Genomic DNA, 71,790 nt, shown 5'->3' on the forward strand with positions numbered 1-71,790 from the left:
CGGTACTCAGTTTGGGACAACAGACACCCGAAGAGACCATGGAAGAGTAGTCCCTCCTCTTAAAGGGTCTCAATCCGAACTCTCAATCCAAATCGAGCCCAACTCAAAACCTACAGAAAACATGCAGCAATCCAAGGACCTGCTGCAGGGCAGATCCGTGAAGGTTTTCATGGCTCAAGAGGGCCTTGCACATTATTCAGCTGGTGGTTTTAATGATGTAGCTGACCAGGTTATATAAATGTGTGTATGTATATATATATATACCAAATTTATTATTCAAAATTTTTTCTCCAATAGAGACATTTAGAGAAACAAGTTCATTATCATAACCACTGAGGCTTTGACAAAAGTCTGTATACGAATTTCTCATCTTTCTATAATCATGTTTAGACATGAATGTAAATAATGTTCACAACTCCAATATTTGCCCAAAATCCGTTAAAGATTTAAGTCTAAAATATGGCCTCTTTTTCAAAGAAAAGCAGAGACAATGAAAAAAGCGTGATGGCTGATTTCCGTTTAGCGGCTCCAGTTTCAGAGTCACGTGGTTTGACTGTCACGACTGACTGAGACACCGGAACAGAAGTCAGCCACTGTTTTCTTAATTTTATGATCAGTACCTGTACTGCTGGACCTCAATGATCATTTTGTTCTAATAAATACTGACAAATAGGGCTTAAAAAAATATTACTTTGAATCTTCTTGTCAGTATTGCAGCAGATCAAGAAAACTCTGAATTCTTAAACATCTGTAAGTTTAACACAAGAACTGACTTAAATAATGTTGTTTGGTTAGTTTTACTTTCATGCCAGGAGTTAAACTGTACAGAGTGGTTTAATGAAATATTTTATAGCGGCAGCAGAGAACCTGTCAGTGCCATCTTCCTCTGGGCATGTCCACATCAGGCACCAGGTCTTCATTCAGATAAATCTACTTGGTTTGTATCTCTGCTGACACCTGCATTTGTATTTAATCGGGATAAGTAAACCTTTTTTTTTTTTTCGTTCAAAAAAATGACCAGTTCTGCATATTAGATACCTCATTTTGGAGTGAAACTCTTCGACCTGTGATGTGGCAGAAAACAGGAAATATACAGAATAATATCAAGTTAGCACCAACAGTGCAGCAAAAGGCATTCGACTTGTGGAGGCTTGGCCTGGTTCCACTCATGGCTGGAAGTAGAGGACTTCGCGGTGTTGTTTAGCTCTGTGATAAACTCGTCCGGATCTGACGAGTTCTGATGAGGTGTGAAAGCTCTGGGACGTCCCCTATTTCTTCAAACACTGGTACATCAATGCTCGTGGATTCAGCACGTAGCGCTCGGAGTTGAGCAACTTGGTGAGATTCTGTGGCACGTGGGGCCGGGGAGCCATGTAGGACATGCCGGGGCTCACCGCCATAACCTCGGCAATCTTCTTCTTCATCTCACTTATCTCCCTGTCCTGCTTCATCACCTTATCTGTCAGAGGGAGGTGTAGATGTAAGGAGATGGATACTGAATGAGCTGCAACGCATAGGATTTCTGTTATTTCTGCACTCGAATGTAAGCCGAGCAAGATTTTCTCTGTCCGTGCAAAATCCCCTTAATCTTAACCTTAAGCTCAAATCGCAGTAATGAGCTAGATGGATTATTCAAAGAAGACTTTATCTGAGCAGAAGTAGCCTAAACCGATCGCTAAGATTTGTGGTATCAAGGGTGTTATCTACATTTGGCTGAAATTCCCCACAAGGAGGAGAAGTGGTCGTGTGAGGTCTGACAACTGAAATGTTAAAACACCGTCTATTAAACCACAAAATCATTGGGTGTAATTTAATGGATTTTTGGTCGAATGCCTGAAATCAGATCTGCAGTTTAGCACAGCTCTGACATTTCTCCAGTTCTGAGGCTGGCAGTAGGATTACAGTAGCCTGTCACCCCTAGAGGCTGGGGTTATGTCTCTACCGGCTCTCAAACTGGGAAGATTTCACATGTTAAGTGAATGTGTTAACCACTACACCACAGAGCCACTTTGATAGTCTCTCACTAACCATTAAAAGCACTTGCCAAAGACAGTACAAAGGAAAAAATTAAGCTAGTGCAAAACTTTCTTTCCTTCTAATGGCCAGGAGGGGAATGCACGGTGAACAGCCCTCAGCAGCCTCGCTCTGTCACCTCAGTACACACTTTCTGATGTATACGCAGTCTCAACTGATAGTTTCAGGTCGTACTGTTGAAACAAGAAGTTCACTTTGTAAATAAAGGTCCATGTTAGAGTCAGACAGCGGCATCATCCATGGTATGCTCAGATGCTTGAACATCCGGTACCCTCAGTTTTTCAGGCAGATCAACCTTGAGGTTAAGGTGACAGAGATTTGAACACCTACTGTATCTTGGACGTCTATGCTGACAACAATACCCCATCAGCCTTTTACGACTGATGGGTAAAAAGCTGAAATGGCAAAACTGCTTCAAATCGGGACTTCATTAACCAACCAGTAACATCATGGTGGCTGCATCCATCTTTTATACTTTCTATGCTACTGACAAGTGGCTTAAAGGAAGATTACAGAAGTTCTTGGGGATAATAGGCCTCATCGTATTATCCTAATCATACGCAGTGGCACTGATGAAGTCATGTGAGCATGGTCTAGTAGTTTGTATATTACTTAACATTAGCTTTTTACTACTGCCAATTGAATTCAAGCTTCCAAAAGACAACATATAAACAAAAGTACTGGAGCAACTACACACTACACCTACAGGAACTGCTCAGCAATGGAAACACATGCCATGAAGCTCCCACTATCACTAAGCTCTTTAGAACAACTCATTCTTTCTTTTACAATTGCTTGTAAAGACAATGTCACTGAATAAAAACTGAACTCAAAGATTAAGAGGTGTGGCCCAATACTATTGTCTATGTAATTTATCATAACTGGCATCAATTTGTGAAGAATTTGTTTCCAAATATGTTTTTGTGTATTTTATATATTTGTGATAATCCAAAAGTAATCTTTTAACAGTAATTTCTAATCTAATGGCAGTTTGCAGATCAAACTGAAGAAGGCGAAAAAACACAATGATGTAAATCAGTGATGTCAAACTGATTTTACAGTCCGTTTAAAGCATATCATATTTGATACATGAGTTTTTGAGACTTTTACATCATCAGTATGATTTTTTTTCTTAATTAATATATAACGTTTTTCCCCAGAAGGTTGACTAAACACTTCATTTTCAAAAAAATTGAATTTTCTGGCATTTATGTCATGCTTCAGGATTTAACGGGTTAAGTGTAAATAATTTTAACTAGACACTGAATCCCTCAGAGATCTTAATGTAAGAAAAATGGTAGATCTTCTACATGATAAAGAAATTGCTGAAAGTCATCTGACGACTCTTTGAGCATATACTGTAAGAAATAAATGTATAAAATTACAGAAGAAATTCTGGTAACTCACTGTCCAGCCTGTCCTGTAATTATAAAACAGGTTTTGTTAAGTCACAGAAAATATATTTTCTTTTGGTTTTACATTAATGTGGACCCCTTTCTGTCATTTAATAGTTTATCTATCACTTAAGTACTTTGGTGTCGTATGAATGCCAGTGGGGGAGGTCTTTATCCATATGAAAAACCTGTAAAACCTCTGAAAATACAATAAAAGTCCCAAATTTATGCCATAATATCCTTCACATTTTCCAAAGCTGTCAGGTGGGTTTGACATCCCTGATCTAAATTAATATCAGAAATAAGTATATCAACCTTGGGCGATTTCTAGCTGTCTGCGGGCGTCTCCCAGCGCAGAGAAGAGGTCCAGTTTGATGCGAGTCTCAGCGCTCAGGTTGTACTCCAGATGTTGAGCCTTTTCCTGCATGGCTGACAAAGTGGACAGCAGCATATCTGTCTCTTTTTCCACACAGCGGTACTTTCCCAAAGCCTGAGTCCAAAGAACACATTAGCGGTAAGAATAAGTGCAAAACATCAAAATGCCAGTAGTAATTCCTGCAGCGACCACCTGTGGGAGTTGGTGCTTTGGTTTCCTGAGTATCTTTTTCTTTTCTTTTTTATTTCAGACAGGCACAGTTTACGCTCAGAAAACCAATGCACCACACACATAATTACTTCCAAACAGTGATGACCTCCAGCCAGCCATTCAAAAAACATAAAATCTGCAGCACATTATCATTAAGATCTTTTGAAAGATGACTCTTTCTGGGTTAACAATTTGCCTTTTGTGAAAGTTGATAAAAAAAAGTGTAATGTTTTTATGAAAGACCTGGCTTCTAGTACAGCATGCTCCATGGAAAGTATGCCACTAAAATGACATCAAATACCACACAGAACCACAATTTACACACCTAATGTCACACAAAAACACCCATACAGTAATGCTGCATACTGATGTGATGACAGTGCATTATGGTGACCACAGGCCAAAATAAAACGGATTACAAAAAAAATGCTCAAGGTCCCCAATGAAAACCATTCTGTTTTCTTAGAGAACAAAAGGAGTTAAACACACAAAAATCAGAAACAGCAAATCAAACGGCAAAAGAAGGACTTCATGACCAAACTGAGGACAACCGAGCACTGGATCACTTGAGACTCACAGACACTTAAATGCACAAGTTCATTCCCAAATAGAGTAAAAAGATACCTCAACATCACTCTCTAGATCTACCACACGACTCTCTTTCACTTGATACTCCAGTTGTAGTTGTTTGTACTCTGTCTCTAGCTCTTTAACCCTTTTCCTTAACATTTGGGTTTCACAGTGTTCCTGCCTGGTGTAGGAAACGGAGAAAATGAGAGCGTTTGAGCAGTGACAGAGGCTTTGGCGGGAACTGAAGACCAGTTTCCACAGAAAGAAACAGAACATTTGATTTGCATTATAAACACTGATGTTTTCTTTTTCAATTATTTTGAACACACACAAGAGAGATTTCTTTAAAAGAAGTAACTGCTTATGGTAGATTAAAGAATCATCTGTTTTCTTGCAGAGAATTAGAGGAAAAGATCAATGTCACTCTTGGTTAGCTTAGAGCTAAGACAGGAACGCGGGAAAAGCAGCTAGCTCAGCTTTGTTCAAAGATAGCATACGCTCTTTGGCCACTCAAGTACGCCTGTTGAACAGCTCATTAGCGCAAATATCTCATCAGCCAATCACATGGAAGCAACTCAGTTCATTCAAGCTTGCAGATACATTCAAAGAGATCAGAATGAAGAATAAAAGCGATCAAAGTCACTTTGTTTGTAGCACGGCGAATGGTGCCAGTATTTCAGAAAGTGATGATCTACTGGAATTTTCCCACACAACCATCTCTAGGGTTTACAGAGAATGGTCAAGAAGAGAAAATATCCAGTCAGTGGCACTTCTCTGGGAGAAAATGCCTTATTTTGTTTTTTAAAACGTGTCAACCCTGTATTGGACTATTTCTTGGCTAACCTTTAGCGAAAGAATGCCAAATTAAACAGTAAAGTGTCGGTTAGAATGGTTTCGGTCCCACAGGCTTCAAGGCTGGTAAATGTATTCCCAACCAGTTGGTGAGTGGTTGTAATGCTGTTCACAAAGGATGCTGCACTGAAAACCTCATTTGATTGCTTTGGTTACTAGCAGGTTGCCACGGTCGCCCCTAGTTTACATGGAAGTCGCTGACTTGCCTGCAAATGCTGGATAACTATTTACTGTGCTGTAGTGGAACTTCAAAAACTGCGACATAACCCAGAAATGGAGTTCAGTGACTTTCTAAGTAGATGTTGTAACTACATGTGTTGACCCAACATGTATTTATGTTTCTAGGGAGGTTACACCATAGGTTGCAGTATAGGATTTCAGTGGAGGTTGCAGTTACGACATACCTATGGCACAGACTTCCTGCTGAATCATAATTCTTGCTGTAAGGATGACCGTAGCAATCTGTGAGCAACCAAAGCAACTGCAAGGTGGTTTTCTTTGTAGCACTCTCTTTGCAACCGATTTCACCGACCGACTCCCAGCAACTTCATGCTGAGCAGTTAAGGAATACACATTTTTACTTAGCAAGTGCTGGTTGCCAGAGGGCCACTGACTGGTCTCTGGGCCTGCGTGACTGAGGCTTAAGGTCTAAGTGATGACTGGCAGCCTTCTTAACCTCTGAACGCAACAGGCTAACTGGCTAAGGAAGGCTACTCAAAATAATGTTAATCTCCTCATCTAACTCTCAACAAGAAAGCAAGTAAACATCATTTAAACCAAATATTTGGCCGCATGCTTACAGCAACATTTAACTCAGAGCAAGTTTCAGGAAATATAAGAGGGAATTTAAAAGTGTGGGTTACCTGTTTGTTAGACTCCGCGCCGTGCTCGCCGCCTCCTCCAGTTTTTGAGCCTGAAGCTCAGCCAACTGCTTCTCAGCAGAGAGTCTGGCCTCTGCCTCTGCTCTGGTCTTCTTCTCCAGCATCACACAAGTCTGCTTGTCCCTCTGCTTGTTTTTAGTTAGGCACAGAATCCTGAAGGGATGACATTAAAGTGGTTTTAAATAAGTTGCAGAAAAAGAGCATCAATATGTGGGTTACTGCCACATGCAAATGGACTTGTTTGAGATCAGCGTCAAGCATACTTCAAAAACAGACATAAATGTTAAACAGGTTTCTTATCATCCTTGTAGTTGTTAAGTCACTGGAGAGCACCTTCCTTTAAAAAAACTGGAGCATGTCTTATCAAAGCTGGTGGTGCTGATCAAAACTGCATAACATGCTCTTCTCAAATGCGATTTTATAGCCTCTGGCTGCTGGACGTGGCTTTGATGTGGTAAATGTGTTAGGAGTACCTCTGTAGTGGGATAAAATAACTAACTGAGCCTCCCTCCCCCCATTTTTTTAGCTCTAAATGTGCTTAGAGTGATAATCTGAGTCACATATTGGAGGAAAAGGAGGAGTGGAAACAAAATTTGCATAAAAAAACATAAGAAAAGTAGATACTGTGGCAACGTACAGGTAATAAAAATGGTTTGTGCAGCAAAGCAGGTCTGCAGCAGTGCAGCTGATCAGCAAAGTCAGTGATCTCATCATATTCTCTTTTATATAGTGATATGCTATACTTCATTCATATAGCACATTCACCTGATCTGATATTGTAGCTTTACACACAAACCTTTTGTTTTTCTTGTGCAGGTTTTTAATTCTACAGTTTTGCATGACAGTTAAGTTCAAATCTTTTGCTTTGTTTCATGGACAGAAGAAACAATTTCATTGTCACTTTAGGTCTGGATAAGATGGGATAAACATTTTTTCATATTTACTGACAGTAGCTACAGTATTTTAAGTACTATAAAATCCGGTTTTGTGTGATAACAACTGGTGCACTACTCGAAAAGTAGAGGGTTAAAAGTCTACAATATAATATCTTTAGGTAGCTTTTGCCTGTTTAGTTATTTATTCTCATGAAAAGGATTCAAAGACCACTCACTTGCTCTGGAGAAGCATGTTGGACTGTCTGAGCAGGGAAACCTCTGGTCTAAGGCTCCTCTCGCTGTTGGTCAGGTTGCAGATGTGACTTCGAAGCTCCTGTTCGGTCTGCCTGCTCGTCTGCAGCTCACTCTTCAGCCTCCTCAGCTCCTGCTCCAGCCTTCAAGATAAAAAACAACATTTTAGCACTGCTGTAAGCATCACCCGAGTCAAGCTTAGCTAAATACTTACTTGCTTGTCTGTTCAGTGTGGTAACTCTGAGCTGCTGTGGCGCTCTTTTCTGCTGCATCCCTGTTGGGGCTGACTGTTTTGGAGCTGGACCTGTGTTTCTTCTCAGTCCTTCCCGCAGGAGGTGAAGGAGTATTTGAGTTGCTTCTTCTGACTTTTGGTGAGGAGTTCTTAGCTGCTCGCGTTGCTTTGCTGCCGTGCTCCTCTTGAGGTAGATTTTCTGGAGTTGTTGATGATTCCGGTCCTCCTGTGCTGCTGTGCAGCAGATCTTTGGACTCACCCACACTGGGTTTGGATGATGACGACGATGATGATGGTGGCCGGCGGTTTGGTTCGGCTGACCTCACCTCCTGTGACCCTTTCTCTGTTGCTCTCTCCTCGCTGCGGATCTGGAGGCAGTCCACGGTGTGTGCCTCATCTTGGGCCACCACAGCACCGTTCTGACACTGATACTGACTTGACTCAGGCTTGACTTTCCATTTGGAGGCTGTAAAAACAAAACAGGTCAGTTTTAGGAGTCTACTATGGAGCTCAGAAACATCTAGGATGAGTAAACATTTATGGCTATCCTCACTTTGGTATGAACTAACATTTAAAACTTTAAACAGGGCCAGCATCAGTCACTAGAATTACTTATTAATCACAATGAATTCTCACTGACTTAACCCAACCAAAAGATTTGCCTGCAGTCCTTTCACTGATCCTATGGAGTGATAAATAGGTTCTCCACTGCTTTGCACAGTTTACACCAGGGATGTCAAATCCATTTTACATCATGGGGCACACACAGCCCACTTTGATCTTAAGTGCACCCGAAACACCCCTTTCTGCCAGTGTAAAGAAGTTTAAATACACATTTAATCCCTCAGATACCTTAATATAAGAAAAACACAGTTTTTCTTATATTAAGAAAATCTCAGTTCTTCTATATGATAAAGAAATGTTGCTATAGTGAAAGAAAGTCAACTTGACATTTAAATGGTCAAAATCACTCAATTGCTTTGGTGTAGTATGAATGCCAGTGGGGGAGGTCTTTATCCATAGGAAATGCTGTAAAACTTTTTAAAAGTCCAGCATAAGCTGGTTGAGAAAATGGGTGGATTTATGACGGGGACCACATTTTTTCATATTAGCATTATGTTGTTTTCAGTAAGACACGAAAGTAATAATTTGCTCTGTAAAGTGTTTATGAGGTTATAAATCAAGATTCTTATTTAGACTTACTTTGGCCACCACAGGATTTTGAACCACAGTGGTTTCTACTTGCATCTTTTATATACAATCCAAATATTACCAGTAGTCACCTGGCTAGTAATGTGTGCCGAGTTTGTAATTAGTATTAAAATAGCCAGAAAATGAAAACATGGGCAGGCAGGACTGTTTTTTTTTTGTTTTTTTTTAAAGCAAACAAAATCTACAACTTAAAATTTCAAATTTATTTTTTATAATGCACGTATTGAAATTTTTTTGTGTCAAAATTGTTTTAAAAATGTCAATTTTTGCACCTTTGCTTCTTATTCCTTTCTCTTCATCTCTGTCCATGTTAGTTTCTCCCCCTATCATGTAATTACCATATTAAACGATACATTTATACATCGGTATGCAGCACTTATCTATTTTCAGAAGCACTCTGAAATATTTTGATAGCACAAAGCGTCAAACAGTTGCAGTAACAAGAAGATTGCTTACTTTGTTGTGCCAGCAGCAACACATCATGTTCTAGAAGGTTATTAAATACAGTTTCAGCTTGGGACTTTTACTGTCTGCGTCTTCTCAGCGAACTGACTCACAAATGTTTGTTGTAATCACCTGACTGAGTGGCCCCATAAGTGGAGATTGTAATAAACTGTCAGCTTGAAAACAAGAACGACCGAAACCAAAAGAAGAGTGAAAAACCCTCCAGATAGTAAGAATGGTAGGTGGCAGTGCAAATGCATGGATGGTGCAGGTGCACAGACTCACTGCTGCTGCCATCTGTGCCTGTCTTGGGATAAACCTGCAGGCCTGGGGGGAGCGAGTGCTGAAGGAGGTGCATGTGGAAGTCATTCTCACTCTGCACTGCTTTCTGTATGCGCAGCTTAAAGATGTTGGTGAAGTAGCAGGTGGCATCAAACCCCAGATAAACTACAGGATATCCAATACTGAAAGTGAATACAAGGCAGTTAGAATAGAATAGAACAGCCCTTTATTGTCATTGTACATGTACAAGGAAATTGTGGGTGCTCCACATTAACTGTGCTGGAATAAATTATAAATATTAGAAAGTAGTTAGTATATAATATTTCAGTGATGAAATATTAAATACTAAATCTAAACTTTATACATTTTGTATCAAATAAACATACCAGTGAGCGGCAAAAAGATGGGACAGGTTGGCATGTGAGGTTTTAAGGTCTTTGAGTCGAAGTGAAGCCTCTGTGTACACGAGCAGGATCCACAGAGACACAGTTGATATACAGATGCCCTTCTCTGAGGAAAAATAATCAGATGAGAAGAAAATTACTAATAAATTAAAATAAGAGAATATTTTTGATTTTATGAGATGAAGAAAGTTGGGCAGAATTTTCCATGTGGATGATAATTGTCATACTCACCTGTGTGCCATATGTAATTGAATAACACATAGGTGCTCGCCACAAAGAACAGCCAGTGCAAAGGAACAAAAATTAAACAAAAGATGTCCAGAGTGAAGGCAGCGCAAACAAAAACAACACAAATAACCTGCAAACAAAAAGGGAAAGAAAGAAAAACAACAACAACAGGAAAGTAAAATGTGAGTAATTCACTGAAAATAGAAGAAAAGCCATGTTCTTGTTCACTGCGTGAAGCCTACTACACATCACTGGCTGGCTTATCATCATCAGGGCCAGTGCACAGAATATGAAATCACACACAGCAGGAGTCCTCACCAGCCCATGGCAGTGGAAAGTGGTGTACACGCTCCCAAAGAAGAGCCAGCACGGCCACAGGTACTCCAGTCTGAATTCAAGGATGAAGTCTGCCAGCAGCACCAGTGTCCACATCACCATAAACTTCAGGAAGGTGTACGCGCTATAAAGACATGCAGACATTATTAAAAAGAAGAAGGAAAAAATCAATCCACCTTCATTATTATTATTTCACTTTGAGCTCATGGCAAACAAACGTGCCTCTTCCTCTGAATCCAGTAAATAGAGGCTGTCAGATAAAGCACCAGATACTCACACACAGCCCAGTATGAGACTGGAAACTGCAAAAACGGCATTAACCTCTAATTGAGCCAGCTGCGTCTTAAAAATACAGTCCTTCCTTTTAAGCAGGGCCACTATAACAAGAACAATGACTGTTCCCTCATTTTATTAGGCAGCCGCAAGCCAAGCAGGAGCTGTGGTTTTCCTCCTTTGTTCTGCTCATCCATAGGCTGCTATCACATCACCCCTTCTTTGTTTGGTAACCATGGCAATATTTCATCTGGAGGAGAGAGGGAGCACCACAGCATCCTTCTTCAAGTCCACAATAGCCTTTCAATTTTACTTATAAAGAATGCATTTCAATTAATCTCACTTGTATTTATATTATAGCTAACTACTAACCGTGCAGGTTGTTCTACAAGAAATTAGGAAATAAATTAGAATCAGAGGGCTCTTAAAAAGCATATTAAATCCATCCTAGAAGCCCAATATAGTCTTTTTTATTATCTTATTCTCCTTGAGTAGCATACTTAATTGGCCTCATAAAACTCCCAAGCAGAGCTGATGTAACTTTAGTTCTCTATATGATGTTATTGAAATAGCGCCCTTTATTGTATTTAGCACTAGCACTAAATATAATTACCAAACAAGCTAGTGAAGTGTAAAGGGATCACCACAGCGTCTTTAATTCTCCAATCAAGTTCTTATCTGCTTTGTAGAATTTCCAGTAGTGTAATTCAATTATATGTGTTTGTGTTTGTGTGAAATCACTGCACACAAAGAGCAAGAAATTTAATATGTGGCTGGCACACAAAATAAAATAGGACGTCTAAATCTCAAAAATAAACACCATCTCTTGCATGTGTTGTTTTTTGTGTAAAAAAAAGAAAGAAAAAAGAAAAAAGAAAGATGCACAATGAACAGAAAAAGTGGTGTTTCTTTCTTATTTGCGTGTCTTTTCTTGTCTGGAGTCAGTCTAGACGCTTCCAGATTTTGTGTGCCAAATAAGCCAAACAGGAACGCGCGTTTGTTTCTATTTTTCCAAAGGACGAATGGAAATAAATAAACAAAACGCAATGTGGCCGTGTTAATTTCACGCGCGATTAAGCGTGGAGGATAGAGCAGGCAGTGAGAACGCAGATGAGACGAAAGCAGGCCGACTTCACTTGCACAGCTTCTGTTTTTATTCTGTAAACAAGGCGGGCTGAAGTAACCCGGCGCAACATTTGCGCCTTAATTCCACCGCACTGAGGCTAATTAAAGCGCCACGCTGGCTCATTTAGGATGTGAGGGGCGGATGGAGGTGATGGGATGCGAGTCAGACAGGTGAGCGGGATGACGACGGCTGAAATCTACACAAAGACGGCCACCACAACAAAAGCAGCCGCCGGGCGACGCGGCTCGCTACCTTTCAGACAGCTTCTCCGTGATTTTCAGCTTTTTCATCTTCCGTAGCCTGTTCGCGTCCACATAACGTTTCTTCATCTTATGGCTTCTGCTCCCCGCGTGCTGATGTTGGACACACTGCAGCAGAGGCGACAGCGACGGGGGATAAACGACAGAGCCGAGAGGAAAGACAAAACAGCCCGGCTCCCTCTTTGTGGATGAGGATGCTCACTTCAACCTGTGATGATGTCTGCGAGCAAATGTAGAGGACCGACACTTCTGCGCATGCTCAGTGGAGGTTGTACCTACAAGCGTTTATCGCAGAAGGGGAGCAAATCAACACAATGTACACATGTGTTCTGTTAATTATGACACACACTGCACAAAAATACTAACCGGGCTCATTATAAGTTCGATAATAAAGGTGATTATCATTCAACTCTCAGTTTTTTAGTCTCTTTCAGTTCCTTGATTGGGTTTTAAACTCCATAACTTTACTGTTTCAATCCAAAGCGTGTCAAACATCAGGTCCGGGGACCCGGCAAAGGCTCCTGTGCAGCCCACTGGACAGTTTTGGAAAATGTAATGGAGGGACTTCTAACTGTATTACAGCTTTTTCTACTGATCAGGACCTCCCCCTGCAGTAATTAAGCGAGAGATAAACACTGTCTACTATAGAAATTGCTTTTTTGTTTATTTTGTTTAGTTTTTCTTTTTGGGGGGTGGAGCCTTATTGAAATAAAAGCACGACATTTTCTGCCAATTAACAAAAACTTTCAGTTTTTTAATTAGCTACATTAGCTACAGGACAGGCTGGGCAATAAGCTATTACAACTTTTTCTGTAATTGTATACAGTATCTTACAATGAAAGCTCCAAAAGTTGTGCTGGCAGATGATTTTCATTTACTACAGCAGCATGTCATGTAGAAAATACTGTTGAGACTGCATTACCTTTTTATATTAAGATATCTGAAGGATTAAATGTGTAGTTTACACTGATTTTTGCTGTTTTCACTGGTCTGGTCTACTTAATATAAAACTGATGTTAAATGAGTTGACAGGTGAGATGTTACTTTGTTATAGCAACATTAAGTTAAACGCAAGTAACTTAAATGTCTGTGAAGGTTCTCAGTCATCCAGGTCATCGTAGTCTAAGGAGTTTCGAAAGAAAAGCGTCTGGACTTCTTTAAGTTGCTTGAAGACGTTTCACCTCTCATCCGAGAAGCTTCTTCAGTTCTAAAGGTCAAATGGTGGAGAGTCCCAGATTTAAACCCCGTGGGAGTATCCCCCCAAAGAAGGACAAAGGACCCCCTGATGATCCTCTACCTAATCACATGAGCCAAGTTGTGAAAACGGGTGTGGGTCACAGTCAGCCAGGGTTTCGGGTGAGGTCATTGTGAAACCTGGACACACCCTATCGTGTGATTTCCTGAGATCAGATGGCCCAGGGTGTGAGTGGGCATTAACGCGTCTGGGAAGGGATCTCAAAACTGGATTATAGATGGCAGATAGTTGGTGTCGTAAACCACCGCCTCTGTTCATCTTTGAACAACAGAGGCGTCTGGGAAGGGACTGCCTCAGAGGCGGTGTTCAAAGATGAACAGAGGCGGTGGTTTACGACACCAACTATCTGCCATCTATAATCCAGTTTTGAGATCCCTTCCCAGACGCGTTAATGCCCACTCACACCCTGGGCCATCTGACCTCAGGAAAACACACGCTAGGGTGGGTACAGGTTTCACAATGAGCTCACCCGAAACCCTGGCTGATTGTGACCCACACCCGTTTTCACACCTTGGCTCATGTGATTAGGTAGAGGATCATCAGGGGGTCCTTTGTCCCTCTTTGGGAGATACTCCCACGGGGTTTAAATCTGGGACTCTCCACCATTTGACCTTTAGAACTGAAGAAGCTTCTCGGATGAGAGGTGAAACATCTTCAAGCAACTTAAAGAAGTCCAGACGCTTTTCTTTCGAAACTCCTTAGACTAAGTAACTTAAATACACTCCTCGACTGATCTGAAAACGTGAACATCAAGTCAGTTAAACTTCAGGAAATCACTCAGGAAATATAAAACACTGTGAATTTGTTTAACCTGCGTGGGTGTGCATGAAAGTGACAACAAGTGCACTGGAGAGGCAAACCGTGAAATGGACACAGTGGACCTGCATGTTTATTACACACTTTGCCATGATATCCGGTTGATCTGATGCCAGCAATGGTCAGCAATCTGTCAGCAGGGAAATGGAGTAAAGTGACTGCTAAACCATTTCTGCTTTGGGAAGTTTTCTTCTTGTTGCCTCTGTGAGAAAGAAATACTTTAACTTCATTTAAATGTAATGTTTGGAGTTTTTTGTAATTAAAAAAACAAACAATACATAAACAAAACAGGGAGATGCAAATAAATGACACAGAAACCATTTAAACAGTAGAAAATCTGACCATGTAGAGCATGTTTTGTAGTGAATGGTCTTTACAGCTAGTTTTTATTTATAAGTCTGAATACAGGAACACATTTTGTGCTTCACTGTTATGTTATGAAACAAGTGTTTACACTGCAAGGGAGCAGATTTATTTTTACTCAACAGAAAAAAAACCCCTGTTCTTTCAAGTAAGATGACATTACTTTTGTGGAAGGAAATGCAGAAAGTAGAGGAAATAAAAGAAAAGACTCCCCTAAATGATTGTGAATTGAATCATGATGACTGGATATACCACAGATGTAATTTGCCATACTTTGACCAACACCCTGTGTTTGATATATCGTTAGCTTGCAGTATTGTTATTACAATTTCTTCATATTTTATTGTATGAATTATGTGTTTTTGCTTCAAAGGAGAAGTTTGCTGATCTGACCAGTTCTCCATAAGCTGACAAGAATATAGAGAGGAGAAATATTATTAATGCTCTTAATCACATTTAAATTTTGTAATACCATTTACAGTCATGTTAAAAAGGTTCTCAGAGGATTTCATGCAGTTCTGTGGAAAACTAAATAGATACCATGATTCAGTATTTTACAGAACCACATTCATCAGCAGTAAATTGGAGCAATAGTTTCCTGTATGACTTTATCAGTTACATCATTGCAGAGGAATTTTGGCCTTTGATAATGTTGATAATGTTGATTTGCTTCATTGAAGTCTGGGGCATTGATTTATGCATAGCTCTCTTTAGGTACCACCACAGCATTTGGACTTTGACTAAACCATTACATCACATTGATTGCTTTCTTGTCCAGCTGTTCTGTTGTAGATTTGCTGCTGTGATTGAGATCACTGTCCTGTTGCATGTCCCCAATTTTTTCAGAGCTCTTTCCAAAGTCAGTAAGGTTTTGATAAAAGTCAAACAATTTGGCGTCTAAGGTTTAAAAATGTGGTGAAAGGGTTTTTATTTGTGACTCACAGACGTGAAGTGATTGACTGTTTTGAAAAAGGTGATAGGAGTGTCATTTGCACGGATGAGATTGCGCTATGAAAAAAGTCTTTTTCAAAGCATCGAAACATATGGAGAAAAATTCTAACACAGAGCTGAATGTTTCAGACTAGACAAACTGCCAAAACCTCTGCTTTTACATGGATGGTCACATTTGTTAAAGTTCAGTTAGAATTCATTTGATTAGCAGCACCTGGCTAATTATCCTTTTATTTCCCATGGAAGCAGTAAGGATGCACTTAATGAGGAGTTCAATGCAATTTTCTGTTTGATAGTCAAAATTACAGCAAAAGGAAACTATACATAGAAAAAAAGAATATTTGTCACAGGGGTGCAGTGAAAACACACACCTGCGACACACAGACATGGTAAATGGCCTGTATTTGTATAGCACTTTACTTAGTGCCTAAGGACCCCAAAGTGCTTTACACTACATTCAGTCATCCATCCATTCACACACCCATTCACACACTGGTGATGGTAAGCTACATTGTAGCCACAGCTGCCCTGGGGCGCACTGACAGAGGAGAGGCTGCCGGACACTGGCGCCACCGGGCTCTCTGACCACCACCAGTAGGCAATGGGTGAAGTGTCTTGCCGAAGGACACAACGACCGAGCCGGGGCTCGAACTGGCAACCTTCCGATTACAAGACGAACTGCTAACTCTTGAGCCATGATCGCCCCACATGACCAAGGACTTGTCCCAGGTGCGAATCGAAGCAGGTGTGATTGTTCTCTCACAAGTCCTTGAATTTGCCTGTTTGTTTCACTCATGCCTAAGTGGTCCTGCCTGTATAAGTTACACATGTGGGGCTCTTGGAGGGTAACAGGGTGGGAGTGACAGAGTGACAGATAACCACCATGATGTACAGCTTTCCCTTGCTGTGCACTCTGGAGTATTTGGTTAATAATTTAAAATATGCGATTGACATGAGTTAATAACGTTTCCTCTGAACAAGACTTTCTTATTACAGCTTTAACAGAGCTTACAATAAGCATAAACAAAAGTTTTGCAGACAACAATGTGTTATTTAAACATTAAAGATTAAATGGCCATTCTTCTGCTCTGCTCTCCAAAGAGATGGAACAACAAGCCAGTGCTGAGAAATGGGCCGATACCTGATCCATTAGTCACAGACCAGCCAGTAACAGAGCGATCAGCAGTAAGTTCCTGTTTCTTTGACTGTTTTAACTTAGTAACCACAAGGAATCAGTCATTTTTTAAGTAGTCGAAGGGCATATACAGAAAATCACAGAAGCGTTCAAATAGCAGCACATTATAAATCCTTATATGTTGGACAAATAAAAAAGAAATATTAACCTTGTTTTTCATGACATTTTGTTGGTCTAAGTTTTAATGTTATTTTATGTTTGTCTTTTTTCTGTACTGTAATCATGTTTCATTTATTTGACCATTTTCTGAAGGGGCCCATCGTCGTCATCAATTTCTTAGATTTCACAAGGCAAGAAAGCAAATTTTCTTCGGGTTCTTAATGTGAGCACTCATTCATTTTGCGATTTAAAAAGTGTCACCACACTGAGTAAACTATCGCCTCCTCTTAGTCAGCGGCTGTGGGGAAAATCTGTACATGTCCAGCTTTCAGAACACCTGGAGCAACGTAATCCAGACCTAGAACGACGAGGTGAAGGACTTCAGCTATGGAGTGGGATCTATCAATGAAGGAGTGGTGGGACACTAAACACAGGTTTTTCTTCACCTTCTTCTTTGGCTGCTCCCTTTAGGAGTCGCCACAATAGATCATCTGCCTCCATCTCGTCCTGTCAAGTCCATTCTCTTCTGTCACACCAACCCTTCTTCCTTCTTCACTACACCCATGAACCTTCTCTGAGGTCTTCCTCTTTTCCTCCTGTCTGGCAACTCCATCTTCAAAACCCTTTGTCAAGTATATCCTGTATCCTTCCCCTGCACATGTCCAAGCCATCTCAGTCTCGCCTCTCTAACTTTATCTCGAAATCCCTCAAACAGACATATCCTCCTGATGCACTGATTTCTATCCTGGTCACTCCCAATGAAAATCTTAAGACCTCCTGTCTTTTTGTCCAAGCCATCATCCCTAAACCATACATCGTATCAGGTCTCACTACCAACTTGTAAAATTTCTCTTTTAGTCTTGCTGCTATCCTCCACAGGTACTGTTTTATATAAATATAGAGACATATAGTATATATAGTATAACTAAGGCACCCTTACTTGAGGTAAGGCCACTGGATATATGTATCCTTCCACAGGTGGTTTGGCACAACTCCAATCACATCAGCTGTGCTATGGCCTACTGTCCCAACTCCAAATACAAGTACTTCTATGTCTGCCAATACTGCCCACCATGAGTATAAAGCATCCTGTAGTGATGATGTTTCTTAAATAGTTTTTATTCACTTCAAATTAAAATATCTGATTGCTGAAGAGTAATTAGCAGTAAATGGATCCAAATGCTTTGGAGCATCATGCAATACAAAATGAATTTGGAAGCAAAAGTCAAATATAATTTCCTTTGTTCTTTTTTTCTCTTTCGTTATTATCTGTGTATTGTGAAACCTGTTCAGCTACTCTACTGAGAGCTTTCTTATACACACAATAATGAAATTATCATTAGAAGCAAAGGTGATGGGTGAAATGCGAGCAACTTGCATCTAATTCAAACACAGTTTGAGGAAAATAGTGACAAATTTGGGCTGATATCAAGTGTTTGCTGTAATGTTTAGTATTTGATGGTCTGACCTACAAGGTCTCTGGAAGAAGGGACCTTCCTGCGGTGACTGCCCCAATGCCTGTGAAACAAACTATGCAGTAAGTAACATCCAATCAGAATATAATTTGAACAATTTATTCATGATCACAGATTAGCTCTACTTTGAGCAGTTGCTAATCAATGATCAAATAAATATTCTTAAATGGTGAGGAAGGTTACAAAATATATGGTTCAGACTGACACAGAAGTTTAATGCTTCTGTGTCAGTCTGATGAGAACATTGACTGTCGCGAAGTGAAGCAACAGTGGCGCTACAATCACCCAACTGTGACTTTGTGGTTCCCCGCTTCTTGCGAGTGCACCAATCACATTATCTAAATGCCAGATATCTGCTGACTGGTCAGCTTCAATAAAGATATGCTTATTAAAAACTTGCATTTGTGTTGTGTCTCTTAGCTTGGTCACCTAAAATCGCCACATACAAAAAAGTCAACTTGTTATGCTGTTATAGAGTAAATGGTCTATTTGATGTGTTCAGTAATTAGCAGAGATTGAAGAGGAAATTTACTTTGGCACACACGGTTTTTACAGGACAAACACTGCCGGTGGCGGGCAGATGCCCTCTAATCTCATGGGAGAGTTAACTCTCCCATGAGAGGCAGAGCAGCAGACTCAACAGGATGGATTTGTTAAGAGATTTTTTCTTTTAAATCACAAAAAAACCCCACACCATCAATAGCATTTTGTGTTTTACTTAATTAGTTCCATGTTATGCTGCGTTGAATGTCTGCATCACTGCATACCACAAATCTCAGTCCAATCAAGCATCTGTGAGACGTGCTGGACAAACAAGTCCGATCTGTGGAGACCCCACCTCAGAACTAACAGGACTTAAATGATCTGCTCCTAATATCTTGGTGCCAGTTACAACAGCGCACCTTCAGAGAGTCTATGCTCCTACTTTTCTGCGCCTGAGGCTGAGAGTGCTTCTCCTCAGGGGTCAACCCCACATGTCCCAGCTACACAGCGGGTTCCTGGTTCACATAAGGTTGTGTCTGTGTGAGGCAGGCTCATGCAGTCTACCAATGAGGAGCACAGATAGAGCTACAGGCTCTTATGATTGGAATTCATCCCAACTGGATCCTTTTTTTCTTGCCCTGAGTTTCCACTTTTCACTAAGTGGCGGGTGTTTTCATTTCAGCCCATCAAAATTTCCATTCCAACCTAAACATTAGATTTCCTATTGCCGCACTGTCGCACGGACTGCCATTGTGTGAAAATTAGTTCCCTTTCCATACGATAACAAACTTGTTTTATTGAAAATAAACACTTGGACCACATTTCTGTAACCTTGAGCGCATGCCAAAAAAAGCTTCTCTGCTCATATCAGTGAACAGTGGAGCTGGAAGGAGTTTCTTTATCTTATGGCTTCTGCTCCCTCCATGCTGACACACTGCAGCAGCAGCAGAGACCAGGAAAAAAGAACAGAGCTGAGACAAAATATAAAACAAATCAGATCCCTCCCTGTGGACGAGGGTGCTCACTTGCTGCTGTGAGTGGGATCATCGTCCTGTTGCATCTCCCATTTTTGGCTAAGCTTTAGCTGGCTGGAGTTCATGGTCAAATCAATGACAGCAAGGTGCCCCAGTCTTGTGGCTGCAGAAAAGACAAAAAATACCACAAAAGTGCTTGACATTTGATACGAAGTGTCTGTGCTGGTCTACCAAACATAATGATTTGTATTGTCTTGATGCGCGCTCAATCATCCAGGCAAGTAAATCCCAAAAGGTTGATTCTGTTCATCTGGAGGTAGCATTTTCAGTGGGAGAAATGTTTCGTCACTCATCCAAGTGGTTTCTTCAGTCTCAGCTGACTGCAGGTTTCCCCAACCTTATAAACAGTACATTGCACAATGACTGAAACTAGCACCACTGAATGAATAATGGGCCTGAAGGTCAGTTCACTGATCATTAATATGCAAATTCTCATGAGAATTTGCATATTAATGATCAATGAACTGCAGGGCTGGGGAAACCTGCAGTCAGCTAAGACTGAAGAAGTCACTTGGGGGAGTGACGAAACATTTCTGCCACTGAAAATGTTACGTCCAGATGAACAAAATCAACCTTTTGGGAACGATTTGTATTATGGTTAAACATCTCCACTTGTATCCTCCAGCCGCCCTACTGCTACTGAAAAAACACCAGTTACTCACCTGCTTGCCCTGCCTCTCCACTGTTACTCTATATTAGAGATGGCACGATACCACTTTTTTATGTCCGATACCGATACCGATATCATAAATTTGGATATCTGCCGATACCGATATGAATCCGATATAGTGTGTTTTTTAATCAATAAAACTGTTTTTTAATATCTTGCTGCATTTTGTATAAGTTCATACTCAAGTTTAAATAAACAACAACACTAAAGCTATTCTGGTATACCTGTATGTAAAAAATACACTACACCCAAAATATTTCATAGTTCAGCGATACTGATCAATCTAATAAACTTAAACCTACTCCATCCTTCCTATTCTGGTATTTAAAAAAGTACTTAGCAGAAATATTAAGCAACCTAACTAATAGGGTTGCAAACTCCCAGCAAAAAAAAAAATAGGGAACCACCCCCCACCCGCCACCTCATGATGCTTAATCAACGTAATCAACATTAATTTGATGCAGTGTGAAAAAAAATGCACAGAATTAAATTATTTTTCACGAATAATTAAATAGATTCAACATCTTTCTTCAACAGAATTGCAAACTGCATAGATGGTATCTTCCCAAAGGAAAAAGTAGTATTAGCTTACTAGGGTATATTAGACTTAACTATATACAGTAATGGACTTCTATACATTTTACATCAGATTAAAACTTTGGGTGTAAGATTCAGATAATTATTTATTAAAAGCTAGACATTTTAAATGAGAATAAGAAAGAAAAGTATGTCTTTGTGCCCCCCTTTTCCCTGTTAATGCCCTATCGGCCCCCCTGGCTAAACTTTGCTAGATCCGCCCCTGCGGATGTTAAGCTTAACGTGGGAATACTTTACAAACATTCAGAGATGAACTTACACACTTGCTTTACTTCTCTCTGGGATAACTTCCTTGGAGATGAAATGCTGGTTTGTTAGCGAGGCTCCAAATACACACAGCTGCTCTATCACGTGAGCACACTGCTCCGACATGCTACGGTTATGAGCCGAGTTACGCCGTGTCGCAAGTTTTGTGAGGTGCTTTTTTGATATTTAATGGATCGGATTACATTTTTTATTTCTCTCCGATATCCGATCCAATAATTTACATCAGTATCAGACCGATACCGATACGTAATATCGGATCGGTCCATCTCTACTCTATATTAGACCAACATTTTTGCAGAGCTCTTTTCAAAGTCACTAAGGTTTTGAAAGAAATCAATTTGATGTCTAAGTCTTAAAAAGTAGGTAAAAGAGTTTCCATTTGTGAATCACAGAGCTGAAGTGATTGACTGATTTGGCATATTTTGAAAACAGTGATTTGAGCATCTTTTGCACAGGTGAGTTTACGTTATGAGAACAGCCTTTACTGTTTCGAGAACTGCATTAAGAGTGGTGAGAATGATGTTCCTTGTCACGGTCCTGGGTCATGGGACCCAGTGTTTTGAGTTTCACTGTATTTTATTATTCATTCATGTTCTAGTTTCATTTTAGCTTATTTAGTTAATATTTATTATGCCTAGGTTGCTGTTATTGTTCATTGTTTAGTAGATTCCCCTTGTGTCTTCATCCTTGTGTTTTGGTCTCCCTTGCCCTTTATGTTGTCCTCATATGTCTCCACTTCCCCTGATCACCTCATGTGTGTATTTAAGTCTTTTGTCTCTTACTGTTCGTTGTCAGGTTGTCTGCCTATATTTCCCCATGTTAGTCATAGTCAAAGTCATAGTCAAAGTTATAGTCTTGTCTTACTTGTCGGGTTTAGTTTTTCTTTATTCATGAGGTTCATGTTTGTGTAGTCCTCCTCTTGTTTTTGGTTTTGATTCTTGTATCAGCCCAAATAAAGGTTCGCTTCTTGTTTAACTTCAGTTCAGTTCTCCCATGTCTGCTTTTTGGGTCCATACCTTAAACTCACCGATTGCCCAGCCGTGATAGTTCCTGATTGGAGAAAAACAATAGAGAAAAATTATAAACTGACAAAACCTCTGCTTTTATATGGTTGGTCACGTTTGTTAAAGTTCACTTAGACTGTATTTGATTAGCAGCACCTAGCTAATTATCCTCTTACTTCCAGTGGAAGCAGTAAGGATGCACTTAATGAGGAGTTTAATATGATCTTCGATACCCATCATCCAGATGGATGGCAAAACAACTAGTAGCTCAGTGTTCCAACATTTGGTAGAAGTAACTGCTTTCATAGCTTGAGATCAACGAGGTACCACACAAATGCTACCGCAAGGGGGAGTCAAATGGGCTCAAATTGTGGTCATAAATATTTTGTACTTGTAAATCAGGATTTGTATGTGTAAAAAGAATTTGTGTTTGTGTAAAAAAGATTTGTATGTGTAAAAAGAATTTGTGTTTGTGTAAAAAAGATTTGTATGTGTAAAAAGAATTTGTGTGTGCGTAAAAAGAATTTGTGTGTGGAATTAGCCAAAAAAAAACAAAAACGTGTGAAACTCTGCAAGTTACAAGTACGAATTTTGACCCTATTTTTCTTCCTTTCATCTGATTTGTCAATGTCATGTCAATCACAAATGTAACAATCCAATTAGAGAACAGATGGGTTTGGCTGTCGGAGGGGCGCTTTTTTGGCTAAGTCCACACACAAATCTTTTTTACACACACACAAATTCTTTTTACACATACAAATCTTTTTTACACACACACAAATTCTTTTTACACATACAAATCTTTTTTACATGCTGTATAGGAATTTCTTTTACTTATGTACTAATCACATTATTTTACTGTATAATGCTTTGGTGCCACTGGATTTTAACATGTCTGACACCCATACTGTAAGAAGGAAGTTGGGGGAAGCAGACCACTCCACAGGAAGAGTCTTTTGTCTCTTCGAGGACTCTGGGAGGTAGCAAGGGAGTATGAACCTTAAGGTGTGAAACAGCTGTGTACTGCCTTTTGTTCCTGGAGAAGGTATTTAACTGAGAGCCATGCTAGGCTCAGGGAGACTCTGCTGACCTGCCCCGCGGTCATGTAGGCTCTCCATCAAGCTTGGTTGTCTGTTCTTTGTGTGTTTGGATTAAAGAATGTTAGCTACCACTCACCGCTCGTCTGCAGGCTTTATTTAATGGAAAACTTCCACAACAACGCACACAAATTCTTTTTACACACACACAAATTCTTTTTACACATACAAATCTTTTTTACACACACACAAAGTCTTTTTACACATACAAATCTTTTTTACACACACACAAATTCTTTTTACACACACACAAATTCTTTTTACACATACAAAACTGATTTTCAAGTACAAAATATTTATGACCACAATTTGAGCCCATAGAGTCAGGACGACAGGTCATGGGCAGATATGATCACCCCCACCCAAGATTGGGTAACGCGGCCCAAGTACGATGGAAGAAACAACATTAAGTGGGAGAGTAACTAACCTAAAAGATAGGATCATGGCGAAGCTTTAAATCTGGACCCTCCGCAACCGGCTACCAATATTACGTGAAGTACCCTCTGAAGGTCTACTAGAAGATGTGAATACAGCACTAAGGACAATCCCTACTGCACAGAAACTAGTCAGCTGATCTACACCACAGTAACAGTGATCCGTGAGATGCTTGGCTACAAGATGAACAGCCACAAGGAGCAGTACCCTCCATGAAGAAGGAGACTAGAAGACAAGATCAAGGTAGCACAGAGGGAAGTTAGCCAACTTTCACAGTTGCAGAAAAGTGCGATGAAGAAGGTGCCTTGGTACCCGAACTGCCAAGCAAAGACTCACAGCCAGGAGCTTGAAGAGGTATACCAGAGAGATAGAACCCAGAAGAATAAACCAGCTCTACCACACAGAACCATCTAAGGTGTACTCCCAGTAGCAGGAGAACAGCCCCACCAATGTTGGAGATGGAGCAAAACTGAAATAGCATATAGGAGAAGGACACTATCCATAATCGCGATGCCTAGCAGCTAGTGGATTTAAGAGCAGAACACAGGAATCTCCCTAACAGGGTCCAGTAACCATCACATTGACAAACATCCCAGGAGAGGTCTCCGGTATGAAGAGTTGGACAGCACCAGGTCCAGCCATGATTCATGCCTACTGGTTGAAGAAGCTGACTGCACTCCTTGAGTGTCTGGCAGAATGGTTAACTGAAGGTTGGACTGTCCTGATCCCTAAGGATCCCCAGAAGAGACCCTCACCATCTAACGACTGGCCAATAACCTGCCTCAGTACCACATGGAAGCTCCTGCAACATGTAGAAGATGGTAAAACAGGCAAATGCTGAGAAATGGGCCAATACCTGCTCCATGAGTCACAGTCCTGCCAGTAATGGAGCGATCAGCAGTAAGTTCCTGTTTCTTTGACTGCTTTAATCCAGTAACCACAAAGAATCAGTCATTTTGAATCAGTAGTAGAACACCATGTATGGAAAAACACAGACGCATGCAAATAGCAGCACATAATGAATCCTTACATGTTGGACAGAAAAAAAAAATCCTTATTTCTCGTTTTGTTGGTCTTGGTTTAACTTTTATTTTATGTTCGTCTTTTTTCTGTACTGATGTAATCATGTTTCCTTTATTGTTTTATGAATGGGCCCATCCTCGTCATCACTTTCCTAGATTCACAAGGCAAGACAGCAAATTTCCTTCGAGTTCTTAATGTGAGCACTCACACTTGATTTCACGAAAACGATGAAGATGAATTTTCTTTGATGAGTGATTTTAAATTAAGCACTCATTTGTTTTGGGATTTAAAAAGTGTCACCACACTGATTAAAGTATCTATCGCCTCCTCTTAGCCATTGGCTGTGGGGAAAATCTGTACATGTCCAGCTTTCAGAACATCTGGAGCAATGTAATCCAGACCTAGAACGACGAGGTGAAGGACTTCAGCTATGGAGTGGGATCTATCAATGGAGGAGTGGTGGGACACTAAACACAGGTTCTTCTTCACCTTCTTCTTTGGGCTGCTCCCTTAAGGAGTCGCCACAGTAGATCATCTGCCTCCATCTCGTCCTATCAATTCCATCCTCTTCTGTCACACCAACCCTTCTTCCTTCTTCACTACACCCATGAACCTTCTCTGAGGTCTTCCTCTTTTCCTCCTGTCTGGCAGCTCCATCTTCAAAACCCTTTGTCCAGTATACCCTGTATCCTAACTTTATCTCTAAACCCCCTTTTTTTTTTGGATAAAAAAAATTATTTTTATGCTTTTGTTTTATGCTTCTTTATCAAAGTAACTGTCCCAAACTGAAGCAACACTGGAGCTCCAACTACCCAACTGTGACTTTGTGGTTTCCCACTTCTTGCAAGTGCGCCAATCAGATTATCTAAATCCCACATACGTGCTGACCGGTCAGCTTCAACAAACATATGCTTATTATCCTCCCAGCTTTGTTCCCTTAAACCGCCACATGAAAAATGTAAAATTTTTATGCTCTAGGAGAGTAAATGGTTTGCTTGACATGTAAAGAGCAGAGATTAAAGAAGAAACTTACTTTGGTGGTCAACTCTGAGGACAAGCACTGCTGTTAGCCCAAGGGCCGTTAGCATTTAACTTTATAGCAGGGTTAAACTCACAGAGAGTAAGAGGAGCAGATCCAATAGGGTGCATTTCTTAAGAGTGATCACAAAAAGAATTCAATAAGAAAAATTCATAATTTGACCAGTAATAGTATTTCTAATTAGCGTTCTATATTTAAAAAACTTGTTTAAAATAATAACTGGCTGAATAAACCATAAATTACAATATCAAATAAGTTTTTATAAAAACTCCGCTAACACATTCACAATGAGTTAATGATTAAATATATAAATAAATGTGCATTTAAACACTTTGCCTATCACTTTGACTTTATAAATAATGAACATGAACACATTATTTATGAGCTCATTAATGAAAAAGAAACATGTATTTCCCTCACCACATGTTATGTACTAAGGATGAGTAATGCTTTACCAATGATGAATTAAGCATTTACTAATGCCTCATTATTGCTTAATGTCATTGTTATGATGTGTTACTGGTTCATACATGTCTGAGTGGTGCTGGCTCTATAAATGAGACCTGCGGGCTCTTGCAGTCATTGACAGTCTTAGATTAAACCATGACGTTTTACACTTTTCTTCTGCTGTGCGCTCTGGGCCTCACTGCAGTCCTTCAGGTGCCTGGCACCTTGGGGGTAAGTAAAGTCATATATCCTCTTTAATTTTGTTTTCATCTGGTTATTTCTTCATTTTTTGAGCAATAATTTTTTACCATTATTTTCTCTCTCATCTCTGAAAATCACACCTGAAGCAGGGTGAGTGTAGTAGTTATTCATACATAAATCTTGACTGATATGAACTATATTTAATCTCTCATTCAAGGTGTTAATTTGCTTTAACTGCTTTCATTTAGTGACCACTACGACTGAGAAGAATGAGATTGTGAACAAGCACAATACTCTGAGGAGTAATGTTCAACCTACTGCGAGCAACATGTTGAAGATGGTAAAACTCAGAAGTTATTACATAATGTTAATGCTTTGCACAACTAACATAATACTGTTGTGTCATGTTCAGCTTAATAAATGAAAGCACACAGCACTTTTTTGTGTACACATTTGTTCTTATCTACATGTTCTGATTTAACGGGCCATATTGTCCTCTGCTCCCTGCAGAACTGGAACAACGAGGCTGAAGCCACTGCTCAGAGATGGGCTAACACCTGCTCCATGAAGCATAGTCCTGCCAGCGACAGAGTGATCAGCAGTAAGTTCCTCATTACTCCTCGCACCTTACAAAAAAAAACACCACAAAAGCACAGGAAAAAAAAAGCACTTGTGTGTTTGTTTTTTACGTGTTTAACTGTTTTGTTTTTTACTTTTAAGTTTATAAAGTGATTTGGAAGTACATTTTAGATAAATTTATGGCAGCGCGGTTTAATTAACTCAGTTGTATTTGTGTTTACTTTTGTCCTGAAGGTAAGAAATGTCAGATTGAGAGTGGCACGGCAGTGCAATATGGAAAAACAGGGAAAGATGCATATAACAGCACATTATGAATCACTATCTTAACAGTTTGTTTTTTTAACATTTTGTAATTCTTTTATGGTTTCTGTTTGTTTCTCTAAGTTTTAAAAAGTGTTATTTTTCTGTACTGCCATCATCATCTTTCATTTATTGGGCAATATTTTGCAAAGATGCTTTTCTCAAGTCCTTTGATTTCACAAGATGATGATGCTGATGATGATGATGATGATGATGATGATGATGATGATGATGATGATGATGAATTTTCTTTGATGAGCGATCTCGAATTGAGCATTCATTTGTTTTGGGATTTAAAAGGTCTCACCAACCTGATGAAAGTATCTCTGTCCTCCTCTTCTTTAAATGTAGCCAGTGGCTGTGGGGAAAATCTATACATGTCCAGCTTCCAGAACACTTGGAGCAATGCAATCCAGTCCTGGTATGACGAGGTGAAGGACTTCAGCTATGGAGTGGGATCTATCAATGGAGGAGTGGTGGGACACTACACACAGGTACAGTGATACATATACATGCACTTAACTAAAAGTGATTCTTAAGCCCAAACCCTGGCTTTAAAAACATTTGTATTTTGTCTCTCTGTGCAGGTTGTTTGGTACAGGTCTAATCAGATCGGCTGTGCTATGGCCTACTGTCCCAACTCTGCTTACAAGTACTTCTACGTCTGCCATTACTGCCCACCGTACGTATATAGCATCTTACCATAATGATGTGTTGTATAAAATGGCATATTTTAATCTTTTGAACTTCCTCTTTTGTCTGCAACCTGTATCAGTATTATTTGTACATTTTAGACCCTGATAAGCTAAGTCATTAGTGATTCTAATATACAATGATGAAATGATCACTAGGAGCAGTGATTGAATATTCAAGAAGAATATGTGGATTTTGTCATTCATTTAATGCACAGAAATTTGCATCTAATTTGTCATTATATTGTATTTCAGAGTTGCTTTGAGTTCTCATAGAATAACTGTGACATGTTTGGGGTGACATCCAGCGTTAGTGTTTGCTGTAATGTTTAATATTTGATGGTCTGACCTACAATTACAGTGGAAACTACCAGTTAACCCAACCCTACAAGAAAGGACCCTCCTGCGGTGACTGTCCCAATGCCTGTGAAAACAACCTCTGCAGTAAGTACAAATATCCTATAGGAATATAATAGCTGTAAACAAGGTGAGTTATACATGTTTCTGTTTTGCGGACCTTTAGGGAAATCTCAATGTAAGCCTTTGATACAGTAATATATTGTGTGAAGATAAAGTTACATTGGTTCTGTGTGCACCACATATAATAAAGTTGCACACATTTCTGGTTGCAAGATTTGGCAGTTCTTCAATATAGAGCCAAATCGCAACAGTCAGCTCAAGGCACTTTATATTGTAAGTTAAAGACCCTACAATAATACAGTGGGGATTATATGCATAAATTTTGTTACAGCACTTTCAGAATGGCATCCACTTTAATTAAATGTATTAACCAATGTTATCAATAAATGATCAGACAGAAGAGGGTTTTCAGGGACTAGTGTTAAATGTTCAGCTTTTATGCTTTTTATGTCAGAACAAGATCCAGAGTGTGATTAAAGTCTAAAGCCTCTTTTACATTCTGAGAAAAGCAAATTGAGTCTAATATTGGAGTAAGTGTAGTGTTGACGCTGTCATTTTCGGGTATCTAAATGGATGTTAAAATCATCCACAACAATTATTTTATCTGAACTAAGCACCAAACCAGAGATCATCTGATAGCTAAATTTATTTTAGCTGATAAACAAAGCTAACCTAAAACTGTTGTCTGGAACCTTAATGCTTATTATGTTCTTTATGCTTTTCTCTCTCTCACAGCCAACCCCTGCCCCTTCTCTGATAAGTACAGTAACTGTCCCCAGCTGAAGCAGCAGTGGGGCTGCAACCACCCAGACGTTGCCTCTTGGTGCCCCGCCTCCTGTAAATGCACCAATCAGATTATTTAAATGCCCCACGTCCAAATGTGCACTGATTGGTCAGCTTCAATAAAGATATGCATAACAAAAACCTGGGTTTGTGGTGTGCATTCTTACTTATCCAACCACCATATGCTGTTAGTGAGTAAATGGTCTGTTTGACTGGGTCAGTAATTAGCAGAGATTAAAAAGGAAATTTACTTTGGCACACTACTTCTGAGGATAAACACTGCCGGCAGGAGCAGATGCCCTTTGACTTTACGTGAGGTGGAAACTCACAGAGAGGAAGAGGAGCAGGGTGGATTTGGCAGAGGTTAGGAGGAAATACAACAACAAAAAAAAATCACAAACTCGAGCCAAGAAACATCCACAGTTTGAGACAGCATCTGATAGCAGTGACTAATTATGATATACACCACAAGATTTTTTTCTTTTATATTTAAGTGCCCTGATTTAAGTGGTTAGATTATAATTAGATTATTTTGTATTTATCAAATACAAAATAATGGGCCATTTGTCCCAGGATTGTTCAAGTATTTTTGACTTTCAAGTTTTGTTTTTGTGGTTTTAATCATTCTTTTTGATTCTTGAGTGTTCTTCTGAGTTCCTGTTTGCATTCGAGGTTATTGTTCCTTCCTCTTGTCCCAGTACTTCTGCATTAGGGTCATCCATGTGTCTGTGTTTCCCTGTTTAGTTATCTCTTCTCACTTCCCACTTTATTGTGATAGTTGTCTCTTGAGTCTTGCTCTTGGTCTTACTTCCCTTTTCTCATCCGCCGTGATTTAGTTCAGCTGTGTCTTGCTTTCCCCTTTTGTCTCCACCTCTCTGCTTGCCCTTCTGTGTGGGTACAGATAAATAGTGCTGTCCTCCCATTAGTCGTTTGTCAGAGCTTTTGTTTGCATGCACTCAGTGTTTCCCGATTTTGTGTGGTCCTTTAACTTTGTATGTAGTTTACTTTTCCCTTTCGGACTTTGTTTCACATTTCTCCCTTGCCCTTTATGTTTTTCTCTCTGGACATTTTTTAACAGCCAAAATAAACTCCCCACTTTTTGTTACAGCTCTCCTGTTTCCCTTTTTTGCATTTTGGGTCTAAAACTCCATTACTGACAGACCGTGACAGTATGCCTTTAATAGTTTTAAAGGTCACCTAACTGATATAATCAATAAAATAGTACGCTAATGATGTAATAGCTCATACAGCTTACAATCTATCACACATTTTTCTTTGAGGAGTACAGAAACAAAGTCTCATTTACCACCAAATTAAAGTGTTTAAATTCAGGAGTATGGATAAAGACTGAGTACTAACCACAGCCATGTCAATTATCTTACTGGTATTAGCATAATGGCAAAAGGAAGACCTCATCCATATCATCCCAATACTACCACTTTGTCCATGATCAAGACCAGCAAAATAATGATCATCACCATCTAGCAGGTGGTAGGGCTGGACTCTTTGTAAGAATTAAAGAGAGAGAATGATGTGAGAGGGACAGTGGGTCGGGTGTCTTTCAATTCTAAGTTTCCATTTTAGTACATAACAAAAGATGCTGTCGGCCACTAAGCATCTTTAGAACCAGAAGATTAAAGTGCGGCTCCATAATATGCCACCAAAGCATTTCTTGATGTTATCCGATTTATCATTTTATTATCTGCTGGATTGCTTAGCATTATTTTATTGGCTTGTAGCTTCCATCTAGAATTATCATTGAAAAGAAGAGACTCATCAAAAATATGTCAACAGGACAGGAATAGCAGATATAGGATTGTGAATGTTGAAAAGCATCCTTCAGGTTTTTCACTCATAAATACAGAATGTTATGCTGATCATGTTGGTAAACCGGATTTCTGGCCTGTCATTGCCAATCAAGAGCCAGTGCAAGTTTTAATAAAAGTTGACCACTACTCTGGGAGAAGTGGAGATTCTTGGGAATTGTGGATGGATGGATGGACAACAGATGACGTCCTTCAGGCAGATGAGCTAAAATGTATTTTGAAAAAAGTGCTACTTTGGCTCTTATGCGTCTCTGTGTTTGTTGTGGCTGATCTAGTCTAAAGCAACAGAAGTAGGGATGGGTACCGGTGTCCGGTGCCATAATGGCACCGGTTCTGACATAAACGGTAGTAACCAGACCGAAAAGCAGGGCACATTTCGGTGCTTTATTTCGGTGCTTTTTTTTTTCCTGAGCCAATTCTAGCCAATCATTTTACGTTTCCGAGGATAGTAGGCGGGTCCAGGTACGTACGTTCTTTTAGAGCAGAGCTACAGATTAAAAATGCCCAGGGCCAAGCGGTCAAAAGTCTGGCTGTACTTCGTAGCAAAAGATGCAAACTCGGCTGCCTGCAACAAGTGCTTTAAGGTGATACTGTGATACTGTCAAAGGAGGTAACACCTCGAATCCGATGAAACACCTGGCGACGCATAGTGGTTTTTTTAAAGCCGAGAAATGCATCGTATTTGATAGCTTGCTGCGAGACCTCACACCAAGCACATCTACTGCGGCTGGGTTGCCTGTTATCGGACCTGGAGTTAGCAACATCCCCCAAAAACTCGAAGAGTAGAGTCCTGGCCCCTAGCCCTGCCAGTGTAGCAGAAATGATGACGGATGATGATGGCAGCAGCAGCCGTTCTTCTCTGCGTGAGCAGCTTAATGTTGTTCGTGTGTAATTTACGTTGAGTACGCTAACCACGTTATTAAATTAATGCATGTAAGGTGAACTAGCAAACACCGTCGTAGTTACATGCGGCTGTCTTCTTGTTTGATGGCAGATACTCCCTTCACTCGGGCCAAAAGCTAAAATGACCAAAGAAAAAGTGGGAAACAGTTAAACATGAGAGGTTTTTGGACCAATTTTGTGTTTTTTCCATTGTTTAAGCACTGCTTCCAGCCAAGAGTGATACCATATATGCCCTATAGCTGCAGAAAAGGCTAACATTGTTATCTTTTTACAAAAAAACAGCTGAACATGAAAGGTTTTTGGACCAATTTTGTGTTCTCCATTCTTTAAGCACCGGTTTAAGCACCGGCACCGTTTCAAAAGTACCGGTTTGGCACCGGTATTGGATAAAACCTAAACGATACCCATCCCTAAACAGAAGTCTATCTGGCTCTGAATTATGAAAGCACATACATGTTCATCATTAGCAAGATATAGATATAGCTTCCCCGCTGTATTGGCCCTGAAAATAGCATCACATCCAGAAAAGGCGTGATTAAATTGTCAATACTGGTGACAGACTTGGCCCTCCATGACCAGCTGGATACCGTCCTTTTCTTTCAGATTGCATCCTTTTACTTTGACTGCTCATTTGAAAAAGAAATGCTCTTACTTTCCCACATGCAAGGCTGAGAGAGAGCGCTTCTCCTCAGGGGTCAACCCCACATGTCCCAGCTACACAGCAGGTTCCTGGTTCAAATAAGGTTGTGTCTGTGTGAGGCAGGCTCATGCAGTCTACCAATGAGGAGCACAGATAGATCTACAGGCTCATCTGGTTGGAATTCATCCTAACTGGATCCTTTTTTTCTTGTCTTGAGTTTCCATCCATCCATCCATCCATTCGCTTCCGCTTATCCTTTTCAGGGTCGCGGGGGGCGCTGGAGCCTATCCCAGCTGTCATAGGGCGAGAGGCGGGGTACGCCCTGGACAGGTCGCCAGTCTGTCGCAGGGCTAACACACAGGGACAGACAACCATTCGCACTCACATTCACTCGCACATTTACACCTAGTGGCAATTTGGATTATCCAATTAACCTATCCCCACAAGCTGCATGTCTTTGGACGGTGGGAGGAAGCCGGAGTACCCGGAGAGAACCCACGCAAACACGGGGAGAACATGCAAACTCCACACAGAAAGACCCCGGCCTGATGGTGGAATTGAACTCAGGACCTTCTTGCTGTGCGGCAACAGTGCTAACCACCGTGCCACCGTGCTGTCTTGAGTTTCCACTTTTCGCTAAGTGGCGGGTGTTTTTATTTCAGCTCATAAAATAGTCCAATCCAACTTACACATTAGATTTCCTATTGCGCACTGTTGCACGGACTGCCATTGTTTGGAAATTAGTTCCCTTTCCATGCGATAACAAACTTCTTTCATTGAAAATAAGCACTTGGACTGCACTTTTATAATGCTGAGTGTAAGCCAAAAAGGCCTCTCTGCTCACATCATAGAATATGGGATTCAAACCAAAACCTGGAAGACAGATGAGTGAGCTACCTGAAGTGAGCGAACGGGGGAGCTGCAAGGAGTTTCTATTCCCCCAGCAGAGGGGTGATAAGGGGATGAGTTTTTCCTCTGCCAGTGGGTGCTGCGATAGCAGAGGTCTTCTGGTTTGGTCGGTCTCGATAAGCCCTGTCTTGCCATCCTGTGGGGCTTATCAACTGCAGCAGCGAGCCTCAACAGTTAGTCCCACAGCCAGAAAATGTTTACAGCTTTGGCGTCAGTTTGTCTTCCTGAAATGCAGATTGTGTAATACAGAAATAATTACATGTTTGTTAAAGCATGTTTGTTGTTGAGTTTATTCATATCTATAATTAGCCATGGTGGATTTTGCTGCATAAGATAAATTCATTCTCTATACTCATTTTATCTAAACTCGCATGGGCTGAGTTAAAATCAGACAGCTTATGTTAACACAGCTAAAATAGCTTGCTACATCTGCTCCAACAGACAGCTTTGCTGCATGTGTAGTAAACAAGAAAGGCTACATTTCCCTTGTTATTTCTTTTAATAAACCAGTGATGGGAGGGGAATAAGTTGGCGGAAGAGACATTTTAATAGGCAGGAAGACACATACATCAGTCTGTCCAGACTGAAGACAGTTCATTTAGTCTGAGCCCTTATCTCGCCACATCAAACACAGTCCCTTTGGATTAGAAACAGGATGCCTAAAAAAGAACCGAGTGCATCGGAACCTGACAAAAGATCTCGAGATTCAGTGCAACAAACTAGTGTTGCATTCGTCCAACTTACTTGAAAACTAAGATTAAACAATACACACTCAAAAAATTAATACTTTTCCCTCACAGACATGAAGCAATAATATTAATAAAATGAAAATGAAATATTTAAAATTAAAGGTTTATTCATTTCAATACTTAATCAATAAGGAAAATATGCTTGCTATAAACTGAACGTTTGCTAATCAAGTAAATTTAATTTGACCAAATTCAACATTTTTCTCTGTACTTGTGTAGCAAAATGACATTTTTACACAATATGATCATATTCTTTGAGTGCATGCAGAGAGAAAGTAACATCCAAAAGTTAAACGCTTTACTGTGTGTCTGTCATTACTGTTGAAACCATGAAGTGGTTATTGTTCATGTTCGTTATTCATGCTGTTTAAAAAGACAAAAATATACGAAATATAAGGGTTTTTTTTCCATTATGTTCCTTGAGCTTATCTCAAATTGGGGTGAAAATTAAACGTCTCCAGTAAATGAAAAGTTTTCATTTCAAGAATTGGACATTTAAAGTGTACTTTAGTTTTATGCATCACTTGTAGCAGTATTAGTAGCATTAAAAATGCAGTTAATGCATTAACTGAGGGAACTCAGTGCAGACTCTAATCCAAGTCACTCCTCTTCATTCACGGGGCATCAGTATTTTTCTGTACTTATATTCACATCTCTTACTTGAAGAGCAGCTTTGTGTTGAGAACTATTTTCCCTCCATGACCTTTTCAGCAAAGGCCTCAAACGCACAGCACACCACGCTCAAGTATCACCTGTAGGAAGTGAGCTCCCGCTACACGAACAGTTAGGAAGGCCTCTAATGAAAGCAGAGCACTCGAGTTGTGCCGCTTCCTTCCTTTCATTGAGTGCCATTAGATGCGGCACAACAAAGCTTGCCGACAGGCTCCTGACCTTGCCTCTTAAGCTTTCAACACAGAAAACAAGAGGAGATCTGAAGCAAAGCTCTCTGAGAACAGCTCTCCTCTGTCACATGCCAGCTCACTGACAGATCACTTTTATCGATAAATACTTGAAAGAAGGAGCGCTATAGCATGGTAAACACTGAATTTCTAATCTGTATGCAGTAGTGGGGGCTGCACTAACTTCCCTTTATTGTCCTGAAAGGTTCAAAAACTGTTGTTTTATGATGAGTGCAAACACTGAGCTCCACCCTATTAAATATAACAGGCCTGGTTCATTTGATAAATTAGCAGGCGGGTGGTGTTCTTTCTCACTGATAGCTATACTCACGCCAATGAGTACATTAGATGTACATTAAGCAAACATTTGGAGAGGAGATCCAAACAAGCTGCAGAGGAAATGGTTAAACATGGGTGTATCCCAAACAGAATACAGGGCAAAACACGCAAAGCTGCAAAAATAAAATCAAGAGTGAGAAAAATACACAACCGATGATGTGGTCATAGCATTTTAAACAAAATGTGTTTATAGTTGTAGAATTAAAACGTAGAGCTCTCCAATGAGGCACCTTCATTGAGGCATTATAAAATATCCATTTTGTGTTCATTATTTTGACAGTTTACATTCATTATTAAGAGCAACACATGTGCCTGCACATCTTTTCAGGGTTTGGTGTGTTTATAATATTTTTAAATGTTCTGTTTTTCTGTTTCATTTTCTTAACATTTTCTTCATCTGGTGCTGATTATGTTAGAAAGGTTAGAGCAGAGTGGGGAATTTGCAGGAAGTAGTAGAACACAATATGTACATGCAAGCATACAAACATATAGTACAACGTGGAGTCTAGACACTGATGGTGGTGAAGATGAAACCTGAGGCTTGGATGGAGCTCTGACTGACTGGGGGTGAGGTGGAGGTGGGGAGGAAGTGGGTTGCATGAATGAGAGTCTGAAAAGGAGAATGATGAGAACGCCGATTTAAACCACCAGAGTGGAGGCTGATTGGCTCAATGAAGGCAGGTGAGAAGATGATTGGACTAGAGTATTGACGTCAGTATTGCGATTGAGAGATAGTGAGGGTTAGGGTTCAATAAGGACATCTTCCTTATTGAACTTCCGCATACAGTGTGAGGGACCAAGCAGCCAAGGCATAGAGGACACAGGCAAAAAAAAATGTCTTCAAAAAGGGTTTTCTTTATTTTAACCCTCAAAAAGTTCAAAAAAGAGAAAATTCAAAAACATAATTAGCAGACACATAAAAGAGGTCAACTAAAATAACTCTACAAAAAGTAATTTCCAGAAGCTTAAACAAAGTGGACACAACTTATCTCACAAACTGACCTAATTACAAAGACAAGAGGGTAGCTCTAACACAAGTAAACCTAAAACACCCCTGTTCCTGATAAGCACATGGTTGGTCCTGCTGAGCAGGCATTTTGTTCTCAGAATCCTCAGCCGCACCTTTTGCCCAGACAGGAAAAAGCCACCACCCAAAACCAGGTAACTCAAAGAAAGAGAAACATAATTAATATAACAGAAAACATTTTTAGAAAAACCACACAATGCTATTATGCGCGGGCCTCATAATATCAGTGTTAGGTTTAACCAAATGATTAATGAATTATATTAATGAAGAAAACTGCAAAACAAACTAATAAAGTGAACAAATGGACTGATTTACCCATGTGTGGCTGATGCCAGCTTCATATTCAAAATTAAACATTAAAGCTTTGCATTTTACTGATTTGCCCTTTTACATACAGCATCTGTAACTATATATATCTCTATATATATCTAGATAGATTGATAGATGGATAGATGAGTAGGTGAAAGTAAATGTCAATGACTCTGTCACTCTGTCTTTGAATTTTCTGCAGTTCATTTTGAGCTGCAGATCAACATGTTAGGTTCTAAGGTGAGTGTATGTGTGACAAACTCAGAGTAAATTACAGCGTGTGTGTCTGCAGCAGTGAGCAGTGAGGTTTACACATTTATTTGAATCTCTATAAGATTTATCAGGCTGTGGACACACATCTTATTTCTAGGTATGATCATCTGATTGCTCGTGTGAGTGTCTTTGTGGGATTTGTGGACTAAAAAAACATAAGACAGAATTGTCAGATCAAAATCAATATTCTGTTTCAAAGTCACTGAAAAGCCATATGTTCATTTATCACAGTGTACCATGCCAAGAAGTGTTGCAGGACGTCACTTCAAACAGCTTCAAAGAAATCTTATTAAATGCTGTTATCAGATTTCTGTGCGAGAACTCAGAGTTCTCACAAACTCTGAGTCTGAAAAATTACTCAGCTTGGAAGTGAAAAAAAAAACCCTGTAGTTTCGCTATTTGAAGTACCACTCAAGTGTGACTCCTCCAAGAGCAGCTCAGTCTCCACAGACTGTAACGTTTAATGTCCAACTTTAGAATGGAAATGCACGTGCTCGTGCAAAAAACGGTTTTGTTCTCTTTATATTATTTATAAGAATGTCCCAAATCTGGAATAAAGTATGCCTTTTCTTATCTTACAATCTTCCTTCATACCAAGTGTTATTGTTCTGTAACTCATTTTGAATTTGTTAAGGCTTGCAGATATGTATTATTACAGGCAGGACTGTTTGGAATGAAATGCAGGCGTAGGTCTGCTAGGCTTCACCTCCACTAATTCAAGTGACTGAAATGAACCGTTGCGTTTGTGGTGACTGCACCTTTTGGAGTATTCTGTTAGCCAGTCATACTTTGGACTGCTGAGGAGTTATTTTTATTAACAAAACATATGAGAAGTCTTTGTTCTAGTTTTGGTGAGGGAAATTCTACTATTTTATTCTAGTGCTAAGTAGTGGTTGCTGAGTGGTGCTAAATAGAAGCACATTTTGCTACTATATGGCTATTATTATAAAGCTAAAGTCATGATTTCAACACAGCACTTCACAAAACAGAGGATGGTCTGAGGGTGGCTGTCTGTCTTATACAGTCTATGGTTCTCACACCCTCTCTGGGGCACTTGTGCCTCACCAAACATTAGTTTCTGCGTAACATTACACATTTCCTGAAATATATTCCTGCATGAAATTATAGACAACTGATATTTGAGAACAGTGACAGAACCATTTACCTGTCCTGGTGTGTATTCATAATGCGAACACACAAATACTGCATGAGAGCAACATTTTCTCCAGAGCACCAGTCTCACTGCAGCACTCTGGGTACTCCCCACCCACCCGGCTCTTGGCCTTAATAATAAATAAGCCTCACAGGTCTTTACATCTGCTTATCTCTGCTGCCTCATAATCTGACACAGACATTTGGCGGGCCTGACATTTACACAGAAGCCCGGGAGAACAGTGCTCCTTCTCATCCTGTGAATCCGCTTGGTATTAGCTGGTGTCAGACAGATGCACTGCCCAAATCCATGAGCTTCGCTCAGGAATGGCTTGGTCGTGCATGGGGTCGATCACTCACGGTTCATTATTTCAATGAGCAGCAGACACATTCCTAGTACAGCAGGTATGTGATGTGAGAGTTTGAAAGGTCAAGTCTTCCTCGAAAGACTGACAACTGTGTTGAGTGTTTCCACTTGTAAATAATCTTTCTAACTGCAGAACAATGGACTTCAAATTGTTCGTAAATGGTCTTATAACCCTTCCCAGATCGATGAGCAGCAACAGTTCCTTATTATTGCTGATGTCCTTACTCCTTCGCACAACACTAAACCTCAACTAAGCCTCACACACAGTTTGGTTCAACTTATGTTAAATTCTGCATTTTATTTAATTTTTAAACATAAAAAGTTAATTCAGGAACTACTACTTCGACAAGCTCCAGGATCTTAGATGAGATTTTAAAATTGTATTTCAGGTTGTGTCTACGTTCCAGATTACAAAATTGCAGAAGATGATCTGGAGAAAGCTTGGAGCTAAACTAGAAAAAGAAGCAAATTAGACAGAGTGTAGCAGTCGATTCAAACATGGTGAGCTTTTAATCACAAATCACAATCAAGCAGTAGAAATTCCTCATATGTTTCAGATTATATTCTATGGCTGTATCTTGCTGAAGGAGAAAATATATATGTATTTACTGTGACAGTCTAAATCTCATAGGGAATATAAATGACAAGATGGAGAGAGATTCATAGCAGGTAATTATTTCTATAGTTGCATAATCAGAGCCCTCCCCTCACCGCTGAGTACTCTACACTAAGAACTACTGCCAAGTGTCATCATAAATTTCAAATTTATTGTTCTCTCATAACCAACTACAGCTTTTAAAACAGCATGTATTTCACCACAGGCATGTGAAGCATTCTCATTGTCCTCTACAGATATATGATGACAATTTAAAGCACAGTTTAGTTATATTACTTAACATGAAAAACACAAAACACTGTTATCTCACTGCAGCAGTGGTCCTGGTTGTGTGTGGTGTTTCCATGCTCTCTCTGGGCACTCCAGATTCCTCCCATAGTCCAAAACACCTGGGATAGGCTCCCTCCACCCCAGCCCCCAGCAGTATCTCCCTCACTAGCAATCTTAATGCAGAGCAATTGAGATGAAATTCTGCAATGAGTCACAATGCAAAATCTCCACACTCTGTGATCGAACTCCAAGATGACAACACAGACTGGAAACAATCAGAGACTTCTAAGAACATTTGGAAGTGGAGAGGATGGAGCGGGCTGCCTGCAGTCCTGACCTCTACCCCAATGAGGTCAGCTTGGACTGTTCGTGCCAGACTGACCAGCGCAACCAGACTGGCTAACTTGCAACCAATACTGGTTGAATGCCATCCCACAGCAGGCGTGTGACCAAGCTGGCGACCAGCACAAGGATGAGGTTCCAGGTTGTTGTGGTGGTGTATGGTTCCTCAACATGCTGCTGAAGCCCCTGCTTGTTAAATGAATAAATTATTAAACTGCTAATGTGGTTTGTTACTTTAGATTTCAATCCTCCAATTCAACAAGAGTCAAGAGCAGAAATGATTTGCCAAGTGTTTCATGGGGGCAACCCCCATACTCAACTCTGCTGCTCAGCCCACAAATGCATTTTCCTTACAAATTTAGGAGGAAATAAAAAAAACTGTCCAGCAGTTTAAGATTTGGTGCCAAGAAGCACCGTTACAACAAAAGAAATAATCGACTAAACACAAATTTCCTTACTTTTCGTGATGCGCTTCTTTAAATAACTAGTCCCATGACAAATAGTTGCAAACAACCCTTGTATTTACTGAGCAGCTCACGAGAAACTGTCTGTAGCATTGCAAGTATTCAACATTAAAAATGGTAAAGTTTTAACATTCCCCACTGGCTGAGAATAACTGGCTGTTACGATACCCACAACCACAGCCTCCTAGCTATCTTACACATAAATCATCATTGTACGCACACATGCCCACATATAAATAGAACATTCTAAGAAAAAGCAAAGTATTTGCACATCGAAGCGTGTGTACAACTCAACCACGGCTTGTTAGATTTGGAATAAACTGTGACTGGCTTTCACTGCTTTGACGTAAGGCGTGTGACACAAACTGTGATGAGTACACACTGCCCTTAACATGCCTTAATAATGCACATGTGGACACATTTGGTATATATTTAACATATGTCCTAGAAGATTAATTAAAGGGAAACTTGTGTAACGTTCCTCTGTTTTCACCGGCTGCCAAGCAATTCTGCAAACTGTAAATGTTTTCATTGACTCTGAGTTTTAATAATTAAGTCTCTGGTTACATCATAGGTCCTCTCAGCTGTGTAGTCTGTGGTGCTGTTTGCGTGACAAGTCCTTTTCTCTGTTTTCCTCTCTGTACTACATCTCTATCATGCTTAAAAAAGCCTCTTTACATCCTGTGCACTGAAAGCCCACTCCCCATGTTGTTTGGCCTGGGATGTTTTCTCATTTGCCCCCCCTTTTCCATTCTTGCTATTTCTATGGGACGTCCTGAGTTGTGGCCCAATCATTTTAGTTTTTATTAAGATGTGGTGATAGTCTGGCAGGTTGATTGCCCGCATGGAGACGCATGAGGAAAGGGTGCGGCAAAGGCCTGTAATTAGGCATCATTTAAAGAAACCCGTGCTAGATAAAGCAATTACCACATCACTGCAGGGAGGCCATAGTACATTGGGATGTACTGCAGAGGAAGCTCTGGCTATCAAAGTCTTTCATCCAACAATAATATCGCAGCAATTCCTTTCAAGCTGGGCAGTTTATATATAAGGATAATCAGCGTGGAAGAATAGAACAGGGGTGATATTGAATGCCCTTTAACGCAGCTCCACTTGCTGCTGTCTCTGCTATGCATGCAATTAGCTTGACATTTAAAAAGCAAAAAGAAGAAGCACCGACTTTATGAGAACAAGCCTGGCTCCTGACATGTCACCCGTCGCTCCGTTTGAATGCATTTCTCATCGTTTTCTGCACCAGAAGAAATGTCAAACTTTAATAGAGTTTTACCATATATTTAATGCTTGCACTGGCCTATTATCAGATGCTGCTGGTGTTATCTTTGTAATTGAGGAAACTAGAAAGCAAAGCAAAGATTTATCTATGTATGTGAGCAAACAGAAGAAGTCCCACGGCACTGCAAAGCAACCCCCACCCCTCTGCTGGCTTTCTGCAGCTGGCCTGTTACACATACTCCCTCGAATAGACCGCGTACTGTGTGTGTAAACAGTACACATGGCTTGAAAAAAATTTGTGGAAATAATGAAGTCAAACCTACTATAGAGTACACCTGCTTTCTTCTGATCACTGATAAACTTGCACATTTTTTAAAAAAAAAATCTTTATTTGCATTCAAGATAAAGCTAAAAATCAAACTGATCTGCAATGTGCTTACTCCTGAAAGTGAAATTTCTCTGAGCCTCTGGGGTTAAAAATGCTGACCCCTCTTAAACAGCCGTGCCTCTTTAAAACTGCCTTGAGAGGTAAGTTGCTGTTCATCTTTCCGCTGTCATGGAAAAAGCAGAAAAGTGCCGTTTCTCTCTATCGCATTTTGCACATGTGGTTTAGGTCCAACGGCATACATTCAGTATATTCGCTCGTCTGTCCGCACTCTCTTGGGACTGATGCCTGCTTTGCTTCCCATGGTAACATGATAAGCACACATGGCACCAAATCCTGCCCACACCTGTTAAACATTCAAACTGAGCGATGCAGCTATCATCATCTGCAGTTGTCTGTAAAGATTTTGAAGTACTGTACTTTAATTACTATGAAGAGGCCAGAACTGATTGACATCAAAGTATTTTTTCTTATCAAGCTCTTATCTGAAAAGCCATTTAGGCCCCATGCTATAGTTTCTGTCTGACCTCACTTTGGTCCTCCGGGTTATAAATTCACCCTACACTACCGAGATGCTATGAGGGCCATAACTGCTCTTTACTTAAATAACATTAAGTGCCACCACAACATAAACATGATGAGAGTTTATGATTGTCCTTGATTGCTAGCATCCAACATGCTGATTACCCGCCTGCCTAGGCTTCCCTCCAAGTGGGCTTATCAGGGCGTACAACTGTTTCTCAGCCCTAGCCACAGGAAACGAGCGGTGGGGTGCAGACAGGGGGCTGTGGTGAAAAAGTAGTTCGAGATGGATAGAATGAGCATCCATGCTATCTCCCTTAAATAATGTTAGAAATTATATGCTGAGACCAAGGACTGGAGGTAATGGTGCAAAAGGACGGTGATGTTTGTCAAGATATTTCAGTACAGTAATGTGTCAGAAAATTGTAGGCAGGATTAAGGATGGCAGTTTTTTTTAACTACTTAGGTAGCTACAGCTATTGGGGTTTCTCATATGACATCAGGCACACATTGTTCAAAACCTCCTAGTGATTGCTTTGGTTGCTAGCAGGTTGCCCGGGCTACCTGTAAAAGGGAATTTGCAACATGATTGTGCAAATCTAGAGCAACTGTGTGATGTCAAAACCTTGTAGAATCTGTGCTATGAAGAATTAAGACAGCTCTGAAGGCAAAATCGGGTTCGACCTAGTATTAGTAAGGTACCTAATAAAGTGTCCAGTAAATGTAAGATTGGCGCTGGCTATTAGTAACAGCCCAGAATTTTGTTGTATCACTAAATATCTCTCAGAATTTATTGAGATCAGAGTCTCTAGTTGGAAATAAAAAAAATGTAAAATCTGAACATTTAAAGAAAATATTATAAAAGCATAAAGACACTAACTAGATTCTAACAGCTGGTTCAAATGCTTTTTTAAACAGATGAAATGATCTGATCTCCTAGGAAAGCAGTTATTTTTAAATGAACCGTAAGAAGGAGTACACAATATTTCTCTTTTTAGGTCTTTGAAATAAGAGAAGACCAGATCCTCTCTCCTCTCATCTTTAGCTTGAACAGATACCCATGAGTGTCTGAAGTGGACCACTTCTTCCATTAAAATGCTGTGGTTGCATATAGACCTAATGACATATGTAGAGCAGGACTGCAACACTGAAACGCTTTTTGCTTTTAGAAACCGAGTTCTTTTAAAATAACTCTCTGCACAGGATTTTTAATACATTCCTGAATCTAAGGAATTTCTGTTTAATGTAAATTTCTGAGTAGTGACAGATTTGCAACAGATGCCAGCACATTTTTTATTTTTTGCTGATTTATCACAATTAACTGTTGTAATATCACAAACAGATTGCATCTAATTTTCAACATGGCCCAATTCAATTACAAATCGATAGCAGACTTACTCTTGGCACACCAAAATCTCTTTAAAGACAGCAACAGTCATGTGAGCTTGTAGATCTGGTCCTAGTCTTCAAAGCAACCATCTGATAATGTTGCTTAACTCTGAACACTGTCTTCTCCAGATTTGCATTCTTATTACACTATTCATAATATGAACTAGACATTTTAATCACCCAGTGTCCTTGTCACAGTCTGATAGATTTCATTTACCTGCTTCAGCTACATTTACAGACAAGCTGTTCTTTATATTCAAATGTAATATTTTTACCTTCCAGTTTTTGGTATTCTGGGTTTTACAGGCAGAACTGACCTGCAGCGCTGCTCTTACCATGAAACAGATTAAAAACAGAAACAGTACAACAAATGTTTCCCAGTGGATGCACTAGCTTCAAAAAAGACTTCAAAGTATCACAGCTGCCTCACAGAGCGTAAAGGTCAGCACTGACTTCAGAAATTCTTCATCAGACCTCATAAATCCAGATGGATTACTACAGATACTGCACATGCAAATCTCTTTGGATATCAGGCACACTTGTGTGCAAAGCTGCATGTGAAGTTGCATACAAGCAACATTCAACCATCAAAGATTGATTGCTTTGACTTATGAGGTGAAAAGACCTGGGTTTTGTCTGTCACACTAATGGTCTCTGTTCCTAATCAGTCCCACGCATATCTTTATATGGAGGAATCTTCTAATGCAGGAATGTGGTGTTGCTCCCCTAACTGTCAAACAAAGTATGTAACTTTGCATGAAGTCTGTGTAAGGAGAGCAATCCTCATGATTACATAAAGGTCTTATCTTCACTGATGAGAAGTTCGTTTACAATAACAATGGATGGAGAGGTGATCTTTGCATGGGAAAACCCAATAAAAGCATCAGTTCAGAACAATTCAGGTTTATTTATGTAGTGTCAGCTCACAATGACAATGAATAATAAATATAGGCTTTGTGTTATTATTTAACAGAAATTACCCCAAAAAGCAGAAGCAGTGTGTGAAAAACTAAGTGCATCTCATGACTCAACTTGTAGCTTGTTGAACAACCTTTAGCAGCAATAGCCTGGAGTAATCATTTCCTCTATGACTTTATCAGTCTCTCTCATCACTGTGGAGGAATTGTGGCCGACTCTTATTTACAACACTGTCCCTGTTCATTGAAGTGTCCAGGCATTAGTTTATGTACAGCTCCCTTAAGCTCCCACCACAGCATTTCAATCAGGGTGAGGTCCAGGTTCATGATGGGGTCATTGCAACGCCTTGATTCGTTCCTTTTTCGGTCATTCTGTTGCAGGTTTGCAGCTGTGCTTCGTATCGCTGTCCCGCAGAGTGACCCAGTTTCAGCCAGGCTTTAGCTGCCAGACAGATGGCCTCACATTTGACTCTAGGATACTTTATTATACGGAGGAGTTCAAGGTCGACTCAGTGACCACAGTAAATTTTGTTAAAAAAAATAACGACACTGTGTAATGTGCTGTGATATGACATGATAAGGATTAATCCTTTTTTTCCCTATTATGTCCTTAAATGTAAAACCAGAGAATTGAAAGCAGGCGCACTGTCTTTTGACCATGACTTTAAGCATCTAGTGGCAGCATGTCAGACAGTAGAAGATAAAGATTTTCTATCAATGGGAAGATTTTTTTTTCTTGCTTTCAAAACTGTTCACTGCAAAAGTGATGCAAAACTACATTTTGCCTTGAGGTGGAGAGTTCATTCAAAAAGCTACTATTAGAAATGTAACTATATGCATTATATATGATATACTGCGCTTTTATACCCTAATATACTCCCACAGTTGACTTAGTACAACTCAGTACATCAAAAGACCGCCAGACTCATTTCTCTTGTCTCTACCAAGCAAGCCTCATTTTCTTGGTGTCTTTCTGGATGTCTTGTTTATTGGCAGGTCTTCGTGCAGGGTCTGTCTGGTGAAGCTCAACGCTGGTTTTCATAAAGTGTGCCCAACCTATTCCCACCTCTTTCTTCCAAATTTGATTTCTGCTGTTCCTTGTTGTGTCTTTTTCCACAAGTTAATGTTGCTGATGTTGTCTGGCAAATGGATGTCTTCAGTATTCAAGATTGTGTATAGGGTAAGGACCTCTATCCTGTAAAACATTTCTTTGCAACAGAAACTTCAAAAAGAAAACATTTCAAGCATAGTATAATCCAAAAAATGCATTAACAGGAATGGATATGTACAGGCATGGGTACGGAGGGAGTTTTTATGTTTTGAAATTAAAATGGCTTTATGATTAAAAAGGGAGCAATTAAAAAAGTTGTTTTTTCTCAATCTACTCTGTTTACTGCACATCAAGCAATCAAGAAATCTAATTTCCTGGTGTTTTCTTACTTTGAAGTAAACATTTATTCATCGAAACAAAAGAAAAAAGTGCAAATGTGAGAATGAACCTCCAAATCTGACTTTGACTTTTACATATGGGCTTTCCAAGAATGTCCTGAAACAGAAACCTAAGGCAAATTGGAGTAGTAATTAATCATCCTCCTTCCCGCTTTGATCCCTTACACTGAGTGGTGCTGCCGTTATAGCAAAAGAAAAAGACTCCCGTCTCCGACACATGGATCAAACGAACAGAGTATCAGCTGGTTTGAAAGCAGAACAAGGAGCTCTGTGAAGTCATTTATGTTGCATAACAGTTCATGAGGATCCGAGACAAAAGGAGCCAATTTAGCCCTGATGTCTTGTTTATTTTCCACAAATCTGCATTTTACGGCGGGGTTGTGGCTGAGGAAAGATAAATTACTTAATGGCTTTCCTGGAATGCGAAGTTCACAGGAAGGCTAGATTAAAACTGATTTTGGCAGATACAAGAATGCTTTCCTTTGCTTTCAACTTTAATGTTGAAAGTTGATCTGTTTTTGTGAGCCTTAACAAGCCAACACATTCCTTTGGAGAAATAACAACAGCATTTGTTTGATGAAATTGCCAACGTATTCCATATAAACCTGAGTGACTTGCAAAGTGCAAAAGACGTGATCTTGAACGCCTCACAGATTTGCTGATACAGATAAAATCTTATTGTGCTTTAACTGCAAGTGCTTTTCATGCGGTTTTCACAACATGAACAGAGAGAAACAAACAACAGTCTAGCTTTTATTCGGCTTCAGTTTCACAAGTACACGCAAATGGTGCATCAATCATGGAGCGCTTAAAGTCTAACAGAGGAGGTTATATGGATGGACAAAGCATCAGTTTCACCATTTTAGAGTTTCTCCTTCAAAGGGTAGCAACCATTCATGGGTCATAATAAATTCGTATGTTCACAGTGATGTAAATAAATTCACTACGAGCAAACAATTTAATTCAAAGACACTTGCTTGGGGCCCAGCTTTAAAGAAACAAATACATATAATGAAAACGTCATTTAAAAAATGAATTCTTCCACATATTTAACGTGTTTATTGTTTACTTGCAGCTCACACTTGAGCATCCCTGTGGCTTGCACCAAGTGTAAAATAATAGTAATAGTAAGATAAACAACTGCATATCACGACAGAATTATTAGCTAAATTTTAAAATTTCATGTGTAAGTATTTCCTGTCCTTCCATCCATCCATTTATCTTCTGCTTACACGGTGATGGGTCGAGAAGCCAGCAGCCTAAGCAGAGAAGCCCAGACTTGCCACCTCCTCCAGCTTATCCAGGGGAACACCAAGGCGTTCCCAGACTACGAGAGATACAATCTCCACAGCGTGTCTTGGGTATCCTCACCTCACCCATCCTAGTGAGATAGAACCACCGGAACTTGCTCCTTTTGATGTGGAAGAGAAGCGGCTCTACTTTGAGCCCTTCTCTAACAACTGAAGTCCTCACCCTATCGCTAAGGGAGAGGCCAGCCACCCTTTAAAGAAAGCTCATTTCTGTATTGTCACTCTTACAGTCACAAAGCTCGTGACCATAGGTAAGGGTAGGAACGTAGATCGGCCAGTAAATCCACAGGTTTGCTTTTATGCTCAGCTCTCTCTTCACCACAATAACCCAGCACAGCATTTACATCACTGCAGACGCGCCTAAGTATTTCCTGAGTGCTGTTAAACGGAGCAAACTTGTCTGTCTTTTTTTATTTTATGATTTTTTTAAGACTATATAAAGTCTGATGACAGCCACTGTGAAATAAAATTATACAAATAAAATTAAATTGCGCTGAAAGTTCAGTTCTCCATGCATTGTTATTTTAAAGCAAACTTCTTATCATTGTATGGGTACTTAAGCCCTGTATGGAGTCATGAGGCTTACTCTCCTACACATGCAAAGTTACACACTTTGTTTCAATGGTCAGGGGAACAGCACCACATTCCTGCATCTAGAGGATTCCTCCGGATAAAGATTTCCACATGACTGATTAGAAACAGTTAGTGTGTCAGACAAAACACAGGTCTTTTCTCCTAATAAGTCAAAGGTGTAAAGTAATCAATCTTTTGTTGGGTGGATGTTGCATGCATGCAACATCATGTGCAGCTTTGCACACAAATGAGCAAAAACTTATCCACCCATATCTTTTTTTTTTAAAGTCATTAAAGATCTTTGCGGTCATTTCACTCTGGAAACAGCACACTTCAAAGGAATCATTAAAAGCCCCAAATTACCATAGCATTCATACAGATGATGTCTGGATATGAACATCTTCGGTAGGCTAAGCTTTACAAATGTTCTGATGTAATTTTTCAAAAGAAAGCAAATATTGTATTTTCTCAAGCTTATTTATTTAGATATACAGAGCAGACAAGCATGATATCACCATTACCCATAAGGCCTCAACCTTTGTCTAATCACTAGATCAAACACTGGCACTAAATTAAAGACTCCTGGGGATAGTTGCTGTGAAATGTGAGATTGAGAGAATGTACTGTTATCGAACAGTCTTTACAAAAGTAAACAGTTCTCACGCTCTCTGAAAATGCAGACAGACTAGAGCCAAGTGAGTGAGAAAAAGCTAATCCTCAAAGTTCAAGGCAGCCAAGTTAATATATTTTATGTCTTAAAATGTTTTCAGATTGGAGTTTCATTTCTCCAGGGTCCAGAGTTACACTGGGAAAAATCTGTACATAAAATGGACACAGCCGAGCAGCTCATTTTTTTCAATAACTAAAATCCAGAAAATCCAGAATTCAATTCGGTTCAATTTTATTTATATAGATTTTAAGTCACAACAGCAGTCGCCTCAAGGCGCTTTATATTGTAAGGTAAGAACCCTACAATATGAAGAGAAAACCCCAACAATTAAATGACTACCTCAGAGCAACCACTTCTCAACAGTGGGAAGGAAAAACTCCCTTTAAACAGGAAGAAACCTCCAACAGAACCAGGCTCGGGGAGGGGCCATTTGATGCAACTTGTTGGAGGGGAAGGGAGAAATAAGAAAAATAAATAAGATAAAAGAAAAAGAAAATACAACAAGAAGAAGCTGGTGAGAGCGAGTACTTGTCACTACCATGAATGAATGGCTACAGTTGGTATGAGGGGCTGTACAAGCCAAAATTCTTTCTTTCACATACATATACTTTCATTTTTATTCTCATATTTACACATATTTAACATGCATAATGCAATATTATGCTCTCTTATACATGTATTTTCATTCATATATTTCATTCATGCTTCATTCAGTAACATATGTATGTAAGAAGAGAATGCATGCATGTCTGAAGAAAATCTATGTATGCAACATAATAATGTATGTGTATGAAAGAGTATAGTAGAAACATAAGGAGTTTCGTGGAATTGGAAGGTAGAGTGTCTGCACAGCTGTGATTGGCTGAGAAGCACGAGCGGGTCACTTTCAGGTGTCTAACAGCATGGATGAGGGAGAAGAAACTTGAGTACTTCAGCAAGCTTTGCAATATCAGTTTTTTCGATATCAGACCCAGAAACACTTTGCCAACTGAAACCACCGATCAAGGAAAAGGTAAGAACAAAACAGGTTGCTACTTAACTGCACATTTGCCAAATACAAAATATTAAATGTGCTTTGCTTATTTAGCAACACACTTTGGTACCCTTACAACATTTTAGCACTAGCTAATTCATTCAGATAAGCATCCACATTAAAAACAGTAAAGGCCATGATGTTTATTTAAATACTAGTGGCACTATTTGTACTTGTGACCCAAATCTAAGTTGATGCTTATTTTGATAGTATTTTATACTAAACCATCTTTATTAATGTGGGAGGTTGTAGCTACATTAGCCTAAAGAAGAAGACTGAAGAAGTCACTTGGATGAGTGACGAAATGTTTCTCCCACTGAAAACGCTACATCCAGATGAACAGAATCAACTTTTAGGGTATGTAAATATAAAAATTAAAATAAAACTATGTGAGAGTGGAAGTATATGTATGTGAAGAAGAATGCATGTGTGTGAAAGTGAAAGAAGGATTTTTGGCTTGTTCAGTCCCTCATCTTTTTCTGGTTTCATAAGCAGTCAGTAAAAAGAAAAATCAGCCAACCATTTAAGAACTGTGATGTATTCACTGCTTAACTATTTCTTGCATCGTCAACGAATCTTGACGATCAAAACGAACAAAAGAATCCGTAGCTCCTCTTTGAATTTGTTCAATACATTCTAATACATTGTTTAAGTTATAATGTCATTTTCATTACTACTCCCAATTTAACCACAATACTAGTAAAGAAAACACAAGGACTTTGAACAGCTTCATCGCTTGGTTCTTCTGGGTTAGGTCTGGGTATGTCAAATAAGTTTTCCAAGTGTATTACATTTTCTGGTTTAAGAGTGACTTCCTGCTTAAGGATGAACTTTCTGTGTTAGGAAATGCATACACGTGAATGTCAGAATGCATGTATGCAAAAGGATCAATATTGGGATTGTATGTATATATGAGTAAAGGAGAACAAATATCTATGCGTTGAAAAATACAGGGTATGTATATGCACGAGTAGATGCACCTGTAAGGATATTAAATGTATGTCAGCATAAAAATATGTAGCATTAATAAAAAATAGAATATGTGTGTGAAAGAATAATTAATGTATGAGTGAATATACATGTATACATATTTTCATTGCAATGTTGACCCTGTGCTAACTTGCATATGACAAATAAATCTGAAACCGATATGAAATAAGAAGAAAAGTGTACAAAGATGACAATATATGTATGCAAGTGTGACAATATCTGTATATGAAAGAACAATATATTTACATAAGAGTGACAGAACGAACTTTCGCTTGTATGGCCCCTCATAAAGTGGACTACAAGACTCCCCTATATTTTTTCAAATTTACCAAATAGCTCACTAAGCCTCTTCCCACTTAAACAGCCTTGTTAGAAAGCCAGTTAAATTCTACATCGAACACCAATGGAATATTTAGTCCGTGCAAACAGAGCAGTCTCAGCAGTGCGGCAGTGTTTCTGATATCTATCAAAGTGATTTCCCAAAGGGTCAGAGTTAAAAAAAAGAAAAAAGAAAAAAGAAGCTCACTGCTCTCAGTTCCAAAAGAAGTAGAAATGTGTTGCTGGCAGTGATTTTCTGCTAGTTCATAAAGCTCCTGGCACAGTTGGAGGGCCTCTGGCCTCAGGTAATTTGGTGAAGAGTCTCAGATTGTCACCACACTCTCGGTGGGAGCCACTTAAAGGATCAGCGCCTGCAGATCAATCTGAACCACTGTAAGCTTGGATGGTTTGCAGTGGGAAAGCAAGCACAGGGCATTTATGCTGTATGTAAGAGTGACTAAACAGCTGATGGTAAAGCACTGAAATACCCTGCTACCCTGACAAAGAAGCATTATAATTTTTAAGATTGTTTTGTTTTTGCTCTTGTTAAAAGAACTAGAAGGTTCATGAGGGACACTGAGTCAGACACACTCATAAACTCTCATAAACAACATATTATTCTAACAATAACACATTGTATTGACGAACAGTTAAATGACTATTTTAAATCTTTGGTGGGAATAAGAAAAATCCTCCAAACAGCGTAAAGATGAAAGACTATAGTTTCATAGTTAAATACTTGTAGAACACTTTAATTGTAACACACCGATGCTTGTCTGTATATCAGAGACAGATTTTTACTCTCTACTGCGTTAGTTTACCTGGAGGTATAATTATCTTGGAATGGTTTGGTTATCAAATATGAACATGTACACACTGGCCACATTGTTAGGGACACCTGTTCAACTGCTTGTGAACCCAAATTTCTAATCGACCTGCTGAAGTTCAAACTAAGCATCAGAATGAGAAAAAACATGATTAAAGTGACTTTGAACGAGATATAGTTGTTTCAAAAATTGCCGATCTACCATCTCCAGTGAGCAATTGGAGATCAGTTTATTTGCATAAACGCAATAATATTGGAAAACAGAAGATTGGAAAAGTACCAACTGAGCATTATTTAAACACCACAGCTATCTGAGTATTGTTTCCGTCCACATCCAACCCTTTATCACCCCAGTGTACCCATCCTCTGATGTCTGCTTCAAGCAGGATAACACAAAGTGTCAAATATCATTTTAAACTGGTTTCTTGAAGATGATGGTGAGTTTATTGAACTCAAATGGCCTCCACAGCCACCAGCTCCAACTCAGCACTAGCAAAGTATTTAACAAAGTGGTTGGTGAGTGCATGTGAGATACTTGTGGGATGCTTGAGACGTCCGCTTGAAGACGCTTGAACTCCCTGCTTGAGTATTTAATAAGCAGTTAATGTCATTGTATGTTAATATTAATAAGTGCTTGTCTTCAATGCTGAGATATTTATATCATAACACCTGTTTTTTGCGTTGAATATTGGTATGTGTCTTTTGATATACCAACCTCAACATCTCGGGAGAAGTCACTTACAACAGAACAAGCTGCTGTTAACCAACACGTTGATACACACTCATATGTGTTTACAACTACATTAGAGAGCACAATAAAGTGCTCACTAAATGTTTACACACTGCTAAATGGGGAGGGGTGGAAAACAAAGTGTCCCTGGCTCTAATCTAATCTCATCTAATCTAATTTAGAAAAAATGTGGGACAGCTAAGTCACAAAATTTAGTATTATTAATAACATGATGTTACACAAGTTCAGTCATTGTAAATGTTTTCTTGTATTAAATTAAAGGAATTGTACAATTTGATTTTCCACGTGATTACCACTTGTTATGTCGTTTATTTTAGTGACACTTTGAGGGTTTAAACAATATACCAACAGCTGGAGTTACCAAAGCGTAGATGATTACAAATAAATTACAACAAATCCACCCCAACCTTTTCTTTCTACGCATTTTGTGACAATACTTCTATATCTTTTGTATTTGTATCATTGTATCTGAAAATGCAGGTGCATCAGTAAAAACACAACAAAGAAAAAAAAATACCATTGTTGTTTAACAGGAGAAAAAAGAGGAACAAAGGAGTAACAGTTTGAAAGCTGTTACATATTAGCAGATGTAAATAATTAGTATCCCCTTCTATAAATGCATGTCTTATTTGCACATTAGATTTGCATTTTCTGCTGCTGTATTTCAAGACATAAAAGGATGAGTGCAAAGTTAAGTAAACAAACATGCAGTAACTTTGAGAGTGTAAAATGAGTGGGAAGGAGCAGTCATTGAGTCTTTTCATGTCCGCTCATTGGCTGGGTGTCGTTACGTTTGTGTTTTGTTTTGCCCCCCTCCGGCATCCACAGAGGAAACCCATCCCTCGTGAGCAAAGTGCACGACGGAGGGGGTGCTCACCACCGAGGCCCTGGTCTTCTGCCTTGTCATTGGTCACGGCGAAACCTACATCAGTTTAAAACCAGACACCACTTTCTTCACACAGCACAACCCCCTAAAAAGAGAGCTGAGGAGGGACAGGCTTCACGAGAGATAAGCAGAGTTGGTCTCAGGATGCCTGCATATGCCACCAACATGAGGACAAAGTTCCCCATCATAGCCTTGATTTTGGAGATTATCACCATCATCCTATTTGCAGTATTTGTCGTCTATGATGATGGGGAACATGGACACCATGACTCACACGACACCCACAATAACACTGGCCATAAATTGAAGCCTATGGACCTCTACCCCAGTAAGTCCACCTGGAGCCGCATGCTTGCTTGCTTGCTTGGTCAACATGTTATTTATAAACAGATTTTTATGAATGTTATATCATTTATATTGTTGATATTGCATCTAATTAACTGGCAAAAAAAATTAGACTAAAAGCAGAAAATATTAGTCACACTGAAATTTTACAGTAAACAAGATGACAGACATTTTGCTTGTTTTTCATAAAAATAGCAAAGTAAACAGAATTTCCACATTTCTTTTTACTTACATTTTCTTGAATAAAATTAATTCTATTTTAGGGGTCTAGTTAATCAATCAGTCACTTGCAAACACAAATTGGAGGTTGTTTCCAGCGCAGGTCAACTAAATGCAATAAAAGGAGTCATGGGGTTGAATTCTCATCTGTCACAAGGTCTAATCAAACACATGCAGCTGAGAAGACAAGTGAATCCTGTTGGGAAAGGTGGAGGTCACATGTGATTTCATTACTGTGTCCAAAAAAAGGCTCATAAAGGACAGTCAGGTGGAAGCTGGAGGTTTTGTGCTGCATTTAAATTGATATTTTTCAAGTTATCCTGCAGTAGCTTTAGCATTTTTTGTGGGCTCTGAGTGGTTTCTACAGTTAAGCGGCTTCTTTGCAGCTTGTGCACTTATCTGCATTCAGATAGCTGTTTTACTGCATGAGTGCCTGCTCACAATTGGGTGGGGCGGTTGTGACACCCAATAGATTAGCTCAGAATTGAAGCTGACCATATCTTCTGCTTCACATGGGATGTTTAAGTCACATACGTTGACTGTCAACGTATGTGACATTTTGAAGTAAAGATCACATTTAAGGCTAGACTCTGCTGTGAACTCTGCTGTGTCTTTTCTGCACAAAACTTATGTTATCTTTGTAACACTCTCTTAATTCCCAGTTAGTCATAAAGGAGTAAAAAATATGCAGTGATTTATCTTCAAAAGTTCAGAAGGGATACTTGTTTTTGGAATAACAGGCCCAGAGCTAAAACTTTTGCAAAATTTAAATTATGCTTGATAATCTAAAACCATTAGCATTTAAACTGGGACTGCGCGATGTTAGAAAGCATGAGGCTTGGGGTTGCATGCTGAAAGAGATCCATTATCTCACACATCCCAGACTTCTGCAATTACAAGCTCAAAGCACAACAAATAAGCAGTTAAAATATGCAATTTGCAGAAGTAAAATTGTGGTCGCCTGGTATGAAAAAATACCTCAAAAATGTTCTAATTAGGACTTTTTTTCTTTCATTTCTTCTTAAAGAGTGGTTAATATGCTAAATTAAACATTAAAGTAAAGGAAGACTTTGACTTAATACTTTGTAAAAATGAAATAATTGTTCATCTTTTTTAATGCATGGGTTGAAAAAAAGCTGCACAGTTGCACCTAAGGTGTCTCTCGCTTGTCTTGGTTCAGCCAGTTCTTCAGAGGATTCGCGTTACCTAACATCTAGGCGTGGTGCCAGTCACTGTGGCTGCTTTCCAGTTTTATCTCATCCCCGTCCACAATCTACTGTTCACTACTACAAAGAGAGCAATTGTGACTCACCCAGCTGAGAAACAGAGAGGGGTAAAAGTGCAAGTTCAGGGGCAAAAAGATTTTCTTCAAAACAGCTTCATGGAGATAAGTTTAGTCAGATATCTACACATCAGCTTGCAGGTGCAGATGTCTTCAAAATGCTGATTGTTACTGCTAATTAAGACTGAAAGGGAAAGATGTGATTCTCTTTTGGTGTTTGGTTTTGATGCTGAACTGTCAGAACCTGGAGCGTTTTTATTATAATAGAGCACACAGTAATCAGATGTTGAGCTATCAGGGCTTTTAAGCACATATACAGATCCCTGACTAAAGCAGATGTGAGTGGGTTTGTATGTTTCCCAAATACCCAAGGATGTGTTAGAAATTTGCTGACATTCTATATGCAGAAACAGTTTATGGAAATAGATGTGGATGAATTTAATCTCCCCCATTATCGCCATTTGAAAGCTGCTGCTTGCAAAATAATGTACTCTGATGTAAATGGCGCATGGGAGCCTGACGCTTTAAACAGCTTAAACACACCTAAGTCTGAGTTTGGGCTTTTTCATCTAGGGGATAAAATCAAAATGTTGAGATTATGTTCACATTCAACCTCTATTTTTACTTTTCAAAATGCAAAATCATAAAATACTTCACACTTTTAACATAAATGTCTATCGACCAAATATGAAGCAGATGATACTTTTATGGTATAATACAAGGCCACAGCTAGGAAAGGCTGATCTTGCCTTAGCGCAAAGACTGGAAACAACTAATCTGACTCTTTTACAAGGCGACAAGAATCTCCAAAGTTTAATGTTTAACACATTTTATGTAAGTGTAAAAACAACATGTTGTCAGACTGTTTCTTGGCAGCGTATAGTAACATCCTGCAGCCTTTGCCATTTGTCTGATAAACTACTGAAAACCTTGTGGTAATAACACTTCAGCAATTAAACAGATGAGATGTAACATGTAAAATAAAGAATTCAGAGTTCAAAGTTGGTCTTCTCCATTTTCAGTCTTTGTGCTAAGCTAAGCAAAAAGGCTGCTTTATTTATTACACATGAACACAGCGGAACCACAGACTGTATATAAAAGATGGGCACACTAATAATTTGTTTCTGGTCTCATTATATTAAAACTGTAATTTTAGCATTTTGGCTTAATGTTAATAGAGACAACAACTAGAGACAACTGTCTGTAGCTGTTTTTCTAGAGACAGACGTGACTATAGTTGGATGCAAAAATAGAGTCCTAAACTATCAGCTAAACTTCATAACCTTGGTTAGCAAGTTGCATTCATAATTTATACAGATGCTTAGTGCAGACATAGTAGACAGGTAGCTGCTAACTGGTGTTTAGAGACTAATGTGCAATACCACACAACAGGCTTTTCAAAGCTACCAACACCAAAAACATGGTCAAGAGGTCTAGTCCAGTGATGCTAATTAACCTAGTGAAGTTTAGCAGACAGCCATTCACTGTCCAGCTGTTTATATCAGCACATCAGGCAGTTAGAATAGCCACACCCCTAAATAAACTCACCCACTCTCTTCTATCTATAGACCAAAACCTTATTTGTACCATGCTGTAAGCATGTTTACTTTCACTGTGAAGTTCAACATTTTAAAACTAAACTAGCTTTCAAATTCTGCCACCAGTGGCCAGCAGAGGAACTGCAGGTTTTTTGGCACATACTTGTTTTCAGTCATTTAAGTACTCATAACTAACTAAGAACAAAGAAACTGAGAAACAGCTGTAAAAGTATTCCTTTAAGGCTGTCACACGGTGTGTCCTGTCTAGACAATAACAGACACAACTGTGCTCATTATGAACTAAGGAAATGAGTCTATTGTTTCCCAGCCTACACATACATACAACTTGATATATTTTCCACATGTGAAGCTCATCATAGCAAGCTTAAAGCCTTAAGGGAAACAGAAGTCTCCCTTCCTGCCATGATGATGACTCAAATCCCCCTAAAATATATTTGGCCTTAATCCAGACTCATCTATCCTCACTTATGTTAAAGATTTGTTTGTACCTTCTTACTGCAGAATACCACACACACACACACATATATATATATATATATATATATATATATATATATATATATATATATATATATATATATATATATGTATATATATATATGTATATGTATATATGTATATATATATATGTATATGTATATATGTATATATATATATGTATATGTATATATGTATATATATATATATATATATATATATATATATATATATATATATATATATATATATATATATATATATATATATATATATATATATACATACATATAATCAAACAGGGGATATAAGATTAGCAAACTCCAAACCCTGCTGCCTTTTTCAGTCTAACGGCTGACAAAAAGTGATAAGAGTGCACAAAGCATCCCCTCCCTTTGAGACATCTTAAGTTTAGACTTATTAAGATCATATGCACTTAATAGAAAAGCACAAGGCCACAACCCCAACAGGGACAGTGGGGGTATTTTCCCAGCATGCCATTCATAGTGTGATTGAATTGCTTTTCCACCTGACAGGTCACAGCTGACAATGCAGCCACTGTGGACAGAAATGACTCCTGAGAAGTCCAGCTACTTCTCAATAAGTAATTTAAACCACAAAGTATGAAAAAAAAACATACCACTGTGAGCAGCAGGGTTGCAGCAAATAATTTACTTTGAACTGAATAAGTGCTTCATTCAATTCAATTATAAGACCACATTCAACTGAGGTTAAAGTGGGACTAGCTAACACAGCATTAACTGACCTCCCTTCTCATGTCCCCAGTGTTTCAGGACGTCCACGTCATGATCTTCATCGGCTTCGGGTTCCTGATGACATTTCTCAAGAGATACGGGTTCAGCAGCGTGGGCATCAACTTGCTCCTGGCTGCCTTCGGCCTGCAGTGGGGCCTCCTCATGCAGGGTATCTGGCACCTGGAAGGGGGCAAGATTAAAGTCAGCATTTTGAAGTATGGCTTTCTTCGCTGCACATATCACTTTTCAAAAACAACTGCTATAAGAAAAATGCACATGGCTGGTTGTAGGTTTGGGGTTGCTGTCACGATGCAAGTCCCTAAGACTTGCACAGCATTCTACATCATTACCAAGTACATGCTAAATAAAGCCAAATCCTGCACATGAGTAGCTCTAATAGATCACAGATAACATCTGTTGATGTAGGATTAAGGTTATTTTGTTTTTCTAATAACCTTTGTCCTCACTCCTGCAGAATAATCAATGCAGATTTCAGCACAGCTACGGTCCTGATTTCATTCGGTGCCGTTCTGGGTAAAACCAGCCCTGTGCAGCTCCTCATCATGACCATATTGGAGATCACCATCTTTTCCGTCAATGAGCATCTGGTGGTTGGTCTCATGAAAGTGAGTTCATAGTAGCAAGTGTATGTGTGTTCACGAACTGAGCAAAAAAACATCAATCCCCACATAACAACCACGAATATTCACTGTTTTATCAAATGCTACTGTGGGTCTGTCATGCCTTTCTCTTCAACAGGCTAGTGATGTTGGAGCATCTATGGTCATCCATGCTTACGGAGCCTACTTTGGCTTGGCAGTGGCTCGAGTACTTTACAGACCAGGTTTAAGAAATGGACATGAGAACAATGGATCTGTTTATCACTCTGATATGTTTGCTATGATCGGTAAGAAAGCACTGAAAATAATTCTGTGATCATATATTAAAATGTGTTTACAGATATAGTTTTCCCTTCTTTCCCATGTCTTTCCCTCCCCGGTGCATCACTGGCCTCCAATAGAAGTCAGACTTATGCCATCTAGTGGACACAGACAGCTGTGCAGCATGGACCTTGACGTTTCCGTTTTTAACATCCTCTTCTACAGGAACCATCTTCTTGTGGATGTTCTGGCCCAGCTTTAACTCAGCCATCGCTGAACCACCGTTGAGCTACACTCAGCTCACTGCAGTGATCAACACCTACCTCTCCCTGGCCGCCTGCGTGCTCTCTGCCTATGCCATCTCCAGCCTGGTGGAACACAAAGGAAAACTGGACATGGTCCGGCAACTTTACTCTAATAGTTATAACAGCGACAGTTCACAGAGTTAAAAGCAGAAATTCAGTCATACAGTTGTATTTATGTCTTTCTACTGCACAGGTGCACATTCAGAACGCCACCTTGGCTGGTGGTGTTGCAGTGGGAACCTGTGCTGACATGAGCATCGGGCCATTTGGAGCCATGCTGATTGGGCTCGTAGCTGGCATTATATCCACCGTGGGATTTAAATACCTAAGTGTGAGTCTAAAGAAAGACAACTGGTACAACCTGGTACAGGCTGAATCTGAATTAACAATGTGTACTTTTGTTGGTGACTAAAAATCCCCTGTTATTCATTCTCTGCAGCCTATACTGGAATCCAACCTGGGTATCCAGGATACCTGCGGTGTCCACAATCTGCATGGCTTGCCTGGCATCCTGGGCGGGCTGGCTGGAATTGTGGCTGCAGCTTTGGGGAAAAAAGACAGGTAATAGTCACCTCACTCACTGAAAATCTCACCACAGTATTATAATAACCCATATATAAAAGCAATATGGCTTTGACACGATTTACTTCATTTAAAAGTCACTTCTTCTCATCCTGTCTCCTCAGTGCTAGCGCTACCATGCAAGCTGCTGCCTTGGGTTCATCCCTCGGGTTCGCTTTGGTTGGGGGTACTATTACAGGTGGGCAAAGGAGATTAATAAAACCATAAATTTTACACCTAACGGCCAAATTGCTCAATGGAAAGACACTGAGGTTTAGAAATGGGTGATCAAACATTCATTTTCTTCTTTAAGGTTTAATAATGAAGTTGCCTTTCTGGGGACAACCTCCAGACCAGAACTGCTTCGATGACTCTATTTACTGGGAGGTAAGAAATCCCATTACTCATAAATATTATCTTCAGGTCTCTGACTGTCTGGTACGAGTGGCAGAAGGCAGATTTGTTTATTCAAGTTATTAACTCAGATAGACGTGGTTCATATATCAGTATAACTAGAGAAAAAGAGCAACTGAGCACATCCAGGCACAAAAAACTACATATACCTGACAAACATCATAAAGTATTAAACTAGAGCCAAATAATAATCAGTCAATCAGTATATCATTAGATGCAGACTTTAATTCACAGAAACACATTGTGCATATCATGCATGTCCATAAATGCATTGTGCATTTGTTTGAACTGTATTTTGACCATTTATGCCACAGACAAATAATTTGCATTGTTTTCCAGGTTCCTAATGAGGAGGAAGAGAACGAGGAGAGCCTGGCTCACGGAGATCAATCAAAGCACAAAGCAGACGTTTAAACAATTGCCCACGATTTTGCCTTAGCTATAAATGAAGAAGTTTAAAAAAAAAGTCACAGTTCAGCTTCACCACAAGACCAAATATCAGTTTGTTGATGCAGAATTCGCTTAAACGTGGTGCTTATTCCATTTCTGAACTGCGAACCACGCACAGAGTTATTTTCCATCATAGTAAAGTTTGAATTTGTATCGGAAAGAGCACTTAAACATTTACGCATAAAAGCTAAAAAAAATATATATATATATGCATGATAAAAAAATTAAATTTGGTTAAAACTTCAGGGATTTTTTTACACTTTGATTTATATTCACGAACCACTCCACAGCTTCACTGCTGACACACTTGTATAAGCTCTTTTTTTTTTCAAATTTTGATTTTATATCATAAAAAAACATAAAAGCATGTTTACTATATGATTACAGTGTGTATTTTTCTTATACATTATATTTTTCTGTAGAAGCTCGAGCAGAAAAACTGCGCTTTGACCCACTGGTTCGCATCACCTCACTGGAGCCCAGTCCTCATGTGAGAGGTCAAGTCAGGCATTGTAAAAACCAGCAGCGTGGCTCTGACGTGTGCAGGGATAGCCGTATGATATTACTGCAACTAATAAAACTTCCTAGCATTTTCTATCTTTCTGAGCGCAGCTGTTGAAAAGTTGATTGGCTGTCACTGGGTGAGCTGGGGTTTGTTTTTCACTCTGTTTTCTGTTCAGAGCAAATGTATTCCTACATGTACATACAGTTTAGATCTTAGACATGGACATGGTCAGTTTTATCAAAGCTTTAAACATAGCAACTGGTACTGAATATTTTTCAGATATTATTCAAACAGTATAAAAGGAAGCTACCTACTGATATGCAGTGCCACGATGGCAACAAACAAGCTATCATACCATAGATAGTATCATAATATCCACCAGTTTTCTTTCCTCTATTGCTGTGAAACTTGTGCACTGTGCACTCCCTCAATCTAGATTTTGAACAGCATGACGGCAAAGCACTGCAGGACAGGTTAAAACACGGGACTGAGCGCTAGATAAAACTGACTTAATGATTTTCTTGTTTTTTCTCAAATGATCTATGATGCTCACACTAAAATGCATCATGATTTTGTATTTTTATACAGCTGACATGAGCTCTTATTTGTGTGGTATACTATTACTGTCATAATAAACATGTTTTTGTACAGTTTTTGTGGTCATTTTTAAAGCATGTTTCAATCATTTCAAGTTCTCAGTTTAACTAAAGAAATGTTGTGGGAGGGGTTTTTTGTTTTGTTTTGTTTTGTTTTTTGTCTTGGATTTTTCCCCTCCTATGTATAGGCAATGAGAGACAGAGCATAATTTTAATTCTACACAATATGACTGAGTTAAATGATTACCAGAATGACATCAATGCATAATCTGACTCTTCGATGGGTGCATGGCTCAATTATAACTGCAATTTCTCCATTTCTCATTGATTTTTTTTGATGGATAGCTATGAAATTTTGTTCAGACATCCATCACTCATCACTGGACCTGCAATACACACAATATACTTGAGCTCTGCAGAGCCCACTACATCAGCTGAATTATCCGTATTAGAGACAACTAAACAAATAAACATCTGAAAATAAATGCATGGAAATTTTTATTAGGGGTCACCAAAGCAGATCGGCTGCCTCAATCTCACCTTATCCATAATACCTTCCTCTGTCACACAAACCCTCTACATGTGTTTTTGTTAGTGCCACCACCTCCAAACCACATATCATAGCAGGTCTTACTTCTTATGAAACTTCCCCTTCACTCCTGCCACTATCCTTCTTTTGCAAATCACTACTAATACTCGTCTCCACCTACTCCACCCTGTCTGCGCGCTCTTCTTCACTGTTGTTTGCTTGGGATGGTTGACCCCAGGTAGTTAAATTCATCCACCTTCACTGTTAGTCCTCCTTTCTTCTTCACCCTCCCATTCACGCACATATTCTATCTCACTTCTTGTGACTTTCATTGCTCTTCTCTACAGAGCATAAGTCCACCTCTCCAGGCTTTCTTCCAACTACTTTGTACTCTCACTATAGATCACAATGTCTTCTCCTGCCTGACCTCATCTGTCGCACTGTCTGTCACAACTGCAAACAAGAAGGGATTCAGAGCCGATTTTTGATGTAATCACACCCCCACCTCGAACCCATATGTTACTCCTACTGCACACCTCACCACTGCTTTGCTGTCCTCATGCAGTGTGGGATGAACACAGTATTTGTGTGGGACAAAGAGAGACGCGTTAACAATGCTGGGATGTAGTGAAATATATAATATAGAATGCAACTTTTTAACATTCTTACTAAGGAAATAATAATAATAATAATAATAATAATAATAATAATAATAATAATAATAATAATAATAATAATAAAAGAAAGGTCAAGTTTATTCTCATTTATCACTTGTGATAGTTGCTGTACTCAAATATAGCTGCTGTTCTCCCTGGTAACAGTCTTGGTAGATTGGTATGCCTGTTTTAAATAAATTATGACTCAGACATACTATGTCAATTCACATATTTTCTCCTGTGCAAAATTGAAATACATGTCTAGCAGGAAAAAAAATGACCAAAAATGTTCAATGATATTCATCAACATCTGCTGTAGCTTGCAACCTTCTTTAGTGCGCATATCATTTTCTTGATTTTATTTTATACATTTTATTCATTTGATTGGAATAAAAAGCCTTCTTTTCACATACACTGCGTAAAAAAGCAAATTTTAGATGCATCTCCCACAGGACCTGTCAAAATGTGGGACACTGTCTCAAGATATGGGAGAGGAGAACAAGGAATAAAAATATACTTGTCTGCCATTCCTGTTTTCTAATGAAGCATCACAGTTCCTCTCTTGATAGCCTATCATAAGCTTTCTCTAGACCACTTATTGATTAAATTATATTCAAAACTCCTTCTCTTTAATTAAATATAATAGTATCGTTAAGTTTACATTTTTTTACTTGTTTAAAATGTTTTCATCGAGCAAACACAAGCAGTACGAATACTCTGCAATGAAAAATATCTCTGTCGCCACTAGGGGCGCTGTGATAGCTTTCGGTTCTTCTCGCGCCTTTGTTTTGAAAGTAGCTTGTACCGGTGCATCATGGGATACAAAATGTTTCCTAAGGTAGCTAACTAGTGCTAATTTACCGGAGATAACTGGTTATAAACTCACAGTTTACCCCTTCTTAAAATCTTTGTAGATAGAAAATATAAATATCATTTTAACTGAACCCGACTGTCGCTATGGTGAGTACAAAAGCTCAGGTTTAATAGCTTATAGCGGGGGGTTTTTATTAGCTGTAGCTCTGTAAACGTAGCACTGTCTGCAACGTTTATGTGTGTGTTAAAGAAAAAAAGCCTCCAAATAAATCCGATATCCATATCTCCGTATTCTTGTTTTAAGACATTTATTTGGGGTTTTGTTATTCGTAGCTTTGCCAGCTTATCCGAGAGCTTTAAACGGAGACCTGTTTCTTGTCACACACAAAACCCGCACATATACACACACGCAACACAAGCAATAATGATTTCTCTGCGTTTGCAGTCGGCAGAAGCGGACTGTAGAGTGTCCACCTCCTCCAGCTCCAGGAAGGATGAAAGGAAAAGATCAAGAAGCACAGGCAAGTTTTCCGCCAATGCTACCGGTTGCTCATTCATTTTATTTATTTATTTTTTAATTAGAGTTAACAGCTGACGACACATGTGACGTTACGGCTGGGTATAGATAAATAGGTGAATAGATACTTAATTGATCTCAAGGGAAATGATAGCAGCCAACAGTGTAAAACAGTGTCTCATGTTGGTGACAGGTGATCAAAGAGTGGACTGATTGTTGCTGAGCAGAAGGAAAACTGACTGTTAAATTAGTGTTTACCCTATTATGTTTACTATATATATTGTTATAGTAGATGCAACACATCTCTCCAAGTCTATTAAAAGATGTGACTGAAAGTCTTCATTCATAAAAGAGACTAAGTTCACATTAGCAGAAAAACAATAAGAACAGGACACATTTCCTTACTGTTTCACTGCATCTGCAGCTATATAAATGCTTACAAATAGTAAAAACCAGAGTACAAACTATGTTTCTGTATGTATTCTAAATTAAACCTTAGTGACAAATTATACTACTTTACTGTGTGTCGCTTCCAGACACTGTCATTCAGGGGAAATGCTGAATGGCTGCATTTGTAATTTTGTAAATATGGCTTATGTTAGTTTATTGTGTAATTACATTTTTGTTTTGCCCCTTTTTTTCAGGAAGAGAAAAAAGGAGGCGGAAACGTAGCCGTAGCAGATCTTCCTCATCATCCTCTTCCAGCTCATCATCATCGTCTTCGTCTGCATCGTCATCTTCATCGTCATCTTCGGGTTCTTCACGGTCATCCAGCCGAAGTCGCAGCAGCTCTAGCAGTAGTGGTAAGTGTGCACTAAATGTCTGATATGTATCTAAAAAAATAATTTTTCTCCTGAAGTGTCTCATCACAGTGCTGATATCTGTTTGGATTCAGCTTAGTGTGTTATTTCTGTTCTTGTTAGACTCTCGCAGTAAATCCAGAAAGCAGTCCAAGAAAAGGAGAAAGGAGAAAAACAAAAAAGTAATTTACTATTCATTTGTTAGCTTATATTGCCAAATAATTTTTTAGCCCCAAGAAAACTGAATTATGCTTTTTTCTTTTCTATCCAGAAAGGGAAGAAAGAGAAACGGTCTAAACGTAAGAAAGAAAAGAAGTCAAAAGGAGAGGAGGACAGCTCAGGACCTGTACAGATCTCCAAGGTAGGAAAAACATTCAGCAAAAACCTTTACATGTTTCTGTTAGACGGGTATGTTATATTGGTGCATTATATCATGTAAATATATTCATGCATTTGCAAACAGTTCTTTCACAGGAAGAATAGAGTGATTAATTTTTAAGATTATGGACTAGCACTTTAATCATTAGGTGTTCTCACAATGGCCAAAGATGAATTATAGAATAAGTCTATTCATCTTTATTCTTAGAATAAAACATGCAACAATTACTACTCATCCTCCTCATCTTTGAGGTGGGAATAACAAAGCACACAAGCACCTGTCCAAATGAAGCTCGCCTCACCATAAAGTCCCGTTAAGAATCCTGTAGACCATAAAAGATTTCTAATATCAAAGCCATCCATAATAGATGGTAATATTCTTAATTTTACAACTTTGTTTTTAAAGAGTTGTGACTCCAGCCTGGCTAATATGACAGGCATTTTAAAGTTCACACGGAACACCCAAACTTTTTAATCTTTAATTGTTTTTAACCATATTTCTTCATACTGTTACTCCAGGTGTGCATCTTTCTTGCCGCATCTCCGACAGTTTTTTTCCATCCTTAACTTGGTGTTTATTTTGAAAATTGACCTCATTCTTTATTCTTTTCCTGTACCTGACTTCCTGGCATCCTCATACGCCGTGTGCAGCTTCCATGCATAATAAACCCATTGCTGTGTTAAGCATCACAGAACAAAGAAATGCTGTGGTGCATTTCTTCAAATTGCAAGCGTTGTCTTGAGTACAGTCTGTGTTTGCATTGATATTGGAATGTGATAGAGGCTTTCTGGCATATTCCTGGGATTAGAAGTTGAACTGATAAGATTCTTTAAAATGAAATGTGTTTTTCTTTCAGTATTTGAAGGACAGGAAAAAGGGCAAATACAGCATGATTTCAGGGAAGAAGATAAAGATGAAAGTAAAGAAATCAAAGAAAGACAAACAGGTAAGCAATCAGATGTGCCTTTTTGTAGTTTATAGATTGTTTATTTGTTTTTTTCACTTGTCTTATGTGTGCTTTGTTTTCTTACAGCGAGACAAAAATCGAGCAGAGCTTCTGGAGTTCTTGAACTCTACCCTGTAATCCCGCTGTGAACACCGGTCCTGTTTGTCAGGCCCAGACACCTCAGCAGATCTCAGGAAAAAATAAAAGCAGTTTTCTGAGAAGGAAAGGATGACTGTAAATTGAGTTGCCACAGAGAGGCAGCAGCAACGTGGCTGGAGTGCAGAAGGAGATATTTCTGTGGGCAAAACAAGAAGCATTCACACCGCAGGCTCATGATGTAAGCGGTGTTATTATTAAGCAGTTGGGTAAGTTCATCTGTGGTCAATCAGATGGAAATAAAGTTGCTCACCTGCTGCACTCTGACTTCTCAGATTTGCTCGCAGTTTGAATATGTCACCTCTTTCAAAAAAAGAACTCCCTATTTAGGTTGCAACATACCATTTCACAAAATACTGAATTCAGTCAGATAGTAATTGGTTCAGAAGAGATATGGGCTTAGATCTATATGTGTCTTCCATGTGTGAAGCTGGCTCCAACATTACCCACAGTGTATCTCAGCCACCGGCAGCCTGGTCGGAGTCTCATGTAGCAACAAAAAGAGGACTGATCAAGTCACACCCTCTGATTTTCTTTTTTTTAATAAACCTGATTTAAAGATTTAAAAACAGACTTTGCTGTTCTTCTTTCAGCTCTTAGTTACTTTCCCCATTCATAGCAACCTTTCTACATTTAGAAAGGTTGCGTACGTTCATTTTCTGTTTGTAGCTGACGAGAATTGTGGTTGCGAAAGTGCAAGTCTGATTGTGTGTTGAAATAAGAGTTTTTAACATGTATATTATGTTAAAAATGCGAATCGACTCTGTATTGTTGAATTATTATAGTAAATCTTATTCATAACCATTTACTCTCTCATGAACAATCAGTTATTTTTATTGTATTGACATATAAAAACACAGACACTGTCAGTTCCTCTTGTATGGAGACGATGTCAAGATGTTTATGGATGATGGATGAAACCTTTTATGTATTGTTGAATAATGGTGGGTGACAAATGGAGCAGAAACAGCAATTAAAGTGCGTCAAAGCTTTTACTTTGATCTGACAGCCTTTGATGATTAATTCCTCTTTCCCCCAACCCCTCCCCTCCAACATCCTCTTGCGAATAAAGAGCACAGGAAGAGAGCTTTCAGTTCACCGACCTTGGATGATGAATTATGTTCCTGGGTCCTTATGTGCAGTTCAGGAGGGAACGCGTGACTCACCTTCTCATTGGATTAAGTGTTTGTTTTAAGACTATTCTCCTTCTGTATGAAAAACTGTATGAACAAAATTTATAGCCCAGCCCTGCCTGTGTAGTCTGACCTAGCACCAAGTGTCTCCTCCCAATAAACAGCAGTTTAAATAAGATTAATTTCCCTATTAGGCTACAGTAAAAAGCCCTCAGTGCTTAGATGCCAAATCTCTGCAAAATGAAAGAGGCATCACTTCAAGTAGCGATAATCTCATGAAACTTCTTTCAAGTACTGAAAAATACTTAAAATATGATAAACTAGAAAAAAGACACTTCAGATAAGAGAGTAAAGCAGGATCAAATGCTGATTGGTACTGTACTGTAAAACCAGGAGGACAGACGGACTCGTCCTCTCTCCTGGTGCAAAAGTGGACACTGCTACAAAGCATTAGTCCTACTGAAACGTCCCACCATCATCATCACCATCTCTGTCCCGTGAACTCCCGCATCAAACAATCTTACTGCTGCCGGTTCCTTTGTATCTAAAGTCAGGCATGCTCCACACTCTCTGCATCTTCTCGTCCTTGTCCATCCCTCTCTCCACGTCCTCTGACACGGTTTTGAGGTCGCTTAGACCCGCCCCTTCAGCTGCAGCAGAGGTCAGGCCCACTGTGCTTCCAAACGGGTTGATCTTGATCCGCGATCTAAAGTTCATGAGGGAAACGCTCATGGCACGTTTGTTGTTCCACTGGCGAGCAAGTCGCTCTGCCTCCTGCTCCTCCTTCAGGTGATCCAGAGCCTCCATGAGGACGGAGCGAAACAGACCAGAAACTTCATGCACTTCGGGCTCATTGGCCTGCATGGCCTCCCTGAACCTGTGCAAAGAAATGAAACAGTGATTGTGTGGTTGTCAGTGCGATGGTTTTGTAATTGGCTTTTTTCTTTTGGTTGTTTTGTGCACCCTTTCTACAAGAAGATGCCATTAAAAATGTTTTTCATTTAAAAAAATATGAACATTATTAGCAATTAGCTTCTAACTAACTCATACAACAAGTTTGAATCATTTAGAGTCACATTTCCCACCTCTATATACTTGTTAGGTTTAGATGCTTGTAAACAAAAACATCAAATCAGCTAATTGCACGGAAGCAGCTCAGTGCATTTAGGAATGGACACTTCATAGAGACGACCTGCTGAAGCTCAAACTGAACATCAAAAGGGGCAAAAGAAAGGACATTTGCTACAAGACAGACTGGTCTGAGTTTCAGAAACTGCTAATCTGCTGGGATTTTCCCGCACAACTATCTAACAAGCAGTTTTATTAGATGAAATCTGAGCATTGTGAGATAACAAATGGTGTCTTGTGTCCTTAATGAGTCCAGTGGAGTGACAGCAGATGCCTTTTAATACAAACGTGCTCACATAATAACACCTGCTTGCTCTTCTAGCTGTGAATCACTTGAGATCCTCAAAACAGGACTGTCTATATATATGCTTTGCTTTTTGTTTAAGTAAAGTGCACGTGTGAAAGCGACTATGGTCAAATGATCTGATAAAACGATGCTGGTCAGAACTAATGCTGGAACAGCACAAGTCAGTTAATCAGCATCATCATTTTCTACCAAACTCTGTGTTTCTTTTGTCAGTACGTTCGATAAATTAAATCTTTCGACACGTCCCATCACATGTAATTCTCACAGCCATCTTAACCTGCCTGTAACAGATGAGGATCCACGTGATGGCAAATGTTCCTCCTCTGCCAACAAGTGCCCGAGGCCCTAACAAACCTTTAAATAGAAAACCTGGGAACCAGTTGCTCAGTAAGTACTTCAAACTGACTCATAATTGGCCTTTTGATCAACTCAGGCTAGCTCAGATTTAGCATCTCTGCTGTCGCTTTTATGATTCCAAAAATATAATTTTAGAAATACAGTGAAATATTCCTATTAAGGATACAATTTAGTTTGGCAAGAAATTTTAAAAGAAACAGAAATCCATCCTTAGGCCTTCATATGTCATGATCCTGGGCTGACTTCTCAACCCTAGTAATCTCACTCGATTATAATAAATACTAGTTAAATGTATTATCTAAGGTAAGACGTTCAAAAACGTGTTATTAATGTGTTTGGCTCGCACAAAACTTTTCTTTTCGGTTCTAAAACAGATTAAAAATTAACCAATTTACCAATAGAGTCAATCAGTTTCATTTTATGTATGAAATTGAGTAAGTTTAATATAAATTTAAAGATGACACTTTTAACAATTCCCCAGAAATCAGACTCACCAGACGGAATATCTAACCTAAAACACTTATTTTGGGGCGGGGGGATCTCCCAGTTGCCCTGTGGCAGCTGGAACAGGCCCCAGTCTCCCTTCTATCTTGAACTGGACAAAAAAATGGATGAATAAATGCAATTTTACTTTGTTAAATACACTTTATAGTAAGACAGCTGAGTTCTTTGCCCACATGAGGCAAACTGAGATTGCAAAAACATGGTCATCTTGGTCCCTGCTGTGTTGGTGACTTCCACTTACCATTTAGCACCTCACCTCTTACTCACATTAACGCTGTTAAACTCTAACAAGGCACCTGGGACCTCTGCAGCTTTCTACGAACAGACGCTAAGATGAGTTCAGGAAGTCTCTGTCGGAGATTAAAGTCACGCGTCAAATGACGGAGAAGCTGGCCATCTTATCAGTTTGCCTCACAAAACTTTCCCCTGGTCTGTGCCAAAGAAGACGCTTAAGTGTGTCTCGTAAAAGTGTTAAGACAAACAGAATTAGGGAGGGGTTATAGTTGGTTACAGACACAGACCAGTAGCCATTCCTGTTATAAGTTTTTGAAGAACACCAGAGTGCCTCATGCCTAGTTGATGCAATGTAGTCTCAAACTGTCACAAAAGATTTTGTTGTCTTAAAAGGAATCAACACAGTCAGCGACAATACTCAGGTCAGTGTGGATTTTAAATGATACTCAGTTGGTACTAAAGGGTCTAAACTGTGCCAAAAAAAAGGCCTCATGCATTACACCACCAGGAGTTTAAACACTGATACAAGGCAAGATGGAACTATGCTTTCTGACCCTACTATCTGAATAATGTACCAGAAATCAGGACAGGAGTGGCACTCAATGTGGTCTTCTGCTGCTGTAGCCCACCTGCTTCAAGGTTTAGCGTGATGAATAACAAGGTATATTCAGCATGGTTATGCATGGTTGCATAACCATCAGCTTGAAGTCCAGTCATTCCCCTCTGAACTGCCGTTCACTGGATATTTTGTCTATCCAGTTTAAATATCTCCACTCTAATGCTCAATTTGAACTTCAGCAGGTTGTCTTGAACATGTCTACATTTCTAAATGCATGAGTTGCTGCCACGATATTTGCTGATTAGTTATTTGCATTAACAAGCAGTTGAACAAGTGGAAGTAATGAAGTGTCCAGTGGGTGTGTCTATAAATACCTGAGCGGGAAAAATTTGAAAAAAGGCCAGATCCAACTTAGCCTCTTTTCTGCCCTAGTACTTAGGAAGCATGCTAACACAGCAGTCCCCAACCCCCGGGCCATGTGAGTCGTTTGGTACCGGCAGAGAGTTGAGGTTCGGGTGTGAAATGTATGTTTTTTAGGGTTTTATCGGTTTTTATCGTTGTTGTTTTTTCCCCCGTCTGTTATGAATAAATCTTCTTTTTTTGGTACCGGTTCTGGTGTT

General features: G+C 39.4%; 5 protein-coding genes across 5 annotated transcripts in view; 3 read left to right on the forward strand and 2 right to left on the reverse strand.

Annotated features, from left to right (window-relative positions):
- Nucleotides 1-365: 365 nt before the first annotated feature.
- On the reverse strand, nt 366-12,454 carry si:dkey-12h9.6 (macoilin-1). The gene is made up of 11 exons (XM_063496195.1): nt 12,234-12,454; nt 10,565-10,706; nt 10,250-10,376; nt 10,001-10,124; nt 9,618-9,796; nt 7,659-8,142; nt 7,429-7,587; nt 6,300-6,470; nt 4,639-4,765; nt 3,744-3,918; nt 366-1,459 (listed from the first exon to the last, which is right to left on the reverse strand). Exons 1-11 carry the CDS (start codon nt 12,308-12,310, stop codon nt 1,269-1,271), a joined length of 1,956 nt encoding a protein of 651 aa, XP_063352265.1. The 5' UTR covers nt 12,311-12,454; the 3' UTR covers nt 366-1,268.
- Nucleotides 12,455-24,592: 12,138 nt separating this feature from the next.
- Nucleotides 24,593-29,546, forward strand: LOC134643638 (cysteine-rich venom protein-like). Its single transcript, XM_063496107.1, has 7 exons — nt 24,593-24,803; nt 26,941-27,032; nt 27,203-27,293; nt 27,923-28,065; nt 28,159-28,253; nt 28,625-28,707; nt 29,419-29,546. Exons 1-7 carry the CDS (start codon nt 24,593-24,595, stop codon nt 29,544-29,546), a joined length of 843 nt encoding a protein of 280 aa, XP_063352177.1.
- A 24,316-nt stretch (nt 29,547-53,862) lies between these two features.
- On the forward strand, nt 53,863-62,209 carry rhag (Rh associated glycoprotein). The gene is made up of 10 exons (XM_063495026.1): nt 53,863-54,131; nt 58,472-58,655; nt 58,916-59,066; nt 59,200-59,347; nt 59,547-59,719; nt 59,820-59,957; nt 60,066-60,187; nt 60,313-60,386; nt 60,501-60,574; nt 60,941-62,209. Exons 1-10 carry the CDS (start codon nt 53,948-53,950, stop codon nt 61,013-61,015), a joined length of 1,323 nt encoding a protein of 440 aa, XP_063351096.1. The 5' UTR covers nt 53,863-53,947; the 3' UTR covers nt 61,016-62,209.
- A 1,944-nt stretch (nt 62,210-64,153) lies between these two features.
- Nucleotides 64,154-68,288, forward strand: si:ch211-22i13.2 (uncharacterized protein LOC553945 homolog). The gene is made up of 7 exons (XM_063495199.1): nt 64,154-64,297; nt 64,596-64,675; nt 65,316-65,470; nt 65,591-65,649; nt 65,739-65,828; nt 66,703-66,792; nt 66,880-68,288. The coding sequence occupies exons 1-7, from the start codon at nt 64,295-64,297 to the stop codon at nt 66,928-66,930; spliced, it is 528 nt and encodes a 175-aa protein (XP_063351269.1). The 5' UTR covers nt 64,154-64,294; the 3' UTR covers nt 66,931-68,288.
- The window catches only part of rd3 (retinal degeneration 3, GUCY2D regulator), a 6,706-nt gene continuing 2,837 nt past the window's right edge, over nt 67,922-71,790 (reverse strand). Inside the window, exon 3 of the mRNA XM_063495198.1 lies at nt 67,922-68,958. Within this exon, the coding sequence (XP_063351268.1) occupies nt 68,592-68,958 (367 nt within the window). The 3' untranslated portion in view covers nt 67,922-68,591. The remainder of the gene's footprint in view (nt 68,959-71,790) is intronic.

Source organism: Pelmatolapia mariae, linkage group LG15, assembly GCF_036321145.2.
Source record: "Pelmatolapia mariae isolate MD_Pm_ZW linkage group LG15, Pm_UMD_F_2, whole genome shotgun sequence".
NCBI classification, from domain to species: Eukaryota; Metazoa; Chordata; class Actinopteri; order Cichliformes; family Cichlidae; genus Pelmatolapia; species Pelmatolapia mariae.

Excerpts from the sequence above, each read along its gene's own strand:
- si:dkey-12h9.6 (XM_063496195.1), bottom strand. The coding sequence starts at position 12,310 with ATGAAGAAACGTTATGTGGACGCGAACAGGCTACGGAAGATGAAAAAG. Across the intron at positions 10,377-10,564 it reads CTTTCCACTGCCATGGGCTG|GTTATTTGTGTTGTTTTTGT; the intron begins GTGAGGACTCCT and ends TTTTGTTTGCAG. Across the intron at positions 10,125-10,249 it reads CAATTACATATGGCACACAG|AGAAGGGCATCTGTATATCA; the intron begins GTGAGTATGACA and ends ATTTTTCCTCAG.
- LOC134643638 (XM_063496107.1), top strand. The coding sequence starts at position 24,593 with ATGAAGAGTTGGACAGCACCAGGTCCAGCCATGATTCATGCCTACTGG. Across the intron at positions 24,804-26,940 it reads CCTGCAACATGTAGAAGATG|TGACCACTACGACTGAGAAG; the intron begins GTAAAACAGGCA and ends GCTTTCATTTAG. Across the intron at positions 28,066-28,158 it reads TGGTGGGACACTACACACAG|GTTGTTTGGTACAGGTCTAA; the intron begins GTACAGTGATAC and ends CTCTCTGTGCAG.
- rhag (XM_063495026.1), top strand. The coding sequence starts at position 53,948 with ATGCCTGCATATGCCACCAACATGAGGACAAAGTTCCCCATCATAGCC. Across the intron at positions 59,067-59,199 it reads TGGTGGTTGGTCTCATGAAA|GCTAGTGATGTTGGAGCATC; the intron begins GTGAGTTCATAG and ends TCTCTTCAACAG. Across the intron at positions 60,387-60,500 it reads GGTTGGGGGTACTATTACAG|GTTTAATAATGAAGTTGCCT; the intron begins GTGGGCAAAGGA and ends TTCTTCTTTAAG.
- si:ch211-22i13.2 (XM_063495199.1), top strand. Across the intron at positions 64,676-65,315 it reads AGATCAAGAAGCACAGGCAA|AGAAAAAAGGAGGCGGAAAC; the intron begins GTTTTCCGCCAA and ends TTTTTCAGGAAG. Across the intron at positions 66,793-66,879 it reads AATCAAAGAAAGACAAACAG|CGAGACAAAAATCGAGCAGA; the intron begins GTAAGCAATCAG and ends GTTTTCTTACAG.